Source organism: Ipomoea nil, unplaced genomic scaffold (assembly GCF_001879475.1).
Source record: "Ipomoea nil cultivar Tokyo-kokei standard unplaced genomic scaffold, Asagao_1.1 scaffold1317, whole genome shotgun sequence".
NCBI lineage: Eukaryota > Viridiplantae > Streptophyta > Magnoliopsida > Solanales > Convolvulaceae > Ipomoea > Ipomoea nil.
The window spans coordinates 3,911,222-3,983,310 of record NW_017617745.1 but is presented as its reverse complement, the minus strand read 5'-3'; the positions used below and the strand labels follow the sequence as shown (position 1 = coordinate 3,983,310).

At 33.6% G+C, this 72,089-nt stretch overlaps 7 protein-coding genes and 1 non-coding gene across 11 annotated transcripts; 5 read left to right on the top strand and 3 right to left on the bottom strand.

Annotated features, from left to right (window-relative positions):
- Positions 1-25,590: 25,590 nt before the first annotated feature.
- Positions 25,591-32,156, top strand: LOC109185270 (probable LRR receptor-like serine/threonine-protein kinase At3g47570). Its single transcript, XM_019335250.1, has 4 exons — positions 25,591-26,510; positions 26,610-26,681; positions 30,360-31,993; positions 32,100-32,156. Exons 1-4 carry the CDS (start codon positions 25,592-25,594, stop codon positions 32,154-32,156), a joined length of 2,682 nt encoding a protein of 893 aa, XP_019190795.1. The 5' UTR covers position 25,591.
- LOC109185171 (probable LRR receptor-like serine/threonine-protein kinase At3g47570) lies at positions 32,146-32,884 on the top strand. The gene is made up of 2 exons (XM_019335152.1): positions 32,146-32,360; positions 32,476-32,884. The coding sequence occupies exons 1-2, from the start codon at positions 32,156-32,158 to the stop codon at positions 32,832-32,834; spliced, it is 564 nt and encodes a 187-aa protein (XP_019190697.1). The 5' UTR covers positions 32,146-32,155; the 3' UTR covers positions 32,835-32,884.
- Positions 32,885-36,438: 3,554 nt separating this feature from the next.
- Positions 36,439-37,088, bottom strand: LOC109185269 (60S acidic ribosomal protein P1-like). The gene is made up of 2 exons (XM_019335249.1): positions 37,024-37,088; positions 36,439-36,703 (listed from the first exon to the last, which is right to left on the bottom strand). The coding sequence occupies exons 1-2, from the start codon at positions 37,086-37,088 to the stop codon at positions 36,439-36,441; spliced, it is 330 nt and encodes a 109-aa protein (XP_019190794.1).
- Positions 37,089-42,785: 5,697 nt separating this feature from the next.
- LOC109185394 (SAC3 family protein C) lies at positions 42,786-48,896 on the bottom strand. 2 transcript variants are annotated; one of them, XM_019335400.1, is made up of 10 exons: positions 48,531-48,896; positions 48,351-48,451; positions 47,511-47,732; positions 46,743-46,955; positions 46,486-46,571; positions 46,209-46,305; positions 45,144-45,236; positions 44,908-45,062; positions 43,312-43,612; positions 42,786-43,102 (listed from the first exon to the last, which is right to left on the bottom strand). In XM_019335400.1, exons 1-9 carry the CDS (start codon positions 48,796-48,798, stop codon positions 43,594-43,596), a joined length of 1,254 nt encoding a protein of 417 aa, XP_019190945.1. In that variant the 5' UTR covers positions 48,799-48,896; the 3' UTR covers positions 42,786-43,102; positions 43,312-43,593. The 2 variants fall into 2 exon arrangements, with proteins under 2 accessions (XP_019190945.1, XP_019190946.1); XM_019335401.1 differs by lacking the exons at positions 42,786-43,102; positions 44,908-45,062 and having other exon boundaries at positions 43,209-43,612.
- A 2,065-nt stretch (positions 48,897-50,961) lies between these two features.
- Positions 50,962-52,109, bottom strand: LOC109185395 (late embryogenesis abundant protein 6-like). The gene is made up of 2 exons (XM_019335402.1): positions 51,964-52,109; positions 50,962-51,483 (listed from the first exon to the last, which is right to left on the bottom strand). The coding sequence occupies exons 1-2, from the start codon at positions 52,048-52,050 to the stop codon at positions 51,190-51,192; spliced, it is 381 nt and encodes a 126-aa protein (XP_019190947.1). The 5' UTR covers positions 52,051-52,109; the 3' UTR covers positions 50,962-51,189.
- Positions 52,110-54,817: 2,708 nt separating this feature from the next.
- On the top strand, positions 54,818-55,828 carry LOC109185268. Its single transcript, XM_019335248.1, has one exon. It carries the CDS (start codon positions 54,818-54,820, stop codon positions 55,826-55,828), a length of 1,011 nt encoding a protein of 336 aa, XP_019190793.1.
- Positions 55,829-57,346: 1,518 nt separating this feature from the next.
- LOC109185371 (CRS2-associated factor 2, chloroplastic) lies at positions 57,347-61,920 on the top strand. 3 transcript variants are annotated; one of them, XM_019335368.1, is made up of 8 exons: positions 57,347-57,467; positions 57,518-57,527; positions 58,273-58,966; positions 59,667-59,794; positions 59,941-60,166; positions 60,400-60,527; positions 60,849-60,999; positions 61,418-61,920. In XM_019335368.1, the coding sequence occupies exons 3-8, from the start codon at positions 58,285-58,287 to the stop codon at positions 61,795-61,797; spliced, it is 1,695 nt and encodes a 564-aa protein (XP_019190913.1). In that variant the 5' UTR covers positions 57,347-57,467; positions 57,518-57,527; positions 58,273-58,284; the 3' UTR covers positions 61,798-61,920. The 3 variants fall into 3 exon arrangements, with proteins under 3 accessions (XP_019190913.1, XP_019190912.1, XP_019190911.1); XM_019335367.1 differs by adding an exon at positions 57,968-58,056 and having other exon boundaries at positions 57,347-57,544; positions 58,204-58,966; XM_019335366.1 differs by having other exon boundaries at positions 57,347-57,544; positions 58,204-58,966.
- Positions 61,921-62,646: 726 nt separating this feature from the next.
- TRNAY-GUA lies at positions 62,647-62,732 on the top strand. The gene is given in 2 exon segments: positions 62,647-62,683; positions 62,697-62,732. It is a non-coding gene; the product is annotated as a tRNA-Tyr (tRNA).
- Positions 62,733-72,089: the final 9,357 nt, after the last annotated feature.

The following is a 72,089-nucleotide window of genomic DNA, read 5'->3' as shown; positions in this document are numbered from 1 at the left end:
TAGCGGATTATACTAGCGGATTTGACCAACGAATTTATTTAATTATTAACATTGGGTAGAAAATATGACCGCCAAATTATTAAATCAAATGAATGGTTCATATTGTTCAGGTTTTAATTTTTTCTTTTAAGATTTTCTAATTTATCCTTAATTATTTGATTATCCATTTAACTTTTCCGTTAATTCACCGTTAGTCTAATTCTAATATTAAAGTCTAATATAGAATTATAACTACACCATTAATCTAATTCTAATATTAAAGTCTTAATAGAACTTAACCACAAATCCCAATGTCGGAATCTCCTCAAACAATATTAGTATATATTTAATATTTTATGTCCTGATTTTTATTTGTTCTCCCTTATGTCCCGTATTTGGTTTCAACCATACCTATCCAATTATTTTATTGACAATTATAATCAATCTTGACTATATTATCTTGCATTTGTAAACTTAGAATTACCTATTTAACCCGCACGGGCTTAGCTCAATGGTTTAGTGGGTAGTATTTGGGAGAAGAGACGAAGGTTTGAACCTCGGCGGCGGCAGTGCGGGAATTATGTCCAAAGTGGGCAGATTCCTTGTGCGTATCAACATTTGGCCCTGTCTGCTGAACCATTGAGTCACCGTGATTTACAACTTCCCACAATGCTCTGTCGGGTCGGAGTGTGGGGGGCCCTTGGGGTTGGGGACTCAACCTTTTGGGAGAAGAATTACCTATTTAAATACGCAAATTCAACCTTCAATTATCTATGCATGAACAATTTCAATATAATCCTGTCTTAATATACTTTAAAGTACTTATTTTAAAAAAAACCATTGGGCATTATCCCAATCGCGCAATGCGCGTAAAAAACTAGTATAAAGATAAAGATAAAGATTATATTATTTATTATCAAATTTAAATAAAATATATACTCGAAATATTATATAATATTTTAACAATATCTTATTATGATAAAGTATCTATAATATCTAATATCAAATTTTACTTTATAATGACTTAGTGTTGGAATTAAATATAAAAAAAAAATCATATATTCATCACTTGTCAAACTAAAAAAATACCATGAGCATACAAAGAGAACTATACCAATAGATCACAAAGATTGAACATAATTTGAGCGTATTTATAAGCAAGCTAAGGGACATCTAAAAGGTAGAGTGCAAAGTGACTTTGTTAGACACAAATTTTGAATTTGAAAATTTTAATTAAATGTAGTCAGCACAACAAATAATGTATTTGGCTGTCCAAAAGTATTAGAATTTGCATATACTAAACTATTACACTAAATATAATGTAATATTAGTAAGTACAGGCTATGCGTATTCTTTATATGTATTGGAAAACGGATCATACTTACCTTGAGGTTGTCCAGGAAAACCTCCAGCCATGTTAACTTGTTCAATAGGTTCTTCTTGAAGAGTTGGGCAGACATCAGTTTGGTGCCCAACTACCGAGCAAATTCCACATGCGTTTACAGATTGCATATTGCCTACAGCTAATTGACGAACAAGAGTAGTTAAGCCAGAAATTTGTTGTTCAAGAGTAGAAATATTTACCTCATTCACTTGCTTAGACGGTTGGACGAGTCTAGTGCCAAACTGTTGAGAATTTGCAGCCATGTTTGCAATTAGAGTTTTTGCAGCGTCTAGTGTCTTGTACTCTTGTCAACTAAAGCACCACCGCTTGCGGCATCAATCATGTTTCTATCCATTGGAAAAAGTCCTTCATAAAAGTATTAAATGAGTAATTGATCACTGATTTGATGGTGCGGGGAACTTGCACATAATTTCTTGAAACGCTCCCAATATTCATACAATGACTCTCCATTGTTTTGCCTTATACCACATATTTCCTTTCTAATGTTGGCCGCCCTCGAAGCGGGGAAATATTTTTCAAGGAACATGGTCTTCAAGTTATTCCATGTGGTGATGCTCCCAGAAGGTAGATAGTATAGCCAATCCTTCGCTGAATCTTTCAACGAAAAGGGAAAGGCTCTCAACTTGATTTGTTCCTCAGTAACCCCAGTGAGTTTCATACTTGAACACACCACATGGAATTCCTTTAAGTGTTTGTGAGGATCTTCACCTGCAAGTCCATGAAAAGAAGGCAAAAGATGAATTAACCCAGATTTCAATTCAAATTGGACATTAGCATCCAGAGCAGGAAAAGTGATGCACAAAGGTTGCTGATCTAAATTTGGAGCTGCAAGCTCTTTTAAGGTCTGATTTTGAGCCATGGGTTCCTCTTCTAAATCAGAATTGGTAGAAGGTTGGGGATCGGTAGCCAGATCACTAAACTTCAATTTCCTCAAAGCTTGTTTCTTCCACCTGCGTACAGTTCTTTCAATTTCTGGATCGTACGGCAATATTTCTTTGTTAGAAGATCGAGTTATAGGCATAAACAAAAAGAAAATATATTGCAGCAATTATGTAAAGTAATGAAAGAAAAGAATTTTTTTTTATTATTTTCGTTTGGGACAAATTAACGAGAAAAACAAATAAACAAATAAATAATTAAATAAACACAAAATAAACAAGAAAATCTCCCCGGCAACGGCGCCAAAATTTGGCGAGCTGTCGTAGGCTCCCAAATTAAAACATTACAAATGTAGTAGCGGGAGTAAGGATCGATCCCACGAGGAGTAACTAGTTTAACTTTTGTGCTCAAAGAAATAATGGGGGGTTTGGAATATATCGAGAATAAAGATAAAATAAAAAAGAATTTAAATAAACAAGTAATTTAATAGAACGAATAAAGCGATGAAAATAATATATTGAAACACTTATAATAGAAAACCTTGGTTAGTAAAGATCCACCACCGGAGTTTAACGCTGATCATTGATTTATGAAGTAATTAATATGCAATTGAATATTTGTCGTGAAATTATTTCATTTCCGTTTTCCCTTAGTTGTAGGTAACTAAAGCACACGCGGTTTAATTACCCCTAACTACTAAATAACCTAAGACAAGCGCTATAGATTTAATTTAATAGCAGCAATAGGAACTAGGAAAACCGACAAACTAAATAACACAAGCACAAGCGGTTGCATTTAATTTAGGAAAATATTCTACCTAAGTCCAATTATCACTAAGCCGTCAATAATTACCCTCAGTTGCTACTGAATATTAGATTAATTTGTAGCACAACATTAACTAATATAGCAAATAATTATATCAAGTAAATAACTAGTAGGCCTCCCTAGCAATTAAATGATACAACTATTCAAATAATAACTTAGAAGAATATTTAATACTCAAATGCATAGAAATTATATAATAAAAATAAATAAATAACCTTACAGCGTACTGAACTCCGGGGCTTCAATTCACTAAACCAAACTAGAAGAAATTAGCCACGAATGGACATTGATAACAACCTTAAAGAATATTCAAGAGGGAAAGAATGAACGATTTACAATAGGAAACCTACACTATTTATACTACTTCTAAAAATAAACTCTAAAAGTCTCCACCATCCATCTCCTAATTTTCTTCCTCACGTCCGAAGACTGCCGAGAATGCCGCTTCATCTTTGACAAAATGTGCTGCACGTATGTGAGAAAAAGAAGGAAGCATGTAATTAAAGTTTTATTTATGCATCTTAATCAACAAAATCAAGAGGTGGACCACATTTATATATTTAAAAAGCATATATATATATATATATATATATATATATATATATATACTAGTACGTAATGTGTATTCTATATATATATTATTTATTATATATTTTATATATTATATATTATATATAAAAAGAACTAACTATAAGATAATATTAAATAACTAATGCAAAATTATTATAAAGATGTACCTAAAATATGAGTATAAAATATGCCTATCACTTCAAAGGTGGATCCTGGTCCAAAACAAAATCGGTTTATATCAAATGTCAATTAGTACATTATTATATTTAATAATATTATCTAGAATATGTTCATAATATTTGCTCTATATCCATAAATCAAACCTTAATTAGTATCCATAAACACAAAACTAAGTATGTAAAAGTGAAACATTTAAATAGTTATGGACAACAACTACTTTTGAATTTAAAGGTTTAAGTGGAAAAAAAAAAAACATAATAATTAGGAAAGAAAAATTGAAATTAATTTTTATTGTCACAAAGTAATATTAATAAATCAGACTCCTCCACTAAGGCTCAAAATCACAATCTTCCATATGGGAGTCCAACTTGATCCGAGTGCCATTAGACCATAAAGTCGGCATATTTTGTATGGTTTAATTCATCTAATATTAAAATTATCAAATATAAGCATTTAGTATTTTCAAAACTAACATAATAAAGAGTACATATAGCTAGAGTAAAATAGAAATACCCTCACTATATAACTGGTTACAAAAATTTCAAAGATGAGCTTCTTGAACTTTTTGCCCCATCAATGTATACCTAGAAAGTGAAGGAGAAATACAATGTTATGTTCTGAAACAACCATCTAACCATTGAACCTTTTGGCCTGGCCTCAAAAGAGATGAGAATACAAAGGAATAGTTTTCTGCCTTGACCAACCTACACTTCTATCTATCTATCTATATATATATATAGCTAGATAAATACATGGATTGGATATCCCAGCTTCAATTCTTCTCTACACTTCTGTTTTGAATACTATTAACTCTATTACAAGGTAGTATCTGTTTACTTTCTCTACATCTAATCTAAATCTAATATAATTCTCACTCTTCTTTATCTTTCTCCACAGCACTCTAGAATTCGACCTGCCGGCATCTATGGCGTCCTTCACCATTCTCAGTTTAGCATTCCCAATTCTCCTCACCTTTCTGCAGCTCAAGTTCATGGGGGAAAACCAGGTTGATCCATTCCAAAGCCATCCCAGAACCATGCGTGTCGCACTCACTTCGCTGCTCCTATATTGCATGCTCGTCGGACTCCACCGCAGATTCTCTTCCCACGCCCAATACCGAACTTACGCCGGCGTTTTTCGCCGCACTAGGATGCTGTTTTCTGGGCTGTCGTTAGTGCTAACCGCCTCGCTTTTCTTTGCCGATGAAATTAGGCCGGTATTGTGTGCGCTCTGTGTACTGTTCTGCATCGGAGATTGGGCGGCGAATCATATCTGATGCTACAGAAAAACTGTGCAGAGAATTGAAGAAAGGATCATCGGAGTATAGAGGGGGAACTCCCACTTGTTTTATAGCAATCTAAAGTGTTGGTGATTCTTGAATGAGATAGGGCCAGGCCAGTTCACCTTTTGTGTTAGAGTATCAGATCACTTAATAATTAATATAGCTTAATTTGTTTATGTTGTATGTACAACTAAACACGAAATAATTTATTTAATGTTGTAATTTTGGTGTATTTTGTAAATGGAAAGGGAAGAGAAAACTCAGAAGATACAGAAACTCATGACCCCATTTTCATTAATAACTGTTTATATATATATACATCTAGGATGTCAAGCACCTTGTCCTCAGATGACATGTAGATGACTTCCCATAAGATGTCAAGCATATTGTCCTCAGATGACATGTAGATGACCTCCATAGGATGTCAAGCACTTTGTGCTCAGATGACATGCAATGACTCTCTCATATGGGAGGTCATGAGATTGAGTCACAATGGAAACGGTGTTGACTCTTTGTGCTTCAATTGAACACCTCACTATAAAAACTCGAGTACAACTAACTAGAAATCAATCATAAACCTTACCTTCAGGGCATAATCTTTAGGATTTTGGGGGTTTGTCTTTTTAAGTATTTATATGCCACTTTCCCTTTTTGACATTATTATATCATATTCATGCCTCATTAAAAACCTCACTTAATCGAAAAACTCAATGGGAAAAAACCTAGTAAGAAAAAGAGTACATGATATGTATGCATTCATGTGTTGCACTAGCTCTCTCGTTAAGAAAAACTTTTAATTAAGAAAATTATATCAAAACGCAATCAAAGAAAAAAGAGTACATATGTTGGTCTTCAGGATTATTCAAATCCAGTCTTCATGATTGATTCAAGTGAATGCCACTCCCCTTAAAGATAACAATATTCAAAGTCTATATGTTCTAATATAAAACATTTTCAAAAAAGTGTAGAAAAAAGATATGCTACAATCTTCAAGATTGTCACTAGAGTAAATATTCTATATAATAATCTCGTGACTCTTCTAGATCATATCACTCACGTGGATTGCATCTTGACACTATATATGCTCTGTCAAATATTCTTAATGTTAGAGATATTAGGTTATGTATGGTTGTGGTTTACTTAGCTTTAGTCAATAGCCTATTGTATAGGAGTAGTTACGTTATCTTTGTATATTGTGATATTGTAATATGTAAAGATATTGAATACGTAACAAAACACTCACACTCATCTGGTATCAGCGTAGCGATAGGTCTATCTCCTTTCTCTCTCTGTTAACAATGTCGAACAGTTCTGAATGAACAATCACGGCCACCACCATGCCGTCGCCGGCTACTTCCTCCAACCCCCTCTCCTCCGCCCACCATTTCGTGCCTATCAAACTAACAACACGAAACTACCTCTTCTGGTGCACCCAACTCATCCCATTTCTCTGTGGCCAAGGTCTCCTAGGTTATGTGGACGGTGAATTGCCGTGTCCACTGGCAATCCTCGAGTCCACCTCCGGTACCGGGACGTCTGATGAAGCAGTCTCCACGGTGGCGAATCCTGCCTTCTCCGTTTGGGTCCAACAGGACCAGTCCATCTTGTTCCTTCTCATATCGTCACTCTCCGAGGAGGTGATGTATCTAGCAGTCGGTCGCTCCACTACCAGGGATGTATGGCTCTCCATCGAAATAGCCCTTGGTTCCTATACCCGTGCGCGGTGCCTCAACTTGCTCGGACAAGTCTAGGCTCTCCGTCAAGGCGACAATACGCCGGCGGAGTACCTTGGTCAGGTTCAGCTGCTCGTGGAAGACCTCGCGCTCGCCGGTTGCCCTATGTCCCTCGACGAGCAAAACCTCTACATTTTTCGGGGGTTACGTTCGGAGTTCAAAGCCATGGCAGCCTCCCTTGCCGTCTCAGGTACCCTTGTATCAACTCCCCAACTGTCCGATTATTTACAAGCACAACAATTTATTTTTTTCGATGACTTTCTGTTGTGTTCGGCGGTGTTATATGGTGGATCTCATGCGGTGATGATGGTTGGACGTGGTCGCCGGCAAACTGGCGATGGTGGGTCTGGAGGGCGGCGTTCAAGCGGCGGACAGGGCCGCGGAAGCCATCGAGGCAGCGGTGGTTAGGGGCGGGGGAGTGGTGGCTCGCCCCGATGCCAAATCTGTCGGCCCCATGGCCATACGGCCATCTATTGCTTTAAGAGGTATTCTGATCAACCGCGTCAGGCTAATGTTGCGGTGAGTGGCGATGGTGGTGCGCCGACGGAAGTGACGACATGGTATCCTGACACGAGAGCCACCTCCCACGCCACACCGGACGCAACCATGATGTCACAGTCCGAGGAATATATCGGCGGGGATGTACTTCGAGTCGGCAACGGAATCAATAATTTTTTCTAGTGAATACAAGCAATTGATGAATTTGAATGTATAGAATATTTACATTGGGGAAAATTAAAGACAATATAACTAATGAAATTATTTCTCTTAATTAATTTATTGATAATGAATAATTTTTTTTTTTTTGAATAAAGACATTGTAGGGACAACGTAGCGAATATATTCAATTGATGAATTTGAATGTAAAGAATTTTTACATTGGAGAAAAATAATGACAATCTAACTAATGAAATTATTTCTCTTATTTAATTTATTGATAATGATATTTTTTTTTTATTAAAGGCATGGTAAACTCAGAAATCTAAATTAAAGAAATTCATATGTATTATTTTTTGTTGTAGCTACAAAATTATTTAAACTACATCTATCTACAATCTACATCTACAATTCTAATAAGAGCCAATAATGTTAGGCACTTAATCTACATCTACATCTACATCTACAATTCTAATAAGAGCCAATAATGTTAGGCCCTTAACTGAAATAAAAAAAAATGTCGGTAGTATTGTTTCTTAAAATGAATGGTTCATATTATTTTGATTTTAGTAATTTTTAATGATTTTCCTTATTTACCCTTTATTATATTATTTTCTTCCCTTAAATAACCTAAATTCCGTTAGTATAAACTTTAGTAACGAAATATTCCGTTAACTATTTATTATTTTTAACTTACTCATTAATTTCTATAAGAAAGGTCTTAGGTTCGAACCCCATCCCAATTAGTGTTGGCATAATTGTTAAACATATACTACGAATATGTTAAAATGCATTAAAAAATTATATAATATAAAATTTAACATAAACTTTGGTCAAATAATTAGTCCGACTAAATACATAACATTCAAAGTTAAGCATCAATGATTATAAATCAATAACTTTAAAAATCATTTGATTTTTATGCATTAAAAAAAAACAAATTTAGGTTAAGTTTTTTTTTTTCTGTTTAATTAATCTTCTTTTGATTATTTAGATCAGAACAAAACTTAATATTTCAATTATACTTTTGCATTATTGGTATGGTTTAGGTCGTTATGGTATTATTATTTTTTTTATGTATTTTTATAATGGTACAATTGTACATTACTTTACAAATATTATACTATTATTTTTTTTATCGGACAAAATTGTTCTTACATCATTGTCACACCTACGCGACCTAACTACAATGTTGTTGATCATACATATAATTACACCTGGATTCTAAAACGGTAGAACCATTTTTCAAAGAATTTGACAATGTTGACATCCCACTGGCTCCAACTGAACAAGTTTACACATTAGAATTTTATCAATGCATGAAAACTTCTAAAGAAATTTGTAAGTTAATTTTTACTACTCTCTCTGTCCCATTTTATCTGTCCTACTTACTATTCATTGGTCAAACCAACTCTTTCTTCTTTGTTTATTTTCTTTAGTATTTTTTACTATTTTTAAATTTGATTTTTTTTTTCTATTTAATAGTACTGTTAGTGTAGTTTCTAAATATATAACTTTTGTATACTAATACTAAACTTAATATTATGAAAAATTTGATTAAAATAACTTCAGTCAAGCCTCGTTAACCAAACCAGACACATTATATGTCTATAATGCATTTATCTAGAATTAGATGTCTATAATGACCTTATCTAAAAAAATTATACATTATTAAAAATTTAAAAGATATATAATTTCATTAGTTATATTATCTTTATTTTTTACAATTCAAAGATTCATTACCTTCAAATTTATTAATTTATTATATTCATTACATTGTCCATTGTCTTCTTTTTACATTATCTTGTAATTGAATATCAAAGTTATCCTCTCAAAATAAAATATCAAAGTTATAATACAAAATATGTTACATATATTTATTTACCAAGTATTTTATACAAATATAATAAATATAAATATTTTGTTCAATACTTTCACATGATAACCTACGACACACTTCTCAGATCACAACGCATGAAACATTTAGGGGAAAAATTACCACTACCAAATATCAATAGGTGCTTGTAAGATAAAAAGTTAATAATACAACTAAGATCCCATCATATACACAACAAGGCAAATCTAAAGCTTCCTACACCATAATCTCATTGCACGATGAATCCATCTATGCTACCACCAGTAACCCAATTGCACATGATAAACTACCAATAAACAAAAAAGGACATGTACTGAAGATGAAGACAATGACAATGCTACCCAAAAGAGAATTAAGAAGAAGTAGAGAAATTTAAACAAAAAGTAGTATTTATTTAGACTATCGTTTTTAGACTAGCGTTATTACAAAGTTGCAAACATTTATTCGAGTGATAATATAATCAATCTCTTATATATTATCTTGCATTTATATACTTTAAATTACCGATTTAAATAAACAAATTCAATATTTATTTACCTATGCATGAACATCTCCGATATAATATTGTATTGATATACTTTGAAATACTTATTTAAAAATAATCATTGGGCATTATTCCATTCGTGCAAAGCGCGGAAAAAAAAAAAACTAGTAATTTAATAAGAGTAAAATAGAGTACTAATTATGTCAACCTTGATTGGGATGAGGTTTGAACATACGATTTTTCTTATTGAAATCAATGAGTAAGATAATGGAGAATATAATTTTTAATAGCATTTTGATTGTGATGGGGTTCGAACCTAACACTTTGATGTTATCACATTTGTGCATGTTTTTGTTGTTATTTTGAATCATTTCAGTAACTAAGTTCTTTAATTTTACCTATTTAATACATGTTTTCCTTGCTTTCTCATTAGGATATGGTTTTACACTTGTTTTGAATGTTTTATGGTGTTTGGTAGTGTTTTTTTAACCATTATAGGCTAAGTGCAAAAGCAAGGGGAGATTTTCAAGCACGAAGGGATCAAAAAGAGGAAGAAATCGAGGCATCACAGGCTCGACGTGTCGAGAATTTCCAGTAGCTAAAGAACGCGTACTGCTAAATTTTGGAAGTTTCCTAAAATAATTCCATTGGGTTCTCACTATAAAAGGATCGTCTTCCATCAACCCTAGAGTTTCCTTTTTCCCAGATTTTGGTTTTGGAAGGCAAGAATGAGCAAAAATCAAGAGGACCAATTTCAAGATAAACAATTGGCTTTGGAGTAGAGAATTGGCTAGGAAGATTCGGGAGATTTCTTTCACTCTTTCTCTTATTCTTATTGTTGTTTGTTTATCTTTCAAGATTGTATTGATTGCTATTATGGCCATGAGTGGCTAAAACCTTTAGGGATTTTTGGGTGAATTTGTTTATGAACCTATGTGCTTAGTTCTTTAATTCTTTAATATATTTATGTTTGGTTTTATGATTTGTGTTGCAATCCTGTTTTAATCTGTTGTTGCTAGTAATTAAAGGCCTAAATTACTTGCTTCATAGCCATGTTCATGTCATAACGAGAGTTAGGCATAAATTAGGGCACACACGATTGCACTTGACTGTTGCACCTTGAGAAAGGGCAAATTGGTTGGGGAATTTATTCTAGATTGTTGCGCATCGAGAGGTGGTAGTAATTGGGAATAAATGAATGTTGTTCTTTGATCTTAATGAGTGTTTAAGCCACGAGAGTGGAAATTCACTAGGGATAGAGATTACGAGAGTAATTCGATTCCACCTTGCATTCTCACACAAGTCTTAATTCCAAACTAAATATTACAACTTTAATTGGCACTAGGTGATTAGACAATGTGATCTTAAGAATCCTGCTTTGCTCTATTGCTTACAACACCTTGTCAATTTATTTATTTCGTATTTTATTCTCTATAATTATCCAATCTTCAAGTTTCGTTCAGATTAGTTCCTTATGAGTAACCAAGTAGCTAGTGCTTAGTACCCCACTTCCCTGTGGTTCGATAACCCGAATACTCCGGGTTTTATTTGTTTGCCCAAATTACCGAGTCACACTTTTTTTTTTAATTGAAATAATACAATTAAGGATAAATTTGGAGCCAAGACCTTGTGGTCTAATGACACCAAGGTTGGAGTCCCATATGAGAGGTTGTGAGTTTGAGCCTCAGTGGAGGCGGTATTGACTCTCTGTGCTTCAGTAGGTTAAGAAAGGAGAAAGTAGTTACGAACAAATACTACATTGTAGTAGAGTCCGCAACATTCAACAAAAAAATGATAAATTTATAAATTTCAAGAAAAAACTAAAATTTGAACCATTCATTTGATTTAATAATTTGACAGACATTTTTTCTACCTATTATAGGCCTAACTTCTTTTGGCTTTTATTAGTGTGTACTAGTTTTTCTACGCGCTTTGCGCGAATGGGATAATGCCCAATGGTTATTTTAAAATAAGTATTTCAAAGTATATCAATGCAATATTATATAGAAGATCGGATGTTCATGCATAGGTAACTAAATGTTGAATTTGTTTATTTAAATCGGTAATTTAAAGTATATAAATACAAGATAATATATGAGAGATTGATTATATATAACTGTCACAAAAATAAATATTTGTAACTTTGTAATAACGCTAGTCTAAATACTATATTTAGTCTAAAAGTGATAGTCTAAATAAATACAACTTTTGGTTTAAATTTCTGTAATTCTCTTTTGGGTAGCATTGTCATTGTCTTCACCTTCAGTACATTTTTTTTTTTTTTTGTTATTGGTAGTGTGTCATGTGCAATTGCGTTATTGGTGGTAGTATAGTGTGATTCATCATGCAATGGGATTGTGATGTAGGAAGCTTTAAATTTACCTTGTTGTGTATATGACTGAGATCTTAGTTGTGCTATGAACTCTTTATCTTACAAGCACATGTTGATATTTGGTAGTGGTAATTTTCTTTTACATGTTTCATGTGTTGTGAGATGTGTCGTAGGTTATCATGTGAAAGTATTGAACAAAATATTAATATTTATAATATTTGTATTAAATACTTGGTGTATATAGTTATCATGTGAAAGTATTGAACAAAATATTAATATTTATAATATTTGTATTAAATACTTGGTGTATATATATATATATATATATATATATATATATATATATATATATATATATATATATATATATATATATATATATATGGGGTTGCATTCACATGCAAACCCCTTTAAAATACAAACCTATGGACAAATACGGGCCATTAGATTAGATAAGATTAATGGATTAGATTTAAGGGGGAAAAAATAAGCCAGAATAATTATTAGAGATTAAAAGGGCAAATAAGACAATACAGGGTATCCTAATTACGGTAATAATACAATTTTGATCTTCAACCTAAATTATAGATGATTAATTAGAGTAGGAGTAAATCACAGCAACAGACACGCAACATCTCTCAACTCGTCAATCTACTCTAACGGCAAGCGGATTACATCGAACACATTCCGTCCGACCATCAAACGAGAACTCACGGACGCGAACATGGAGTCCACATCGACATCACTACCAGGTTATCATCACAACTTGATTATTAGAGTTGAAGGACAGTGTGTGATTATGTAATCAATCCTATGTGCATCATTATATTTATGATTAAGAATAAATGTTGCGTCAATTTCATAATAACGTATTGGTGAAAACTGTATGCGTAAAAGAGCAATGGAAACGCATAATCCTAAATACTAGATGAAGAAGGCGGTGTTGGAAGGAAATTATTGGATTAAAATGCCATGCACATAATGAAGTACTATTGCGCACACAAACAGCCTGAAATAGTGAATGTTATTGAAACAGTGAATGTTATACTATTTTAGCATATTTGCTTCCTTATATTTATAAGTAAGAATCAACATTGTGTGAATTTGATAATAATCAATTGGAGAAAATGAATGGTTATACGAGCCAAGGAAAACCGTATCATGAAACCGAGATGAGTACTACACTGTTGGAAGGTGAACATTGGATTAAAAAGCCGTGCACAAACTGAAACAGTATCGCGCACACAATACAAAATACAGGAGACCAGAAAATTACGCCCAAAAACCTTATAGTCAGCGAATTACCCACGAAATAGGGTGCTACACACACTCTACACATACCATTAATTGCTATTCAGATGAAATATTTTTTAATGCTAGTGCATATAATTAGGAATGAAAATACGTTTTGATTTTTTTTTTTTTATGGTAAACAGGGCACGAAGAACATGAACACGATGCACGAGAGTGTATAAAGGAAATAGGCAATGATGGTGTGAAATACTAGAGACATGCAACACAGATCGAGAATACCCCATATGAAGGACATCAATTTGAAACAATAGAGATAGAGATTGAGTTCTACCAAGTGTACGCAAAGGTGGTGGGATTTGATATTAGGCACGACACAAAGCGTAGAAATCGCTTAGGAGAAGTGGCAATTAAATACATGGTGTGCTCACACGAGGGATACAAAGTCGAAAAGAAGGACTCCAAAAATAACTCAAAAGAACGAAAGAGGAGGAGAAGAGTATCCACGAGGGTAGGCTGTAAGGCGCGTGTAGTGGTAATAAGTTTTATTTCAAAAATAGTGACAAATGGCATTTGTTTGGATTTTTACCCATACTTGAATATATATATGTATCAGACTTACTATTACAAGCATTTGGTTTAACAAAAACAATGTCGTCATGTTGTAAAATACGCACACATCAACATACATCTGCGCACACGTACTGGAGGCTCAATCCCATGACACCACTGGTGCGCACACACTAAATCAATGAGACGCACACATGGCCGAAACCAAATCCTATTCAAAGATTGTGGACGTCTGGCCGAAAATCCTTAGCATAAACACGGCTTAAGCGCTGCGCACACAGGTAAGCATACACGAGCACAGATGTTGGAGTGCAGTACAAACGACGCGTGCACCAAACTACAATTATTATAATTGAGTATACAAAGAACCTATTTAAGTGGCATGTGCGCACGGTAGCATACGAATAGGCCAACACGGTGAATGACATAACCAAAACCAAACACGACGTCCGGAAAGCACAAAATTAACAACCATACTTGAGTAATTATATTTACCAGACTCATTACTACCACAACTTGGATTTAACAAAAACAGCGGTGTTGAGAGACATACACACACATGCATATATATGTTCGCACACATGACGGAGGATAAAACACCATGTTGCCCAGGCGAGCACACAGTAGTAACCTGCGGTGCACACACGCTCTTCGGAAAAAAAAAACACACAGAGGAAGATTGACGCCTGGCAGAAAAACATGACAATAATAACCAAAACCGTAACGAGAAACTACAGTATCACCAAAAAAACTAACATGTACGCAACAAGAAGCTAGCACAATTAAACGTAGCCATGTGCACAAGAGCAGCTAAACAAAAAATGAAAATGAACAAAGTGTGCAGTAGCCGTGTGAACATCACACCAAAAATCCAAAGAGACCTAATAACTAAAAAGCACACATGTCTACTATGACGGAAGAGGAGCAAATATAGACTAGTACGCTCGAGAAAGATTGCCTGCACCGTGCACATTATGCTCCGAAATCACAAGCTTCTTCATGTACCGCAACCTAAGCTTGTGAATACCCGTGGTGTCCCCCTTGACTAGACCACAATCCCACTCAGTGACACACTGTCCAACATACGACTCCATGTGCCTCATCAAAAAGACTCCACAATCGATCTTATTCTTTGAATCCCGCCAACCTATTTACAACCGCTTAGATTCCACACAAGCAGAAGCTGCAGACCTCGGAGGAGAAATATGTTTGAAGAATTCGGAGAGCATGCACTTCTGAAAACGGAAAAGAATGGAACATTCAGCCAACATTCAAACTATAGAACAAAGGGAAACTAAAATATGGAAAATTTTAAAAATGTATTATTAATATTAATATAATTTACTTCCAAAAAAATATTAACATAATTTGAAATTGAACTTTTAAAATTAGAGAAATTTCCTACAATACCATCATGGTTTATTTTCTTCCTTGCTCTAGAAATGTTAGATTTAGCTAAATGCATAGCTAAGATTGATTGATAGTTATTTTTTTTTTCTTTTCTAATAATAAGTTTTCAAATAGTCATAATCAAGATGTAATATGAGTTTTGTTATAATATTTTATTGTGAAATACTGGTTATTATAATTTGTGTAGGGAAAAATAAACCTGGGTATAGTAGAATTAAACTCAAATTAAACACTTTGAGGTTGAATGCAAGTTTGAGTTCTAAAAATTAGAATATCACCAAACTCAAACTTCAATTTTTTTAATCGAATCGAGCTTCAAATTTTAATTATTTAGGCTTACCTTAAAAAACAAATACACACATCAATTAAACTAAAATAGAAAGCATAAAGTCTGAGCACACAACTGCAACAAACAACGCACACACCACAAAATAGAGATGAGTACTACACTGTAGGAAGGTAAACACTGGATTAAAAAGCCGTGCACACACTGAAATAGTACTGCACACACAACACAATACAGAATCCACGAGACCAGAAAATTACGCCCCCAAAAACCTTAAAGTCAGTGAATTACCCACGAACAACTGCAACAAACAACGCATACACCACAGCAAACCCAATCACCGCACAGTCCCGTTGCATTTCAATAATCGAAGTGAAAACGAAGAAGTAAAATAAGGAATACATGTTTAATATAGAGTAATGAGAAAATTCCCTAGAAATCATTAACTCTGGTAGCATTTTGGATGATAAGCCGCACACTATGAGCATAATATATACTAGGACTACCATTATTTCATAGCATTTCAGTCCAAGAGGTCACCAATGTATAATTGAATGCCATTCATCATTTGACCAGTATACACATAGTGAATTACCATATAATCCATGATATCGCTTAAATTATATAGAATGTTGCCAGTTAGAATACCCACATATGTTCAACAAGTTATTAGACACAACGCCGTAAGATTGAACTACAAAAACTTAAAACAATGTAGCATTACATAGGCATCAAAAATAGCAAAAAATTAATGATAAACACATTATCTAAGCATCACAATACAACTCTATTGACAATTACTTCATTTAATAGATGCAAAAAAATCCCAACTAAAAAGCCCTAACTTCACCAAACCGGCAAAAATATGGCCACCACCGCACTCCACCACCCAAAAAAGGGCTACGATGCTAACAAACAAGAAACCCAACACCAAACAACACAAAAAACACCCAAAACACCACAACCGACCCAAAAAAAAAAAAAAAAAAAAAAAAAAAAAAAAAAAAAAAAAAAAAAAAAAAAAACTGATAACATACCTTGACCGACAGCTCCGACCGGTTGTTCGCTCCTTTTCAGTGAAGTGCGGTCCCCACCCACTACCATAGCTACGTGGAACTAAAAACCGAATGATGAAGGTGTGAAGAAGACGCGACTAACGGACGATTCCACCGCGCGGAGAGAGAGATAGACGCGAATAGAAGAGGATTCAGAGCCGTGCGCGTGAAAGAGGAGTAGTTTGACTAGGTTACAACAATAAGCAAAATACCAAAAACACCCCCCTTATCATAAAAACATACAACAGACAACGTAAAAACTAATGAAGCACACGATAAAATCAAGATCGTCCGATCAAAGCATCGAACGGCCCAAACATATCCACAGGTTTTTATTTTAAGAAGTGTTTTTACCTGAATATAATCATATATATATATATATATATATATATATATATATATATATATATATATATATATATATATATATATATATATATATATATAGGCGGGTTCATGTGCGGCAATGTCTTACGGTGCGGTTATTTCTTACGGTGCGGCAACACCAATAGTTCACCAAATATGCACCATCAACGTTAGGAAATACACCACACAAAATAGAGTAAACAGAGCCCTGCATCACCAAACACACACCATTAGGTGTGAGTAAAAACACCATACACTGTTCGGAAATACACCATTGGGGGTAGTGAGTTATATGGTGTGTTTTTTTGAGTCTGTGGTGTATTTTGTGATGTTTTATTACATTTCATTGGGGTGTGTTTTTATTACACTGTTGGTGCATATTGTTAACACTGTTGGTGTATTCTGGAATTTGACCGCACCGCCGCACCGTAAGACCCCGCTGCATATGAGCGCTCTTCTATATATATATATATATATATATATATATATATATATATATATATATATATATATATATATATATATATATATATGTAATATTTTGTATTAAAACTTTGATATTGAATTACAAGATGATGTAAAAAGAAGACAATAGACAATGCAGTGAATATAATAAATTAATAAATTTGAAGGTAAGGAATCTTTGAATGGTAGAAAATAAAGATAATATAACTAATGAAATTATATCTCTTTTTAAATTTTTTATAATGAATAGTTCTTTTTTAAATAGAGGCATTATAGACATCAAATTCTAAATTAATTAAATGCATATGTATTATTTTTTGTTGTAGCTACTAATTTATTTTTTAATTTAATAAAAGCAATAAAGTGTTGTACATACTTTTCATCCACAATAATGAAATCATTGATTTTTTAAATTTTCATTTGTTGTTGAGACAAATTGTTTTGAGAGTTTCTCAATGACAATTGCTATCAATAGAGGATGATAATAAATAATTCAAAATATATGATTACAATAGATATTGTTATAATAATATAGTAAAAATAGTAAAAATTAACTTACAAATTTCTTTAGAAGTTTTCATGCATTGATAAAGGCATAATTGAAATATTAAGTTTTGTTCTCAATAATCAAAAAAAGATTAATTAAATGAAAAAAAAAAGCTTAACTTAAATTTATTTTTAAAAAAATGAAAGAAAATCAAATGATTTTCAAATTAAAGTTCATGATTTATAATTATTGAATGCTATGTATTTAGACGGATTAATTATTTGACCAAAGTTTATGTTAAATTTTATATTTTATTTTTTAATACATTTTAACATATTTGTAGTAAATGTTTAACAATTATGCCAACTTTAATTGGGATGGGGTTCGAACCTAAGACCTTTCTTATAAAAATTAATGAGTAAGTTAAGAATAATAAATATTTAACGGAATATTCCGTTAAGAAAGTTTATACTAACGGAATTTAAGGTTATTTAAGGGAAGAAAATAATATAATAAAGGGCAAATAAGGAAAATCATAAAAAAATACTAAAATCAAAATAATATGAACCATTCATTTTAAGAAACAATGGTACCGACATTTTTTTTGTTCCAGTTAAGGGCCTAACATTATTGGCTCTTATTAGAATTGTAGATTGTAGATAGATATATATATTTTACACACACACTTGCTCATGCAAACTATATATGTGTATGCCATGATAAAATGTTTACCAATTACCACTATGTCAAAATTTATTATTGTTATTATAACTAAATATATAATAGGAAAGAGTCATGTTATTAAAACCACTAATAACATACTGTGTAGCATTATTATATGGATTTTTTTTTTTTTTTTTGGAATAAGGTTCAAATTAGCCATTGAACGTAACCTGAAAATGCAATTAGGCCACTGAACGAAAAAAAAGTGCAATTAGGCCACTGAACACTCCAAATGCATGCAATTTCACCTGATAGCAAGTTACCATCAATTTTAGCAGGTTACCTGCTTACGTGGCAGTTGAGTTGGCATTTTTAAATAATTTTTAATAATAACTTTTTTAATAAAATTAAAAAAATATGGTAATCAAGTAAAATTTAAAATTTATTATTAAAATTTATTTTAAAAAATTAAAATTTATTATTAAATTTACTTTAAAATTTATTAAAAATTATTTAAAAATTATTAAAAATGCCAACTCAGCTGCCACGTAAGCAGGTAACCTGCTAAAATTGATGGTAACCTGCTATCCGGTAAAATTGCATACATTTGGAGTGTTCAGTGGCCTAATTGCACGTTTTTAGTGTGTTTAGTGGTCTAATTGCACTTCTTTTTCGTTCAGTGACCTAATTGCATTTTCATGTTACGTTCAGTGGCCAATTTGAACCTTATTCCTTTTTTTTTTTTTTTTTTTTTTTTTTTTTTTTTTGTATTAACTGAATTGATAGTAAATATAGGAATTGGAATCGAGTGGAAAGAAAAGGAAAAGAGATGGAAAAAAGAAAAGAAAAGGCTGAGGGATAGAAAAGAATCGAGTGGAAAGAAGGAGTGAAAGAAAGGAATAGAGTGAAATGGAGTGAGAAAAAGGAGAGTTGGGAGGAAAAGAAAGAGTGGATGGGAGTTAAAAAACAGTGAGTGGGTGAGGTCCTCTGGGGACCGGGAAGCCCTGCTTCGCAGTGCTGAGTCTCAACGTAAGGTGCTGGCGGTACAACAGGGCACCCTAGTCCGGGCTGAACGGTGTGCCGGGCAGGATTATCAAATCCGTTGACCTGGTCAGGCTTGCTGCTGGCCAATAGTAGCTGAGTTCCTTCTGGACTTCGGGGGGGGGGGGGGGGGGACGGGCTATTATTTGGGGGGTTGCTTTTGTTCGCGTCAGCCTGGTATAAACTTAAACACTCACCCGAGATAGATGTGGTAGTTGGGTCATGGGAACACGATGCTAGCTTGTTCTATCTTGTTTCTATTTTGCAGGTGCTGCGTCTTTGACCTCGGAGGCATGAACTGGTCTTGGGCTCTTTTTGGTTTCGCCTTTGCAGGCATCTTTGGAAAAGACCAGGTCTCAACGCCGATGCAAGCGGTAAAAATTGCATCGTAGCCCGGGCTGAACGGTGGCCGGGTAGGTGTTTTTCAAATCCGTTGGCGGTAGTCCAGGCTTGCTGCTGGCCCATAGTAGCTAATCCCGTTAGGGTTGGTTCTGGTTCGTGCTGGTGCTGATCGGGAATTCTGCTATTGGCTGCCTTGTGCCGTGTTGATGATTTATTGGCTCGGGATCTACCTGTATTCTCAGGACTGCGTGCCATTACTGGACTTAAGCCTGCGTGCTGTACATCTCTGCTTTGTCGTGTCTTTGGTTCTACAGGGCAGTCGATAGCGTTCCGGGAGGTGTTGCGGTTGTGGTGCATCCCGGCTAGGCGGCATTATGGTGTGTAGTCGCTGTAGTGCAACTGGCTGGGGGGCCACGTTTGTGACGCTCGAGGCATCTATCCTCGCTACTTGTGCTTCAGATTACATGGTGGGTGGAGATGCAGTTGTGCAGCATCTCAGTCTACTTTCTGGTTTTGACATACTCCTGCCTACGATTAGTTAGTGATAGCTAGCATAGGGCTTGGGGCATGCATGTTAGAGCCCCGGGGGCCACTTTATGTTATCTTGTATTATCTTACTTTCCTTACTTAGCTTTTTAGTGGGATTTAGGCCATGCGGGGCCTAAGTCCATCCGGACCTTGTACTGGCCTTGGCCTTTTATCAATAAACTTCTTAAATTAAAAAAAAAAAAAGAATCAAAATAATAAATAATAATAATAATAATAATAATAATAATAATAATAATAATAATATTATTATTATTATTATTATTATTATTATTATTATTATTATTATTATTATTATTATTATTAAAAGAAAAAAAAGAGGTACCTAGGTAAAAAAAAAATGAGGTGAGATCTTCGGTCTTGATGTGGTCTAGATCAACGTTCCTGTATGAAGGAAAGTTTTTAAAAAATGCTGTGATATTTTGATAATTTTTTAACTTTGAAGTGCAAAGATTATGCTATAAGGTGCAAAAGTTTTATACCATATAAATATAAATACATAAGTTTAATTTATACTACTAGTGCAAATAGTATAAATTAAAAAACTCAATGACATTTTAATAATTTTCTCTAATTTTGTACTTTGAAGTGCAAAAATTTATACTAAAAAAACTGTAATTAGGCCATCAAACTAAAAAACAATGCAATTGAGTTCCTGAACAACACAAAATCATGCAATTAGATCCAAAATGACATGTTTACCTGAAATGCCAATTACCAATTTTAAATATAATTACTTAAAATTAAAATTAAAAAAAAAAAAACTAAATTTGCCGGAGACAAATCGTCTCCAACAGTCTTCGTCTCCATGGCCAGGGAGACGAACCTTCGTCTCCATGGCTGGAGACGAAGCTCTTCGTCTCTGGGCTCCGGCCATGGAGACGAAGACTGGAGACGATTAGTCTTCGGCAGTTTTAGTTTTAGTTTTTTTTTTAAAAAAAAAAATTAATTAATTATTTTATTTAAAATTATATTTAAATTTTAAAATTTATTTTTAAAGTTGGTAATCGCCACGTCAGCACAATTTTAGGTCAACAGGTCATTTTAGACCTAATTGCATGACTTTGTGTTGTCCAGGGACCCAATTACATTATTTTTTAGTTCGATGGCCTAATTGTATTTTGGTGTGCAGTTTAGTAGCCAATTTGACCCTTATTCCTTTTTTTTTTTTTTTTAATGAACAAATATTTGTAAATAGTTGAGTTGAATTCTTAATTGGTAAGACATAGGTGAGATATGGTTAGTAGTATTTGGAAAGTGAAGAGATTATTGATCTAAAAAAAATTATGTCATAGTTAGCTATTAAGAATCAATGTCCTACTATCGAGGTTTAATCATGTGACCACCTATTTAGAATAATGGTAACAGATTTGTCATCACACTACATAATAATTCGCTATTTATGATATTTATAACATTCATTATTGTTTAAAAGATCATTTGATTCCGCACAACCGTAGTGTTAGTGTGTTACCATGACTAATTGTGGTAATAATTGTCAGTTTCTGTTAGAGTAATTCATTTGTGGTTTTTTCTTGATTTTTTGTGGCGTCAAACATGAGGTTAAGAAAAGAGTGTAAAAGAGAGAAAATTGAGATTGTCTTGCAAGGTTTTTTGTTGAGTCCACTAAAAAAACATGAAAAACCAAAAGTTGATGTTAGGCACGTTAAGCGCAAGTTTCGCACAGAGCTGGCGCGTTAATAATTGTTTTGGTTTTATTTTTTCCTTTTTTTTTTTTTTATTCTTCTCGATTTTCTCTATCATATCACTCTTGCAAAAACCCATTAAAATACCAAAGTATTTGTGTTGCTCTTAGTACTATAAGAAGTGAACTTGACTACGCCAGGGATGCAAGACTTCGTTGGTCTAGTCTACTACAACATCATATATTGTGTTTCACACCCTTCGTTGATTGTTAAGGCATGTCAATAGAGGCAAGACTTTGCACGAATTACTTGGAAAAGAATGACTCTCACTATTACAAAATACAACATATAAATGTAACTTTTCGCCACCCTTCCGGTCATAAGACTTTCACTACTTCGCTGGTAAGCTCACTTTTTTTTTTTTAATTGTAAAAAAAAATATGTCTTTTTATTATTATTTTGCTAGATATGATGTTTGTTAATTTTTTGAAATTTTTATTTTAAACTTTTTATTTATTCGTGGTCATTTTTGTTATTATATCTTTAATATGTATAAAAATATGAATTTTGTTATTATGTATAGGAATTCAAGGTAATTGGTTTGTGATTAAATATTAATGTGTGCATGTCTATGACGACTTTTGAATTTTTATTTTTCTTTATTTTAAAATTTGGTAATTTTACGATAGTTATTGTGATTAAATATTAATGTGTACATACCTATGAATTAAGAATTTTTATTATTACGGAGTATTTTATTTCGAATTTTTACATTTTACTCCGTAATAAATATGCACTAAACTAAGTTGCACAATCTTCACGGTGTGCATTCATTATTAATTCTCCTTCAAACAATTTCATAGCAAACATACAATGTATCTTTCGGAGGAATCCATAACCAATTACTTTGGCTATTTTGGTAAACGACAGATTTGTCAAAATTTTGACAAATCTATGACTTTTGATGCCAAAAGCTTCCTTTGGTAAAATAGCCGGTCTAGTATATATATTTTGTTTGCTTATTCTTTTCTTCATAACAACTTTTAAAATTTTTTTTTTTTTGAAAGAACTTTTAAAATTTTTTTAAAATTGAAAAATTATCCTATAATACCATCTCATGAATCTTCATATTTTTTGATCGAGTTTTTTTGTTTTTTTTTTAATAAGTATTACATTTTCTACATAAGTATAATATTAAATTTTGATTTTAAAGTATCACATTCTCATCAAAAGTATCACATTTTTTCTTAGAAGTATTACACTTCCTCTCATAAGTAACAATTAAACAATTTATCCATGATTAATATTACATTTTTTCTCATAAGTAATTATTCAACCCCGAAATATTACATTTTGATTTAAAAGTATTACATTTTTCCTAAAAGTATTATACTATTAAGAATTATGTATATGTAATCCTAAAAGGAACATGTACTAAATTTACCCCTTTAACTACTGTACCGTAGGAGCACTGTCCCCGCACCCCCCGACTCGCTCCGTGTTACACAACAAAGAGGAAAAACATAACATCGATAGGTGTTGGACTAAGCTCTGTTCCGTCCAACACCTATCACATTCAATACATATGAGACATGTATAACCCCACCGAAAAATTATACTTTGTAATAATAATAATAATAATAATATAATAATAATAATAATAATAATAAATAATGTAATAATTATGAAAAGCCTTATCAAAGATCCGTAGGTTATAGCATGGTAAGGATTATGATGAATTGAATATTGTAGTTGCTAGGAATCAAACCCTGATCTTTGTGTATAAATTTATAACAAGACACCACTAAACTAGCTAGGAAGTAGTGAAGGGATGATGTCTAAAGGGGAGACATGATGCTCTTTAGATAGTGTCTAGACCTCCTTCATTCACGGACAAGTGTATGATCTTCATTAGCCCTTCACATTGTCCATACACATGTCCTATCTTCCACATCACTATTTTACTGTCAATGCCCTTTCGACGGAATATGTAAAACACGATACGCTTTTAATATATTTTGCTCCCCCCCCCCCCCTCCTTAATATATTTCGCTCCCTCCTCCTATCAAGAGTACGTGTGTAGCCCCAACATTAGTGCAACGAGGCCGGCCATGCCCTGACAAAAGGAGTCCGATGGGACCTCTCAAGTCTCACCGGCCAATCGATGGCAGGTCATGACCCCTTCTTTTTGGTCGGTGTGTTTCATTCAGCCCTTTCTTAGGTTTGCATGTCCACCTTTCATTCTTTAAACACAACAAGAGACCACCACCCCCCACCCACCCACCCACTCTTTTTAGGGCAAGACTTTGTCAATAAAAATGGGCCCCCATGGCCCTATCAATGTTATAAATGATGTGTTTTTTTTATTCTGTGATAGATTGTGGGTAATAAGGACAAATGATTGAGTCTTGACATGAGGAAATTTTGTCTTTTGTAGACAAGGACAATAGTGTCTCTATTTGACACGTTTTTTAAGAAAAATAAATGAGAGAATTTGGATCCATCTAGAAAAATAAAAATAAAAATAAAAGAGAGTTAAAAAGGATATATAAATGGTAGCTTATGTAAAGTAAAAAGTCAATTTTGATTATGTAAACATTATTGTGAGACAGACCAAAAATAAATGTATGACAAATAAGGTGAGATAGAGAACCGTAGTAGTTAGTATTGTACTATTAAGGATTATTTAATTTTCTTAAGCGAATTTAAAAGTTATTTCTTATTTCAAATTTTCACTTTGTTTTTTTTTTTTTTTCTCCTAATTCTTCTATAGAATTCTCACTTGCTTAAAATTAAAAAATGTATTGCGCAATGCCTTCTTACTGGGGCAACGCTATTTTCAATGGGGAAATTGTGTTGGGCCCCTCGAGAAGGTCAAATATATTTTTGGCTTGGAATTTAATGTAAGCCCTTACTTAGGGGCAATGCTTATTCCGGTATTGACCATTAAGAGTCCGTTTGAGAAGCAGAAAAATGACTTCTGGAAAATAATTTTTGAAAAATGAGTCATTTTCAGAAAAATATTTTTCTTTTCTGTATTTGGTTACATTCTGATTTTTGAAAAACTGCATTGGTGTGTTTGGTTCATTTACTGAAAAATTCCCGTCGAGAACGGGGGTGGAGTCGGGTAGCGGGGACGGGGAGTATACTCCTGGCCCGCCCAGTTGATATTTAACGTGGAATTTGGTTTGAATGGAGAACCTCTTCTATAAATATTTGGCTTGCATCTACATGCAAATCACAAACACTCCGCACAATATCATGAATATAGTACTACAACATTTCCATTTTCAGTATGCATTCTTCTTTTTCCTCCTACTAATACTTCCAAATTTTGGTTCTTCCTCCACCAATATCACCACTGACCAGTCTGCCCTTCTTGCCATTAAATCCCATATTCTGGACCCTAACAACATCTTGCTCTCCAACTGGTCCACCGCCACCCCCGTTTGTGACTGGATCGGAGTTTTCTGTCGTCACAAAAGAGTCTTCGCCCTTGACCTCTCCTTCAAAGGCCTCGCCGCCTCCCTGCCCTCCCAAATTGGGAACCTCTCCTTCCTAGTTGAACTCCACCTCCAAAACAATAGCTTCTCCGGTCATCTCCCGGAGGGGCTGTCTAAACTGCGACGCCTGAAACACCTTGATGCCGGCTACAACAACTTCTCCGGCAACATTCCGGCGTGGTTGGGGTCCTTGAAGAAGCTCAAATTACTGGGCCTCTATGGCTGCACATTCTCAGGCGCCCTTCCTGTTTCATTATCAAACTTAACTGAGCTAGAGTACTTGTATCTATATGAAAATGGCGGTATTACCGGAAATGTTCCAAATGAGTACAGTAGTCTACGCAAGATGAAGTATTTCATACTGCACTCTAATGGACTCTCGGGCTCTTTCCCACCCTCCGTGCTTAACTTCTCAATGCTGCAAATTTTGGATTTGGGTAACAACTCCTTATATGGACACATTCCACTGGATATCTGCTCTCATCTACCTTCAATTTCTGGGATTTCTCTACCCTACAATCAGTTGAAGGGGAAAATATTCCCTTCAAATATCAGTGGATGTTCAAGGCTCTCAGGTCTTTCGTTGTCAGTCAATAAGCTGGAGGGTCCAATTCCCAGAAATTTTGGAAACTTAACCTCCCTTCGAATCTTATTTCTGGGGTTTAACAATTTGATGGGTACGAATTGAAGTTTAATTATACCCATTTCACATTATTGCATTCAGATCGAGTTGAAGTCAAGTACAGTAATTTTTAAGGTTGATGATATATATGCAGGAGAAATTCCTGACACAATAGGGAATCTTCGGCAATTGGAGATGCTTTCCTTAAGGAATGCTAACTTATTTGGTGAGTACGTTGATTATTACTGTATATATTTTCCTTATGTTCTATATTTTCTTAATCCTTTAATACGAAATCTTGAATTACCCCATGTAATACGATTAGCTCTGAGAAGGTAATGTGAGATTTTGGGGATGTTTCTATGTGTTTGATTTTGATTGCGGAATATAATATTACCTTGTTTAGTTAAGGGGTATATTTTAGGTTAAAAGTGGAGGATTAATTTTGAAAAATTATAATAGTCGGATGACCATTAGTGGAAATTAACTCTCTCTCTCTCTCTCTCTCTCTCTCTATATATATATATATATATATATATATATATATATATATATATATATACTAGCATTTTGTACGCGCGATGCGCGAAAATTCATGCCCAATATTAAAATATTGATAAATAGAAATAATTAAAAATTATAATTTGAATTATATATACACAAATAATATATGTATTTTGTACACACACATATAAAATATATCGTTCATAGAAATTTAATTAAAATATAATTAAGTATTAAATTTATATATAATAATTTTAATAAAGTGATAATTAAAAAATAGGAAAAAGATATGATAGGCATACGTGTATGGTAATAATAATGTGTTATCAATGTTAGAAACAAAAACTAACGGTGTTATAACGGTGTAAGGGTAGTTTTGTCTAATAACATTGGAATGTACAACATTTAAAGTAAAATGTACACATTTATTTGCATACAAAAGAGGGACATAAATCAAGGATATAACCTTAATTGAGGCTTATTATGTTTTTAGATATATATATATATATATATATATATATATATATATATATATATATATATATATATATATATATATAGAATTAGGTTCTGGTGCAGTTAGAGTGCCCAGGTGCGGTTGTGCGGTTTAATCTGGACCATTCATCTCGCTTAAATCAACGTTCAGAATTGTCAAAATTTTAAAAAAAAATGGCGGTGGCAATTTTGTAATTTTTGCATGTAGGTCAAAATTAAGGTGAGCGGATCTGTGATTAATGTGCGTGGGGTTTGTGCTTAATGTGCGTGAGGTTGTGTTTAATGTGTGTGAGATTTGTACTTAATGTGCGTGAGGTTGTGCTTAATGTTGAAACTTAAAATCTGTGAGTTAATATATTAAAGTGCGTGGGGTTTGTGTTTAATGTGCGTGAGGTTGTGTTTAATGTGTGTGGGGTTTGTACTTAATGTGCGTGAGGGTCAATAGTTGTTGAAACTTAAAATCTGTGAGTTAATATTTAAAGTGCGTGGGATTTGTGCTTAATGTGCGTGAGGCTGTGCTTAATGTGTGTGGGGTTTGTATTTAATGTGCGTGAGGTTGTGCAGACGCTATCATTTATGTAGACGCTATCATTTGTGTAGACGCTGGGTAGGCGCTATCTTCTTCCCGACACGCGTTTTTTTTTTTTTTTTAATTTTTATTGATTTGAGCCGTTGATCTAAATTTGATCAACAGCTCAGATCTAACCGCACAACCGCACGGGAAGCTATACCCGCACCTGAACCCTTCCCTATATATATATATATATATATATATATATATATATATATATATATATATATATATATATATATATATATATATATATATATATATATATATATATATATATATAGGGGTGTGCTCAGGTGAGAACAGCCGCTCAGGAGAGAAACAAGAACCATTTACAGTTGCCCACGTGTCTATATCAACGAATCAGATGTAATTTTAAAAATTCGACGCGGTGGTATTTTCGTAAATAACTCGAACTTTGGTGCAAGAAAATGTGTTATAAGTGTAAGTAGCAGGTGCATCTTTGTAAGTAAAAAGTACAAGTAAAATCACTTACAAGTGCAAATAATTTATCTTAGGGAAAATGGTCAAATAGGCCCTCGAACTTTAGTTTAAAAGTCAATTAGACCCCTAAACTTTTTAAAGGTGCAATTACACCCATCAACAATTCATTTAGGTGCAATGAAGCCCAAAAATAAATTAATGACCTGTTATCACAGGTCATTAGGGTTCAGGCCACCTTCCGGCAAAAAAAAAAAAAGTGACCGGCGAAATTTTCGACAAAAAAAAAATTGACCGGCGACAGACGAACGGTCGCCGGCGGTCACTTTTTTTTTTTTTTGCCAGAAATTTCGCCGGAAGGTGGCCTGAACCTTAATGACCTGTGATAGCAGGTCATTAACTTGTTTTTGGGCTTCATTGCACCTAAATGAATTGTTGATGGGTGTAATTGCACCTTTAAAAAGTTTAGGGGTCTAATTGACTTTTAAGCTAAAGTTCGAGGGCCTATTTGACCCTTTTCCCTTTATCTTATAACATTCGTGCATCTAGACGCAACTAATTATAACTTTAGGTAGTGCAACTAGTTATAACGTTATTAGGTGCACTTAGTATTGATTCTCAGTGTAAATTTATTTACACATGTAATACATTTTACTTGCACTTGTATACATTTTACTTGCACTTCGATATTCAATTACTTACAAAAATACCACCGCGTTTTTTTTTAAAAAAAAAAAAAGATTAGTGTTTTTTTATCTGTTAGATCTGGACACGTGGTCGATTGTCATGCGTTCTGAGTTTTCTCCTGGGCGCACCGTTCTCACCTGAACGCAGCCCTATATATATATATATATATATATATATATATATATATATATATATATATATATATATATATATATATATATATATATATATATATATATATATATATACCTAAGAAAATGTAGGTAATCACATTACCTTTAATTTATACATTACCGTCATATCAGCTTTGAGGTAATATAACATTACCAGATAATCTCATAACTTGAACCAAACAATGTATCAGAGGTGTTATCACACTACACAGTAGATGACCTTTCAAAGTATTACTTATTCCTTAAAAAGTGTTACTCTTTGATTGAAAAAATATTATATTTCTCTTGAAAGTATTACATGTTCTATGATAAGCGATATATTTTTAAATAATTTAAAATCACTATATTTAAAAATACCCAAGTTATCTCTCTCTCTCTCTCTCTCTCACACACACACACACACACACACACATATATATATATATATATAAAACGTTTTCATTGAAAAGTATTACTTTTTCTTTGAAACTATTACTTATTTTAGAAACCGTATTACATGCTTGCTACAAATTAAGGTATACTTTTATTATTATTATTAAAAAATATTATATTTTTTTTTATCGAAAAATATTACATTCCTTTTGAAAAGTATTACACATATTGTTGATAATACAACTACTAATAATAATAATAATAATAATAATAATAATAATCATCATCATCATAATATTAATAATAATAACCTCATTATACTATATATAAAAATAACACCTGTATAATACGAATAATTTACAATTAAAGACAATAATAATAATAATAATTAAAAATCACTTTTTATAATTAAATATTTATAAATAAAAAGAAAAAATTTAAATAATATTTACAATTTACAATTAAGGAACATTTCATTAAACCTAGCTAATACTAATAAATTACAAATTAACTTTCGTGATTTTACTTTATTTGTGAGTAGAAGGTCTACTTTTACCTCTGGAATACTTGCAATTGCTAGGTTCAATATATACTTTCTAGCTAGCTTATATGTAATTGTCATTGGTGTTGTTTTAAGCTTTTTATCACCAAATCTCTACAGGGACAATACCGCTAGAAATGAGTGACCTTAACAATTTGCAGCAGCTAGATCTAGGTGAAAACAACTTGATAGGTTCAATCCCAGCAAGAATATTCAACATATCAGAGTTATTCAAAGTGTCACTTGAACTTAATAACTTGTCAGGGAAGTTACAGTCAAGTGTGAAGATGAGTGTACCAAATCTAATAGCAATATCTGTTGCTTCGAATGAACTGAGTGGGAATATACCGTCATTTCTCGTGAATGCATCTGAACTTGAATTTCTAGACATGTCTCAAAATAAATTCATGGGTTTCATTCCAAGTTCTCTCGGTGATCTAAGATCGTTGGAGTGGCTGAATCTAGAATTCAACAATTTGCATAGCCCGAAATCACGATTTGATAAAGAGTTGAGTTTTATTAGTTCCCTAACAAAATGCAGGAAGTTAAGAAAATTGTCCTTTAGTGAAAATTATCTAAATGGAATTCTTCCATCTTCTATAGGAAATTTTTCAAGTGAACTTGAAATTCTTGGGTTGGGAGGTTGTGGGATAATGGGAACTATACCCCCAGAAATTGGAAATTTGAGCAACATACTAGATTTAAATTTAGATGAAAACTACTTGGGAGGATTTATTCCTACAAGCATGAAGAGGCTATCAAAGGTTCAGATATTGGGTCTTCAAGGTAACAAGTTGCAAGGATCAATTCCAATAGAGCTTTGCTATCTCCCAAATTTGGGCAAGTTAGATTTGGAAAGTAATAGACTTAATGGAAAAATTCCTTATTGTCTTGGGAATATTACTTCATTAAGGTACTTTTATCTTAACTCAAACAACTTGACTTCCACGATACCTGCAAGTTTATGGAGTCTCAAAGATCTATTGGAATTGAATTTGTCTTCCAATTCAATAAATGGTTCATTGTCTTTTGAAATTGGAAACTTGAAGTCCCTCATCTTCATGGATCTATCATCAAATCAAATTATGGGCAATATCCCTAGCACATTTGGAGCAATGCAGATGCTAGAAAATCTTTCTTTGGCACACAATCGTTTGCAAGGTTTGATTCCGGAGTCACTAGGTAACATGTTAAACTTAGAAGAATTGGATCTATCAGTTAACAATTTACTTGGTGAGATTCCAAAATCATTTGAAAAGCTTTTGCATCTCAAGCATTTCAATGTTTCCTACAACATGCTAAGTGGAGAAATTCCTAGTGGAGGCCCTTTTGCAAACTTCACCAACCAATCTTTTATGTCAAACCAAGCCTTATGTGGGGCCCCTTGGTTTCATCAGTGCACCACAGCTCATCATCATGTTCATAAAGTAAGGAGAAAATACATTTTTATCAGTGTATTTGTTTTTCTATCAATTTTAACTATGGCAGTTGTTGTGATTATTGTATTTGAAAAAAGAAAGAAGAGAACCAACAAATCATTAGAAACGAATCTACCATCACGGTGCATCCACCAAAGGATTTCATACTATGATTTGCAACGCATGACAAATGGTTTTAGTGGTAGTAACTTGCTTGGGAAAGGTAGCTTCAGTTCTGTTTACAAAGGAATATTGTCAAGTGGGACTTCTTGTGCTATTAAGGTGTTTGACATGGAAATACAAGGTGCACTCAAGAGTTTTGATGTAGAATGTGAAGTAATGCGTAACTTACGACATCGAAACTTTGTCCGAGTAATCAGTAGTTGCTCAAATCTAGACTTCAAGGCCTTGGTGCTTGATTACATGCCTAATGGAAGTCTAGATAATTGGCTTCACTCAAATGAAAATTTCTTGGATATACATCAAAGACTGGATATAATGATAGATGTGGCATCAGCAATGGAGTATCTTCACCATGATTATTTTGTACCAGTCGTTCATTGTGATTTGAAACCCTGCAATATTTTGCTAAATGAAGAAATGGTTGGTCATGTCAGTGATTTTGGGATAGCCAAGTTCCTAGATGATGAGCAAAGCATGGCACATACAAAGACCTTGGCTACATTTGGGTATATTGCTCCAGGTGACCTCAAATTTCAATATCTTCTTCATACTTATTTAATCATATATATTATCATCTTTAATCTTTTTTCTAGTGATGAATAGATATTATATCTTATTCAATTCTAATTTTATAGAATACGGATCTCAAGGGCTGGTATCAATTCGGAGTGACGTTTACAGCTATGGTATTGTGTTGATGGAGACATTCACAAGGATGAAACCAAGTGATAACATTTTCTCTGGGGATTCAACCTTAAAGCACTTGGTAGAGTCTTCACTACCAAATGCAATAACTCAAGTCATAGACTTGAATTTATTGCCTCAAGAGCAAATTGAAATATTCACCAAGCATGTAGAATGTGTTACTTCTATTATGAAAGTAGCCTTGAGATGTTGTGAAGATGCACCTGAAGAAAGGATTAGCATGAAAGATGTTTTGGTTGCACTCAAGAAGATCGAACTTCAATTTCTTGGTAGGAATGCATTAGCTTAAACATTGAAAATAAGCATATTTCACACAAGACTTGTTATTGTGTTGTTTTTGTTGTTGTTGTTGCTATTGTTGTTGCTGTTGTTACTGTTACTGTTATTGTTATTGTTATTGTTATTGTTATTGTTTTGAGAGTTGGGATTGAAGTTGTTATCAATCATAGACTAATGCGTTTAATTAAACTATGATTTTTATTTTTATTTTTATTTTTGTTGGCACCCACTAAAATGTTTTAAACAATGATAAAACCAAAATGTATGAGTCTTTTATATCCCCCTATATTTCTCTTCTTCTTATACAATTAAAAAGCTACGAGATTGCCACAAAAAGGGGTGATCTCAGGGATGATGCATGATTCTCGTAGCTGAAGATCACAAATTCAATTCATGTTAACATCTTCTCGGTCGGATTTGTTACACATAAAGTGTGTTTTACAATTTACGAATAATTACACTAATGCTATGTTTAGTCACCCCTTAAGGTCGTTGTTCGAAAAATATTCGAAATTAGGTTCAAAATTTCTAATTTTCTTTGTTGTTGTGGATTTATTATGTCGGTCCAAATATGTGAGCTTTCTCTACCGGAAAGCCCAATCTTTTGTTAGGCTTATCAAAATTCAAAAATTCCACAGCGCACATAGGTTGATGATGACTCTGAGTTAAAGCATGCCGACTAAGATGACGCTAATGGCTGCATCCTTCGCCAATCCGCCCTCTAACCTGCGCCGCCGTCTCCGCCACCCTCTATTCTTCGTGGCTGGCCCCGCAGCCACCGGACCTCATCAAATGGGTCAAGAGAGAAGGTGGGTTCGTGCACCCGTCGGTGAAGATCGAAATCTCAGAGCCCTATGGCCTCGGCGTCGTTGCTTCTGATGATATCCCCAAGGGGTCTGACCGCATTGCCTTGCCCGAGCACCTCCCGCTGCAATTAGAGAAATAACACTTTTCATTTCTTAATTATACTTATCTAACCGTCATGGACAAATAATAACACTATGGAAGGAGGTATTAGAAATGCCCAAGGGATAACTTTCAATTGGAATTATAACCGAAAAGATGCTTCAATTAAGTTTAGGCTAAAAACACGATGACTAGGAGAAAGTTGGACATGGATAGATCATCATAAATAATAATGCAATATAAAGTCACTCAAAATAGTTTTTTCTTTTTTAACTTATTGGTATTAATAAACAAAAAAATTATCAGCATAATAGCATATCATTCCTTTAGGTATTCTGTTTGAGGTACTTTTGATTCAACCATTATTGTTGAATAAGTGCTTGTAGATAGAAAAATTTCTAGTTTATTTAAAGAATAAGATCACATAATGTTGTAAAATTTTATATATTTTAAATACATATTTAAAAAAAGGTAATTTGAAGTAAATACTTTTGATTGTGCAGCGTGTAAAGAAATATGCACTAAATTAAAGTAAGTTGCACAATTTCTTGCCCAATCTTCACGGTACGGTGTGCATGCATTATTTCTCCTTCAACAATTTCATAGCAAACATATATACAATGTATCTTTTGGAGTACATTCTGACCAAGACTTTGTGAAAATAGCTAGTCTAGTCTATTTTGTTTCCTTCTTCTTTTCTTTAAAATATTATTGAAATTTGATTAATTTCACTTCAGAGGGATAAAACTAGCTAGTCATTCTAGAGCAATAAGATCATTATTGTAATACATGTTCATCTTTAATTACTTTCTCAATCTGTTGAAGCATAAAGAGTTAACACCGCCTCCAGACTTGATCTTATGACTTTCCATATGAGAAAGTCACTACATGTCATCTGAGTATAATGTGCTTGGCATGTCAATAGGGACAAGATTTTGCACAATCACTTGGAAAAGAATGACACTCACTATTACAAAATAGAACATATCAATGTGACTTTTCTCCATTATTTTTTCTAAAAAAAAAAGGTGTTTGGTTTAAAAAAAATGTACTGTGACAAAATTATAAATAATTTAATAAAAAAATTGCGATCCTTTTTAAATAAAAGGAACGAGATTTCTTTAAAAAAAAAAAAAAAAACATTGAGTTTTCGCTTCAGGATGAGTCGCGAAAACTCGGTAAATTAAATATTAATGTGTGCATGTCCATGACTACTTTTGAATTTCTATTTTTCTTTTATTTCGAAATTTGAAAATTTTAAGATAGTTATTCTGATTAAATATTAATATTAATATTAATGTGTACATACCTATGAATTGTGAATTTCTATTATTACGAAGTTTTTTATTTTGAATTTTTACATTTTAAATGTCTAATTTTAAATTCTAATAAATATGCACTAAAAGTAAGTTGCACGGTGTGCATGCATTATTTCTCCTTCAACAATTTCATAATAAAAAAAAAAATCTGGAGGGTGTGGTTGAGTGGAAGGAACTTATCCATCCTTAATCAAAGATCAAGGGTTCGATCATTGGCTTTTGGAATGGAGCAGACGTAAATCTACAGGCCAACTGTCCAACCCAAAAGATGTGCCTACAATTCAGAGAGGAGATTAGTCACTGTGTCTGACGGTGGAAATCCTAGATATACCAAAAAATTTCATAGTAAACATATATAATGTATCTTTCGAAGAATCCACGACCAAGACTTTGGGCTATTTTGATAAACGATAAATTTGTTAAAATTTTGATGAATCTATCATTTTTATGCCAAATACTTCATTTGGTAAACAAAGATTTGACTCCAAGCCATTGAAACCTCAAACATTGCAAATAGAGTATTTGGGATTTGATGTTTTGAACGCCCTAGTCAATACATAAAAAAAAAAATACTCCATTTTAAAAGCATCAAAGGCTTTCGAATAAAAAAGCGTTGAGAATTTCCTTCATTACCCATCCGATGTGAGATATCAGATGGGTAATGCAAAATGAAGGAGGAGCATTGAGGGGTTTCGAGAGTTAATACCTCTAATGGTCCTTCGAGTATTAGCCATTTACCAACGGTGGTCATCCGACTTTTAAACGACCACGAGACGTCCTCAAAGTTTTAAAAAGTAACCACACATGGTCCTCCGTTAGATTTTCTGTCAAATAGGCGTTAAATGTACGGGCAAAATTGTCATTTCTCATTTTAGAGTTTAAAAAAAAAAAAAAAAAAAAAAAAAAAAAAAAAAAAGAGATTTCTTTACCCTCACAGACGAGAGTGACGTTGCTCCATTTGTAGCTGGCGCCGCCGAAATGACGGTGGAGGAAGCCAAAGACGACGAGTCGCACCCGGCGTTGTTGTTCGGCGTCAACTGCTCGTCGGAGTCCGGCGGCGAGACGCTAAGCCGGCTCGGGTTATACGCGGAGAAGAAACTCGGCTCGTTCATCGGATGGTGGTGGTGGTGGTGGTTAACCGCCACCTGCGGCTGCGCCGTCTTCCTCCGGTGGATCTCACACTACTTCTGCAACTTCAATTCTTAAAGGGGGAAATAATTTCATCTCATTCAAGGTTGGCCAAGAAGTCATAGCAAATTCGACAAGAGTTGCAAAAAGAAAGAAACAGCAATCAATAAAAACAAAACATGTTATGTTAGGTATACAACTGAGAAATGTCTTAAGCATAAACAAGAAACTATTATCCTTGTAACAATACTACTGCACCTCCTAATCGAACAACCTGAATCCCATGTCATCGTCACTCTCTTCCTTAGCTTCTTCTTTCTTTTCCTCGGCAGCTGGAGTAGCAACGGCAACAGCGCCACCTCCACCACCGGCGCCGACGTTCATGATGAGATCCTCAATATTCCTCTTCTCACAGAGCTTGGCGAAGAGGCTAGGCCAGTACGACTTCACAAGTGCAGCAATCTTCTTTGCAGTAACGGGGATTCCATCGTTGCGAGTTCTCCGATCGACATTCTCGATCTTCAATCTACAGGTATACGATGCTACTAGGGATTTCTTGCTGCTAACGTGATACGGTGCTAAAGACTTCGAAGAGCTTATTTTCACTAATCAATGTTTTCACTTGGTAAAAAGACAAATTTTCCCTTTAACTTAAAGCCTATTTGACAGAAAATTTAATGGAAAACCACGAGCAGGGGCGGAGTCAGAATTTTGAGGTGCGGGGGGCCAATCACAATTTAAAGAGTTTATTTAACATCTTTCAAAATACATAATTATATTATAAATCTACTAAAATTTGAGATGTCTTCCAGAATTCAATGGCTCAATACTTGTAAATGAATTTACTTGATGTTGAATTTCAGAATTCTTTCTTTTATAAAGAAAAGATCAATTCTTTGTGTCTTTTTCATTTCAACTCAAACCTCCAATGTTCACAGTGTTTTTTTTTTTTTTTGACAAATCAATTGAATAAACTAAAACTGAAAAACAAAAAAGAATAAATAGACAAAGATTAAAGTAGTAGAAATTTAAAGATTTTGGTAGCAAAATGACAATTTATTATTATAATAAACACACTTACAATGTATTTCATTTGTAAATTATTATTATTTTTTTTTTAAAAAAAAAGACAAAGGTTAAAGTAGTAGAAATTTAAAGATTTTGGTAGTAAAATGACAATTTATTATTATAATAAACACAATTGATCAATTATTTGTGTCTTTTTCATTTCAACTCAAACTTCCGATGTTCACAATGTTTTTTTTTTTTTACAAATCAATTGAATTAACTAAAACTTTTTTTTTTTTAAAAAGAAGAATAAATAGACAAAGATTAAAGTAGTAGAAATTTTAAAATTTTGGTAACAAAATGACAATTTATTATTATAATAAACACAATTGCAATGTATTTCATTTGCAAATTAAAAAAAGACAAAGATTAACGTAGCCGAAATTTAAAGATTTTGGTAGCAAAATGATAATTTATTATTATAATAAACACAACTGCAACGTATTTCATTTACAAATTAAAAAAAAAAAAAAAAAAAAAAAAAAAAAAAAAAAAAAAAAAAAAAAACTAACTAACTAGATAGCAAATTAGCAATCCACAAAGTTATCCTAGAAGCTTGCTTGGAGTTGGAGGGGAAATAACAAATATTTAGTGAGAGGGCAAAAAAAACTACAATACTAATTATAAAAAAGAAAAAAAAATTGTTGGGGGGGCCAAGGCCCCCTGCAAGTTGAATGTGGCTCCGCCACTGACCACGAGTGGTAACTTTTTAAAACTTGGAGGACGACTTATGGTCCTTTAAAAATCGAATGATCACAACTGGTAAATGACTAATACTCAGAGGACCATTAAAGGTATTAACTCGGAGTTTCGATGCTCCTCCTTCGTTTTTCTTCAATGTGGGACAAGGCCAAAGAAAGCTTGCACGCTAGCTCCCTGTTGCTATATATATATATATATATATATATATATATATATATATATATAGTAGTTTTACATGCGTATTGCGCGAATGAGTTAATGCCTAATGTTTATAATTAAATAGGTATTTGAAAGTATATCAATGCAAGATTATAGATGAAAAGTTCATACATAAGTAATTGAATGTTGAATTTATTTATTTAAATATGTAACTCAAAGTATATGAATACAAGATAATATAGGAGATTCATTATAATTGTCACTAAAATAAATGTTTGCAACTTTATAAAATTTATAGTCTAACTACTTAGTCTAAAAAAATGGTAATCTAAATAAATGCTACTTTTAGTTTAAATTTTTCTAAGTATTCTTAATTCTCTTTTGAGTAGTATTGTCATTGTCTTCATCATCTTCACTATTTGTCCTCTTCTTTTTTTTTTTTTGTTGGTAATGTGTTATTTGCAATTGGGTTACTGTTGGCAGCATAGATGACAGCGTCATGCAATGAGATTATGGTGTAGGAAGCTGTGAATTTTTCTTGTTGTGTATATGACTGAGATCTTAGTTGTACCATGAACTCTTGATCTTACAAGCGCTTGTTGATATTTTGCAGTGGTAGTTTTTTCCCTTACATGTTTCATGTGGAAGTATTAAATAGAACCTCTTGTTTTATTTTCATAACTTGTTTACTTGATAATAACAATAATAACTCTGCAGGTAGTTCGAATACCGATGGTGTGTGTGTTTTTTTTTTAAAGTATTGAGTTGATATATACTAACCACTGTTTTAATTTCCACTTTGTGCATAATTTTTTTTTAAATAGTAACCAAGTATTTTTGTTGCGAAGAGTTCTAATATATTTAATGAATGCACATACAAGATCAATGACTGAATCAACGGTACCATTCCTTTAGGTGTTTTGCTTAGTGTTCATTTAGTTCAACCATTATTGTTGAATAAATTATTATGGATAAAGAAATTCATAATTTAAGGAATTTAAATAAACAAGTAAAAATTTTAAAATTTTAAATATAATGTAACCCAAAGATATATTGGACAATTAGTAAATATGATGCAACCCATATGTCAAAATGTTATTTAAAAAAAAAAAAAAAGTATTTAGTTATTCACCAGTTTGGAGCAACAATTTGTTCCAAACCACTGAAAATACAAACACTGCAATTTACAACGTTTTCACTTAACTTTTTGGAGAATAATTTTCCCAAAAGATATTAAAAAAAAAAAAAAAAAAAAAAAAAAAAAAAAAAAAAAAAAACGGCAACTCCTTAAATGACAAGAGCCAGACAATGCCAGTTTAGCTGGCTCACTGCTTGCCCATCAACAGATGTGCAAGCTTAATGTTTAAATTGGAGCCATAGGAACCTCAAGGCTCCCATGCCACTTTTTCTACTGATGTGGGCAAAGTGACAAAACTAAGGGGAGTCGAACGTTCGGCTCCCTATATATTTTATTTTTTTTATTTTATTTCTTTTATTAAATTATTATTATTATTATTATTATTATTATTATTATTATTATTATTATTATTATTATTATTATTATTATTATTATTATTATTATTATTATACCCTTTAGGTCATTTTACATGTTAATTTAAACAACTGATTTTATCAAATATTTTTTACCAACCGCTGATATAATTCGCTGGTCAAACCCGCTAATATAATCCGCTATTTGTTAACTGCTAACACAATCCGCTAACGCTAACCGCTAACTGCTGATTGTCAAACAAGGACATTGCGAGGTAGTTTCCCACTTCAATTTGTTGTGTGATTTGAACACTCTCTTTGTCAACAAATCTCCCAAGTAGTTAATATGATTGTCTTAATTATTTTTTTTCATGATATTAATAAAATACTTGTTAAATAAATATATAGCATTATTTTGTATTATAACTTTGATATTTAATTAAAAAAAATGTGTATAAAAAAAAGATATAGACAATGTAGTGAATACAATCAATTAATGAATTTGAATGTAAATAATTTTTACATTGGAGAAATTTAAAGACAATATAACTAATGAAATTATTTCTCTTATGAATAATTTTTTTAGATAAATGCATTGTAGACACATAATTCTAAATTTAAAAAATGCATATATATATATATATATATATATATATATATATATATATATATATATATATATATATATATATATATACTTTTTTTAGCTACTAAATTATTTAATTTAATAAAAGTAAAATAAAGTACTAATTAGGACAACTGTGATTGGGATGAAGTTCAAATCTAAGATCTTTCTGCTATCTGCTAATCAACTCACTACTGATTGCCAAACAAGACTTTTTGTGAAAATAGCCTGTCTAGTATATTTTGTTTGCTTATTCTTTTCTTCGTAACAACTTTTAAAATATTACGGAGTATTAAAATTGACAAATTCTCCTATGAGATTAGACCATTTCATGGATTCTCATCTGTGAGACAAGTCAGGTTTTTAATAAATATTGCATTTTTCTACGCAAGTATAATAATTTTTATCAGGAGTAACTTTTCAACACTTAATATTACATTTTGATTTTAAAGTATTACATTTTTCTTCAAAAGTATCACTTTTTTTTTATAAGTATTACACTTTCTCTCATAAATAACAATTAAACAATTTATCCATGATTAATATTACATTTTTTTCATATGTAACTATTCAGCCTTGAAATATTACATTTTGATTTAAAAATATTACATTTTTCCTAAAAGTATTGTACTATTAAAAGGTACATGTACTAAGAGCATTGCATTCACACCGATACTTGCATCTTGCCCTCCTTTAGGGCATCCTCAATAGTAGACATAGACGGAGCCAGAGGGGGGGCAGGGGGGTCAGCTGCCCCCCCTGCCCCCCTCACCCCACCCCACCCCTACCCTATATTGTATATAATATGTATATATAGTACATTATTCATATAAGTATTATAAAACAGATTATGTAAATAAAAGCTGTGATAGACAAGGTGGTAGCTAACCAGGGGCGAAGCCACCCCTACCCCAAGGGGGGTCCTGCCCCCCACCCCACCCCACCCCACCCCCATTTTTAATAAATATATAGGTATATATTATTATAATAGGGATAAATTACACTTTTGGCCCCCCCTCCTATTTTTTTTTTTAAAATAATAATCTATTATGTATATATTAAATGAACTCGAAAGTTACACTTTTCGTCCCTAAGTTATGAGATAATTGTAGAATTCGTCCATAATTGTTGGTCGTGTTCACTTTTCGTCTCTAAACTATAATTGACGTTGCAAATTTCGTCCTTTAAATGACATGTTGTGGTCACTCTTCCTTTCTAAGCTATACTTCGTTCCTAATGTTTTGTTAGTAAAGGGATGAAATTTGCAACATCAATTACGGAGAATATTTTAGGGACAAAAAGTAAGCATGACTAATAATTATGAATTCTTCAATTACCCTATAACTTAGTGGTTAAAAGTGTAATTTTTTCTATTTTTTACTATTGTATAATTTGTGTGTTATGTAAAAAAAATTCAAAAGTAATGTTTGACAATCTTAACGATCGTACTCATATAATTATATATTTCATATATTATTGTACATAGTATAATTAAAAATAATTATCAATAATAATTGGCACAATCATATATGGTATATATATAATAATATTGTGTGGTTGGTACTAATATGGACTAAGATAATAAATTTCTTCTATAAATTTGGCCCCCCAACCCCAGTTTTCTGGCTCCGCCACTGTAGCTAACGTATATGAGTTTCGAAATGGCCTGGGTTCGAGTCTTTGCATTGACAATGTTACAGTCTTTTTCACTTTTTTGATTAACACAATTAAATTTTGGCATGATATATATAACTTCCATTATAACTTTCTTTATATTAATAATGAAATGTGTAATTTATAATGTGTTTTATATTCGAATTGTTTTATCAAATTAATTATGTTTCATATTTTGTTATAAATATTTTTATAAAGTTTTAATATGTTTTATTTTTCGCTATATCCAACAATATTTATTGTTATACTTCTTAAGTATTTCATTTTTTTAAAAACTTTCTCTTTTATTTTAATTTTTTTCCCTCACTAAAAAAAAAATTCTGAATCCGCCATTGAATCTATCCCTACTTCTTTGCCCCCCCCCCCCCCCCCCCCCCCCCTTTCAACATATTTTCTGGCTCCGTCCCTGATAGTAGAGATTTTGGTGTGATTTTTGAGGGTAGGTGTGATTAGGAAAGAGAAAATGAGATGAAATAAAAAATGGAAGAAAAAAAACAAAAGGAAAGCTGAAAAAAAACAAAAAAAAAAAAGCCAAAGGTTGTAATTAACGCACCAGCTGGACGCAAGTTGGCCTTCACACAGCCAGCTGCATTTCTTTGTTCTTATAGATGGGTCCCACCACTGACAAAATCTCCAAAATAACATAAGCAACTCTCCCCTCTCTCCTCTCTCCTTCACCTTACGTCCTTACCATTTTTTCCTCAAAATCTGTGCACAACCCCCTTATTGGGGTTGCTCTCAACTTGAAGGAGAGTATTGGGAATACTTTTTGCCTTAAGAATGTATGTAGTTTAATTGTATTTCCTTATTCCTATAAGGCCTATATTAGGATTTATACATGCCTCCTATATAAACATGCATGTACATATCATTACATAATACAATATATAGAAAATCTCTTTCAACATACTCTCATATGGATTCAGGTGGTAACTACATGCTCAAAACCATATCTTCCTAGTTCCTAATGAAGCTTAACTAAAAATTATAAACATTTATAAACCACTAATTAATGTTACTCTACTTGAAAACTCGTACAAACTGCACAGTTTGCACCTTCGCCTGCACCACAAGACATATTGAAACCAACATGGGCAAAATCTAAGATGCAACCAAAGTATCATTTCAATTACACGAACAAAAGGAAGAAATAACAAAAACAAATAAACAATGACTATCCATTCTAAAATTCTTTGCAGCCTACATGTATGTGGCAAATTATTCTGTAGACCCGGATCCACCTTGCAAGGTAGACCCCGATCTAAAGATACACAATTTACATACTAAATGTTCACAATTTACCAAAACTTAGAAACACAATTTATATTCTAGAAGTTCACAATTCCAATACTAAAAATACACAATTTAGGAGTAGGGTCCACCTTTCCACCTGGTCCATGGTATAACAACTGCATATATTCATGTACCCATATAGGATAGGTTCTAAACCCCTGATGCAGCATATGAATGTCAAGTACTGTTCTACACTTCACATTCAAGTATTCAACTCATCCCCCTTCTTATGAGTAGCATAAAAGCATAAAGACAACATTTTTGCCAATTCCCCAATTGCTTATGCAAAAAATGCAATCTGTAATCAGCTGGTTGAGCACATAAGAATAGAAGCCCGGCCCAAAACTGATTCTAGGCATTCATAGAAGAAGACAGCATGCCAAAATTTACAACAGTGGGAGCTCTTACAATTCAACAATTGCCCTGGAAGTGTGAAGGTCAATTAGTCAAATGATCAGGTGGAAAAGGAAGAGCAAATCTGGCTGGATAATAAGTATTACATAGTTATGGTTGGTTAATTATATGTAAGGCAAATTTTACTGTGGACCATGGTGAGCTATGTTTTAGTTTCATTTTCCACACACCCTAATTTCATTATAGTAATGTTGAAGTATCATTTTATTTACACTTCATTTATCTGCTATCTACTTTCATTTTATACACACAATACGTACATTACAATAACACAAAAGTATCATTTTAATTCCAAAACATGTTCATTTGACAATATCTGTATAAACTCGGCTATTCAATTTCACTTTATACATACAATAGGTTCATTATAACAACATTAAAGTATCATTTTAATTCTACTATAGGTTCATTTGACAATATACATATTTGTATGAGCTATGTTATTCAGTTTCATTTTATACACACAGGTTCATTATAGCAACACTAAAGTATCATTTTAATTCTATTACTACAAGTTCATTTGACATTATAAATATGTGTGGCATATTATAAATATGTGTGGCATATGACCATGGTCCACTGTATAACGATTGTTAGATGTAATAAGATTTAAATTTCTCCATCCATAAATTGCTATTAGTACACAATAACTTCCATTTATTAAAGCTTATTTAATCATATACCATGGAGATTATGGATAATCAATTGTCTAAAGGTTTGGCAAAGATTATGGATTAGTCAACCCTTTATACCCTAATTAATCCAATAATCCACAAGTGACTTGGAACTGAATATTGATTATTCACAATCACAATTAATAATCATTATCTTTCCAAACTGGGCAAATAATTTTTAGATTACTCTTGTTACCAATCAAACTAATTGTTCAGCAAAACTTGATTAAGTGCTATAGTAAATTCCTAGGAAGTCAAATTATACTACCAAGACCAACTTAACATCTGAACCTTGAAAAAAGTAATTAACAACTGTGACAGGTTTTTAATTGAAAGATGATGGATACTACAATGATAAACATTTAATTAAAGGGCAACACACAATGATGAATATTCACTACAGATCTATTCATGTTTGATAAGTCTGGGCTCATAATAATTTTCATTTCCTTTTCCACTTAGTCATGAAGTTAAATACCTCCCTAGTCTTCGGTTCTCTTCTGGTTTTATTGTTTTTCTTTTTAAACTTGAAATCCTTGATGTTGCTGTATGAGGAGAGGTTGGGGAAAGCGGGGAGGGAGGGTTTGGGATGTTGGTGGAGGAGTAAATAAAATCCCATGAAAGAAATACCTCTCAAACCGTTCTGAATCCAGAGGATAACACTTTTGTAATGTATCCTTGGGAGAGACACGAAGTGTTTGCTTGCTAAACAAGCACCTATTTCCTTCTTCATCAGTTAAGATTTGAAGACCATAGTCTCTAAAGAAAGATTCCATATCCCATTCCTAAAAGATATACCATAATAAATCAAACTGCAAAAATTATGGAACAAACATTTGAAATGACTGTAGAAAGAGAAACTCTACCTTCATCATCAAGAGTTTGGATAGGTCTGCCAGGGGAAAAGGTTGAAGTTTGTATCCTCCATGATTCAGAGAGGAAATAGCTAATTCTCGAACCTTTAATATGGTCCAACATAAAGAAAAGCATGTTAATCCAGTGAATTACACAACAAAAGACAGAAAGAATTGAAGAACAATAAAACTCTTAAAGCCAACATCAGTTGAGAGTGCCTCCAGTATAAATTATTTGAGGAATTGTGAAGAGTAAGGAAAACGATAAGGGCGTGTAAATGAGCCAAGCTACTCGAGCTCAATTTGACGAATATTCAAATTTGACTCAGTTACTGTTCAGCCAAGCTCAAGCTCAAGTAGTTTGAGTAACAAGCCGAGCTCAATTTGAGCCTCCTAATACTCAGCTCGAGCAACTCGCAAGCCTAATCGAGCTTTTTTAATTTTTTTTATATATTTTATATGAAATATAAATATAATATTACAAATTTATTAATATATTTATGTTTATATGTCATAAAATGGCTATAATCGAGATAAAATATTGAGGTTGTTATGATATTTTGATGTAAAATTAAAATTATTATTATTATATAAATAGAAAAAATAAAACTTTAGTGCGTGTTTTCAAGCCGAGCTCGAGCTTCAACTTTTTGAATCAAGCTGAGCCTAGCTTCAAGCTTTGACTATTTCGGCTCGGCTCGGCTCGGCTCGTTTACACCCGTAGTATTGACCATTGAAAACCAGAAGATATGCATCAATGCATCATTGATTATTATCTCAGCAAGCAAAGTAGAATAGATGATGATATCAAAAGTCCATCCATTTTAGGATTGAATTTGTCCTTTTTCTTGATTCACAGATGTTGAATTAAACATGACAGGAAATGTAGTGAAGTTAGAAAAGAGAATACCCTATCCTACTAGAAGTGAAATCAATGTTCATCCTAGGAGGAAATACTTCTGTGCATGGCCACTATCCCGTAGCATAAAGATGAGGAAACAATTAACTTGGGAGCTAAAAGCAGCCTCTAAGGATGAGTGTTAATTTTTGTGTTAGAGAGAGAGAATCTTGAATAACCTCACTGATGTAGGGTTCAATAATACAGTACTGCAAGTATGATGCATCCGACTCTGCAGTATGGATAAACCTTTTGTAGTTTCCCAAACGGAAGTATCTGTACAAAGAAACTATTAGTACTAAAAGTGTGGCATCCACATATAAATAAATAAATCAACAGCCTCTTGATATCATCTTAGGTAAAAAGTGAAGTCACTACTTGACAGTAACATCCTCTTGATATCAGTCTTATGATTAAGAGCAAAAGACAGTAGGTCCTCAATACCTTTTACCTTACCTCAACATTCTCCGGGCAAAACACATTTCCTTTGACTTCATAATTTTCAAAGGAACTTGGCGAAACCACAAACATAACGAATCTCCCTACAGATCAGAAGGTGAAAGATTTTGGTGAATACCAGGTCAGAAATAAGGCCAAAAACAAGGCTGCAAGTAAATATCTCTCTCCCCCCCCCCCCCCCCCCCCCCCCCCAAAAGGAAAAAAAAAAAAAAAAAAAAAAAAAAAAAAAAAAATCCCCATCAAGGAACTTTTACTTGGCATTCAGAACGGAGGTGGAGAAGCACATAACATGCATGGAATTCAGTTTCATTTTTGTGTATGAATTTTGACGTTCGGTTTGCCTCATAAAGGTCAAATAAAGTTGTTAGAGCCTTCTTGAGCTGCTCCATGTTAAGGTGTAACATTGAAGAGATATTAGGATCGCTACATCTTCGAAGCTCGTGGTGGGACATGATATGAAATTTAACCTGAGTGGAAAAAGAGTAGTGTTGCTGTCATATGTTATTGCTGAGATACTAAGAGTCCATGAGTGCATTAAGTTTGAACTATCCACGCTATACAATTACAGATAGATTAGTTTGAAATCAAAATAAATAAATAAAAAGCAGACACATTGGTGATTGGAGGAAAGTAAAATGTACTCCCTCCTTCCCATTTTGTTTGTCCTATTAACTATTTTGGTGGTTATTTTGACTATATTTGACTTTTGATACTCTTAAGTTTAACTTTTGAATTAAAAATTACATATTATTTTGTTGGTACATCAGAATTTTTTTTTTTTACATATTACATATTATGAAACTACACATATATGTATTACTCATTTCAAGAATTACAACTCAAATTTTGAAGAAATGTGTTTTAAAACATTGGTCAAAATTACATTACTGGGAAACAAAATTGGACAACCCTTTTGAGACAGAGTAAGTATGATCTAGAAAATGGCTATGGATAGACTTCTCAATGGTTTTATTTATATAGTCACAGATAAGATAATTTGCTAAAACAATGGAAATGCATACCATTCTCTCATACATAGATATCACTCTGTCACCGCTGCAATTTTGCATGCTAAGGTCCTGCCTTATGGATCTTGTCCTATCAAAGAGGAAATCATGCACCACCTCGAAAGGGCGTTTTGTTGAATGCAACAAGTTAAACAGATAGTCAAGGGTTTGTTCCAGAACTGGTAGAGGCCGCAAATCAGATGTTTGGACATTCTTTATGGATATAGTCCTGCAGAACTAATACAAAATATTTATAAGCAATTTTGCAAGCAGAATCCAAGTCCCATACTCAAAGATGACGGGGTTGTTTGGTAAATAGTTGTTAGCTTATTAGGTTAGTGGCTTTAACTTGTTGATAGCATTAGTTGATTGTAGAAAAGTGTTTGGTAAATTAGTTGTTAGCTGATAGCTGATTACATGCAAAATAACTTTTTCAAAAAGCTTATCGAAAAAGCTGCTCATTTTGAATTTAGCATTTTGGAGTAATAAGTTGTTACAAAAAACTAATTAATCAAACATTCATAATAATTGTTAAATCAGGTCAAACAAGTAATAGTGGTCAAATAAGTCAAAATTGACTGATAAGCTAACTATGTTACAAAACAAGCCGAAGGCCGAAACCTCAATTTGGTACTTTGGCAAGACCAACAATCAATGGATAGACCATAAACTAATATAATCAATAAACATAAGAATCACAGTTACATTCTACTTAGAAGCAGACTGAAAGAAGATGCAAACAATAAACGCAAATCAATTATTGAATTCAGTAAATAAATAAACAGAAATCAAGCAATTACAGGATACTAGTAATTAAGTAAGTACATGCTAAAGCTTGAGCAGTAAAGATCATACCTTTTTAACAGCTAGACTAGGTGATGATTTGCTTGGATCGCCATTTAGCCTCTCGAAAACCGCTAAATCTCGCAGCCTTTCTCGGGTTTCCCTCTCCTCAACTGCAAGTTCATATTGGTAAGAAAAGAAAAAAAAAGGGAGAAAACACAGCCGCTTACAGAAAACACAGGGATTGGGTACCGGGGCACATGAACGGGCAGGTTCCAACTAAGGAGGGAAGATTGCGAACGTCGTCTTCGTCAATATCGGGGCCTTTGTAGCCTCTTCTCCGATTGCCGGAGTTGGGATTGTTGTTCCTGAAGTTGTGAGGAGTTTCTTGAATTGGGACGTCGGAAGTGGAAGGCTTGACATTCCGGTGGGAATTGGACTGGAACTTGCGGGGTGGGGGAGCTGAAGAAGATGAAGAAGCTCTTCGGGTTGCGTTTCTGGGTTGACCCCGACCCGCCATGGAAGGGCCTGTTTGGTTTAGAACTTAAAATCAGGAGGATTCGGGAAAACCTGTTATTGATGAATACTGTTACAATAACTTACTAACTCGACAGTTGAGAGTTGAGACACAGCTTCGTTTCTTTTATTTATAGACAGACCCTCCAACTATTCTTCTTCTAATTAATACCCCTCCAAAGTTCTCAGTCTTGGAGTATGTAATTATTTATAAGAATACATTTCATTTATGGTATAACATTTGGTCCTTGACTATTAAAAATTTTTAATTAAATACATAATTATATAATTTGTATCACAGTCGATTCTATGTTCCTATAATTTTATTTTTCGGCCAGTTATTGCCAAAAGTATTTCATTTAGAATAAGCAAATGCATGTAGTGCTCCTTCTAAAAGAAGCAAATGTGATGCCCCTTTCCGAAAGAACACTTGTTTAATAATAGTTGGTCGAGAAATTAAACGACATGATCAAATGTAATACAAATTACATAGTCATATACTTAATTGAAAAAAATTAATAGTCAATGACCAAAACATTACACTTTTCGTCTCTTTACTAATAAAACATTAGAGACGAAATTTGTAATTTTGATATAACTCAAGGATGATGAGCACGAAATGACGAAAAGTGCAATGCCAATGATAACTTAGAGACGAAAATGAACATGACCATCACTCAAAGACGAATTTTACAATTACCCTATAACTTAGTGACGAAAGTGCAATTTTTTATTATAAAAAAAAGTATTCAATTCTTTATCGAACCATTCGAAATTACAAATATTATTATTATTTTATTATTATTATTATTATTTAAAAAAAAAACAAACAATATTCAACTCGATTCAATTTTTATCAAATTGCTCGGTATACAAAAATGTATTACTATTCATTTATTAATTCGATATATTACCAAACCGATTACTTCAATTTGATACTGTTCAATTCGAGAAAACCGATCTAAATCACCGCCACTATAAATTAGTGACAAGAATTTGATATGATACATTTTCATGTTTATATATACATACGAAAAGTATGTATCAACTACTATATAGTTGATGACACATCTGTTGATCAAGATATTAAACTTTAGTGGTAAAAAGTATGTATAAAACAGATACTACTTTATAAAAAATTAATATGTAAAGCATATATTAAAAAGTTTAAAATAATCTTTTAATTAATTTAATTATTATTATTATATCTAAAATAACTTTATAAATAATTCAATCATTATGTTTTTAAGACAGTTAGTAATTGTCATGTGCGATGCACGAACTATATATTATTAATTTAACAAATTTATCAATTAAATTTTTGACATTCTTTGAATTAATAAAGAAAGTAATGGTTGTGGAAACAGAAAAACGTACTTGAGTTCTTGACCTTAAAATTAATTTGATTAAAACTGTAAGTAATTAACTTAACAAATTTACCAATAGTGGTTTAAATAGATATATACGCACACAAATTATATTAAATATAAAACGTAGTCACTTGTGAGGTGGGTTGGGTTCCAAGCAACACGTGGACCGATAAACCGTAGTCACTTACGAGTGATTTTAAGATTCAAACCCATGACCTTTAGTCTGACTCTGATACCAAATTGAAGCATGTGCTCCATCTCAACTAAAAGGTTAAGCTGATAGTTGGATTGCACGTTAATGGCTATATGCTTACCAATAAATTTGAATACAATAAACTTTTTTCTATACTTCATTATGCTTTAATATATATAGAGATAGAGATATATAATAATAATATATAATTTATAAAATATAAATATATACTTTAATATATAGAGATATATAATAATAAAATATACGGAGTAATTTATAAAATATAAATACACATAATAACTTCAAAAAATATGTATATAGATAGACACTTTGAGAGAAAAATTTTGTGACTAGATTCTGCTTTATTATGTATATATACATTCTTTTGAAAGAATGTATATATAAAGAAGATAAAAAATAAAGATATAAAGATTTTTAAAAAAAAAAGGATAAAGATAAAGATGCCTACCACATTAATTAATGATTTCTTTTACAAAATTATTTCAATCGAACATATTGAATTGCCTGCAATTATTATTGAATTTAATTGTTGGGATTTTTTTATTATTTTTTTTGACAATGTTTAATTAACTAAAAACTATTCCCCAAATTAAATATTTTCATCCCATATGGATGTGAAAGCCAAGCAAATGAGAGTTTGAAAGATAACAACAACTTAACCATGAAAATTAAACAAACAACCAAATACAACAGCATCCAAAATAGGAAGGAGATCAAAGATCAATAACCCCAAGAAATGAAACAAAACAAAACTAAAAAGACATATAATTGCACCAAAGAACTATCAGTAGCTAATTAACTGGCCAACCGGCTAGATATTTCTAGTGTGTCGTCCATGGCCATGGGGGTAGCCTCCCAGAGGGTAGCCCGGCATAACCGCGCCGGTGGTCGGAGCCACCGTGCCGACGGGTTCGTGGTGGCCTACTTGACCACCAACTACCGGGTTGGCGCCATGGTAAAGATGAGCTTGCTTGGCCTGCAGTTTCTCGGCAGCGTGACGGGCTTTGGCTTCATGAAGATTCATCTTGGCTTCACCCTCTTTGGCTTTTCTTCTCTCCACTGCTATCTCTTTCTCCTCCTTGCTCCTCGCCGCTGCTTTCTCCACCTAATAATTGTTAATATAGTTAATATTAACTAACATTTTATATATTTATAGTTTAATATATTCTGTACTTGCACTTAATAGTTCTATTACATTGTAGTATCTGTTCATATACTTTCTCAACCTACTGAAACACAAAGAGCTAATAACACCTCCATTGAGGCTCGAACTCACAACCTTCCAAATGGAAGTCCAACCCGGATACCATTGGACCACATAGTCCTGGTAATAATTGTTAATTAAATATACAGAATGTGTTAATTATTAGGGACACAATTTTTGAAATCAAAGTTTAAAATGAATATATATATATATATATATATATATATATATATATATATATATATATATATAAATCCTGATTCATGGTATAATTAATTGATAAAAACACCCACCAACAAATAAAAATAAATATATGCATGTTTCTATCACGCCAGCCCAAAACTAAAGTAAAAGAAGATGAAACATGTATAAATATAATGCCTTTTCATCAGTCTTGGCTGCAAGAATATCGAGGTGTTCTTTGGCAGCAGCAGCTGCGTCGCTTACTTTCTGCTTCGCAGATTGCATCTTCAATTCGAAACTGTATATTATATATATATGCCACACAATCCTAGTTACTTCTGCTACATACATACATGTATATATATGGATCGTATTGGCTTGTAGAAGAAGGGCGGTGGAAACCCGCGGCCGGCGGCGCAGCCCAAATCCACCGTGCCTAACTGAGAGCATGCCACGTTTCTAGCTCCGTGTCGTTCATGCAGCTGCTGAACGCATCCGCTTATCACTTTTTTTATGACTGTTTATTTATTTATGGCAAAAATTTGTGTAAGATCGTGTCTCACAAATTCTTGTTTGTGTGATGAGTCGTGAAGATGAAAATGTAATATTTTACATTTTGATTTTAAATTTTTTTTTTCCTCAAAACAAGTAATAAATATTTAATATTGATTAGTATTAAATTTTCAGTATGTGTATTATATTTTGTATTGATTCAATCTGTTTCACGATTAAAGGACCATGAGGTAATTTCACAGGAGAGAATCACTCTTTATTTATTTGTTTGTTTAACTGCATATTTGTTTACCATTGAAAAATAGCTCATTTTTGATAGCTTATTTCCTCTTTTAGTATGCCCAAGGCCCAATCAATACTGTGGATGTGATCCTAAAGTTTGGCAAATTATGCTATGCATCCGTGTTCACAGTGTGCATGGTAGACACGCTATAGATTCATAATTTCTATATTGTAGATTCATAATTTATAAACTGTAGATTCATAATTTCTATACTGTAGATTCATAATCTCTATACTACACATTCATAATTTCTGTACTGTATGAATCTACATTATAAATTTTATGAATCTACAATATAAAAATTATGAATCTACAGTATAAAAATTATGAATATACAATACAGAAATTATGAATGTGCAGTATAGAAATTATGAATCTACATTATAAATTTTATGAATCTACAATATAGAAATTATAAATATACAATATAGAAATTATGAATGTACAACATATCCACCGTGCACATGGTAAACACGGGTCCACAACATAACGCTCCCTAAAGTTTTGGGCAAACCTTAAAACGGGCATAGCCATAACTAACCCAATAAGCAAGTCCAATATGGGTCAAGTCGCTCAAATGGAACAAATTATATATGGATCAGGTCTACCTTATATTGTGGATCCTAGTAAAAAAATAACCTTTATATTCTGTATCTGCGGTTGACATATTTTATACCTGTAGTTAATGATTTCTGTATTTATAAATAAATTGAAGACACATAACATGATTGATGTGACTTATTATATGCATGTATTTTATAATGTTTTAGACAAAAAGGTCAAACGTTCTCGATCCATTGATCCAAGTTAATCTTTTCAGAATTGTCCAAAAATTCGTCCTCTAAGCATTTAATGTGATATTTATAAGGGAAAACATGAAGCACATGCCAAGCGCCCCACATGTTTAATTTACCACGTGTCTCCAGGACAACTGTCGGTGCAAAAGGGCAGCCACAATTGTTTCATGTGTCTTGTTTATTCTGACGATTTGAATGTACATTAATTGATCTATTTGGATTATACTTTAAGGTCATACCGTCATAAGTAAATTATTATAAGGCATGCACTCGAGAAAGACCTTTTGATCTCTTATGATCGGGGAATCTTGACTATTCAAAGATTAGGCTTTATAAATTGAAAGGATGTTACTCCAGATATCATACTTCCAGTCTGTCCTAATACCCACCAGATCCTAACCTGTTTTCCTCAAATCTGTGCCCAACACCAGATCCTATGTACTGTAGAGTTATTTAGGTTTTCGTTCTCGGTAAGGGTTTTGGCTCCGTGCCACGGGGGCGGTTTGCTAATGATCCAGTCTAAGGGGTCGACCTACAATATTATCAATCTTCTCGTCAACAACAAAGGGTGGAAAAACTAATATTTCTCCCCCCGGATCGATTAGAAACTCCTTGTCCCTAACCTGTGAAGTTCTCAATTTCGTAAGCATGTCTTGTGACAACCCAAAAATAATTTTTCTAAATTCTATTTTACAAAATTTCAAAATAGCCATTTTCACTCTTCTAAAATTTTATTTCGAAAATGGTGTTTGAATTAAATATTTTAAACTGAGTTTTTAAATAAATTCAACACCAAGCCTTATCCTATTTCGAAAATCCTAAATTTTGGGTACATTTATGTACCAAGTTTTGATCCAAACAGTCAATTTGAGTGAAACCGGAAAGGAATCTGAGAAACCAGAACCAAGTGTTTTAACTAGAAACTATTTTTAGAAAATCTATTTTTGATCCCAAGTTATCCAAAATTCACTTTTAGACCTTGGTCCATGATGCAAAGTGAACCAAGAGTTTTCTACCACTTTGTCTAATCTTTGCGAGAAATAAGCCAAATTACCATTTTGCCCCCAACCAATCATTGAAGATCATCCTAGGGTTTTGCACCATTTATAAGCTTCACTATTCATTTGTTGTCTTCTGATTTCATTCTTGCATCTCCTCTCTTGAGCTATGTTGAAAGAAAGAAGCAAAACACAGTAAGTATCCAGGCTTCCATTCTCATCCATTCATTCTTTTGCTTCTAGTTTCCTTCATTTGTTTCAATCTTTGAGGTTCCTTCTTTGTTTGTTGTTTGTGTGATTTGAATGAGGAGTCTAGGAAGTGGAAGTGGTGGAAGTTGAGTAGAGAGGAAGTAGAAATCCACACAAGGAAGAAGAACAAGCAAAGGTATAAACCATGGTATGGGACTGCTAAGGGATATTTTTGACCCTCGTGATGCTCTTTTGATTATGAACCTGCTGAGATGTATTGGGGAAGGGAGAACAATGGGTTGTATTCGGTTAGAAGTGCATATAGATTAGCCTTTGGTAACTTGGAACAAGATCATAAGTTACTGTGGGCTGCTGTTTGGAATTTACATCAACCACTGAAGATAAAATGTTTTTTTTGGGCCAGGTGTAAATTGAAGCAGCCAACTAAAGATGTATTGCTTGTAAAACAGGTAGCTTGCGATCCATTGTGTGGAGTAGAACCTGAGACAGCGATCCATTTGTTTGCCGAGTGCAGCTTTGCACATTTATGCTGGAAAGAAGTAGACCATGGGTGGTCTATGGACTCGCCTGGCACACTTCAGCTATGGATTGAGGAGATGTGGACTGCCTTGCCTAACCACATGATTGAAAAGGTGGTAACTCTTTGTTGGGCTATATGGGAAAATCGAAATTCAATGGTATGGGACTCTCAAAGTACGGATCAAAGAACAATGGTTTGCATGGCTTTAGCTTATGTGCAAAACTGGAAGGCTGCCCAGTCATCACACACTGCCACGCCACATGCTGTTCAACCCCATATTCGTGATGTTGCTTGGAGCCCCCCACCGCCAGGCTATTATAAGTTAAATATTGATGTCTCCATGGATTTTGAGCACCGCCGCATGGGTTATGGATGGATTCTACGTGACGAAGAGGGAGTAGTTATGGGAGCTGCAACCACTATGATTGAAGGAATCTATTCTGTAAAGGAGGCTGAAGCCATTGGTGCTCCTGAGGCTTTGAGTTGGATAAAGAGGGGAGGATGGCCTCGGGTTGTCCTAGAGACTGACGCACAAATGGTGACAAATGCAGTGTCCGCAGGCCAAAATTACACCCCTTTTGGAGCGATTATAGACGAAATTCGAAAGCATTTGATGCAACTACCTTTGACTCATTTTGTTTTTGTAAAGCGAGATGCGAACGTTCTGGCTCATTTCCTAGCAAAATATGCGTTAATTCAGGGGAGGGGGTGCATGATTTCTTTATTTCTCTTCCACGTTTAATTTCCTCCTATGTACTTGCTGACTATGCTAGTTTAAGAAATTTAAATCTCGTTTCTCTGGTTTTCAAAAAAAAAAAAAATCATTAGTGAGAAAAAAAAATCATTAGTGAGAATGTGAAGAACTAAATTTTTGTATTATTACGCTTAAATTTAATGTTTACTAAATGACATTTAATTTGAGGACCGAATTTTGAAAAAAATCAATAGTCAAGTGACTATTAATGATCAAATTGAAAGTCGATGATGAAAATTGTTAATATCAATAATCAATAGATCATTTATGGTAAAATTAGAAGTTATGGATAAAAATTTGTAAATTTCAATAGTCAATGAACCATTTCCGAAATGAGTTAATACCCAAAATGGTTCTCGACTATAATAGTTTTTCTCAATTTCGTCCTAAACGACTTTGGTGACCTAATGTAATCCCAAATTTTTGTGTTTTTGCTTAATTTAGTCATCCGTTTATTATTCCATCCATTTAGTGTAAAATAAATGGACAATTCATTAATTTCAATATTGACATCTCTTTACTCCTAGACTTGCGAAGTGCGAAATCCATATTTCTTTTACGAATTACTCCCAAATCTGCGAATATAAAATTTGATTCGCAGGTCTGGAGTAATTCGTAAAAGAATGAGGAATTTCGCACTTCGCCAGGCTAAGAGTAAAGAGAGAACAATATTGTTATTACTGAATTGTCCCTTTATTTAACACCAATTTAACAAAATAACAAACAGATAACTAAATTGAGCAAAAACACACAAGTCTGGGACTACATTAGGTCATCAAAGTCGTTAAGGACGAAATTGAAAAAAACCACTATAGTCGAGGACCATATTGGGTATTAACTCTTTCCAATATTAACTCCATGTTGGAATAAGATGCTTGGATGATAAAGTTACATGATAGTCATCTTTGTTAAAAGTAGAATGACAAAATTTTAAACGGAGAACTATTGTGACAAACAAATGAACGTCGATGACATGCTAAAACAATTAAATTAAAAGAATATGATTAAATGTTGTGACGTCACAATATTCAATAACTTTATGTATCATGTGTAGTGTGCAATTTATCCAATGTACACTATATCTAATAGTGGCTGCAAATCTCTCATCACCAAAAAGGAATGAAGAAGTAAAATTCACCCCTTGAAAAATAAAATTAGCATAAATATTTTTTATACACTAACATTTAAAATTTTCCTTTCTTTTTTGTGAGAATAAGAATCACAACAATTACTCAATGGTGATCATTAAGTAAACTCTATTCCTGTGAATTTTTTCTTCTTTGATGAAAGGGATCGAGTTGAGTCAAATAATTTGTACATTAAATGGTAAAATTAATTAAAATTATTGTAATTTAAAGGGTTAGATAAAAATTACATCTAAATTGTCACAAACGCAAAATTTTAATTTATTTTTTCTATCAATAATGGTAAATAATTATTTCTTAACAAATTATTTTCCCAATTGATTTCAAAAAATAAAAAATAAAAAAAATCCCAAGAGTGCAAAATCAGTCGTTAATAACGACAAGGTACTGCGGCAAAAAAAATCTCCTCCGGGCGTAATCCCATCTTCTGGCAGTGGTCTCGTCGCAATAGAACCGCCTCCAAGCTCCTCGCGACGTCGCCGGTGAACTCCATTGTCCACCACCTCTGAGTTCTTCGCCGGTTGCCTGCTCCGCCGCCTCACTCGCTCACCGACGAACGGTACTCTTCCTCCTCCGATTGCGGCCTTATTTTTCTGTCTTCAGAGCTGGAAAGTAGAAATTTTGATTTTTGATTTTTGATTTCTGATTGCTTGAGCCTTGAGTGTCGAAGAAGACCAAAAAATTTAAAAAATTTGATTGCCTTTGAGCCCTTGAACTTGATTTCTGATTTTAACTTCTATTTTCTAGGCTTGATTGAGTTGGAGCTTGAACATTGATTTTTGTTTGTTTGAACTTTGAACTTTGAACATTGAATTCCAGTGCTTGACACGGCCGTGTTAAACACTGGAATTTCATCCCATTGTACTGGACTGAAATTGGAACTTCATTTCAGTACACTGGAATGAAGCTGGCATTCTTGGAAGTCTTACATGACATTGTGTAGTTAATTGCTGATTGTGAATTTAAATGTCTGAGCTGTAAGGTATTGTTCCTAGTGGAGTGCTACTGCCTTTGATGCAGTGGGGTGGGAGAACTCATTTTTTACTTGCTATTGTTTGCTCAATTTGTGAGGTTTGCATTTTATGTTAGTTCTCTAAACTTTCATTAATCAATAGTTTCCTGGATGTTGGGAAACTTTTGTGTTTTTTGAAGTTTTTTCACTCTGTTTCCATGTACATTGTACCTGGAATTTTAACATAGTTTTTCTGCTGTAAATAGGTCCAGGAATTGCCAGCAGTGAATATGTGTTGTTTGGTAGTGTCTCTCGCTGTGTAATTCTCAAGATTATTGCTTTGATTGATGGCAATTCTAGCAACACTGAAAGGCTTCGACCTCTTCTCCAATCTGCCCACCACTCCGCCGCCGTCTTCTTCCGGTGATACCCGCCGCAATGCACTGCCTCCACAACCACCCATCCCCATACCCAAGTACCCACCTCCTTTAAAATTCCAAAAGCGATCCAACAATCATCCAAAACCTCTACAGAAACCCAAGAACAACCCGGGGTTTAAGACCCACCACCATAACTCCAAATACCACAAGCCGGTTAAGCCAGGGGAAGTCATCTCAGCGGATGGGGATCGCGCCGTCATCGTCGGTGACTCTGGCGTGTCATACCGCCTCCCCGGGGCTCCATTTGAGTTCCAATACAGTTATTCTGAGACGCCCAAGGCTCAGCCCCTGGCAATCCGGGAACCAGCTTTCTTGCCCTTTGCGCCGCCCACAATGCCTAGGCCCTGGACCGGGAAAGCTCCACTGAAGAAATCAAAGAAAAAGATTAAGCTTTTTGAGCCGTTAGATTCTGCAGCTAAACTTGATGGAAATGATACCAAGCAATATCAATATGAAATGTTGAAGGCTTATGAGCTTGGGAAGTATCATGTGAGGCCACGGAAAGATGTGCTTGGGCCGCCATTAACAAGAGCCGAAATTCAGGAGCTTTTGAAACCTGCAATCTCTTGTAATCGACAGGTTAATCTGGGTAAGTCTATTGCTTTTATCTATTTATTATTTTTTTTTATGACGCGAAACCCGCAGCCACTACCCGTGAATTTGTTTTAGGTAAATCTTGTCTGATAACTCTAGTTGTCAAAGGACCTAGAGAGGTAAATAGTGTATCAGTGTATGTTGTACATAGTTGACCGCTTCAGAGTCAATAGGCCGCTTCCAAGTTTGAACTTCCTTGTAGTTACCGCCAATAGACCGCTCTAATTGGAAGTTGAACTTGGAACTTCTAGTTACTGAGTCAACAGCCTGACCAACTTGGTTGAGTTGAACCCTACTTTTATTATTATTATTATCATCATCATCATCAGTTTTGGTTGTTGAGTGGTAAGAGTTTATTTTTAACACTAGTTTTATCTCATGTAAATTTGATTCTTGCAAGTTTATGCTTGAATTAGCATTTGGCTCTCTGTTGTTTCTCTTTAACCTTAATAAAGGTTCATTCTTGATCATTAATGGTTGATAATTGACCATGTTTACTGTCTTCTATAGTTGTACAACTATTCTAGTAGTCTTACTGTGATCTAGAATGAGGATTTCAGTTTATAATTGTGCACATTATTCAAGCCATTTAGGTTTCAAATTTAGAGAACACTTTTATTGAGGTGTCTCAATTTCTTGTGTTTGCACAAGGGTATCTTGATTGTTCAATCTCATCGATACGTTGGATTGAACAGGTCGGGATGGATTAACACATAACATGTTGGAGTTAATACATACCCACTGGAGAAGACAACCTGTTTGCAAAGTTCGGTGTTTAGGCGTTCCAACTGTTGATATGGACAACCTATGCCGCTGTATTGAGGTTCTGATACTGGCACTAGATTAAAAGTATTTTCAAATGCTATTGTTTTAATGTTTTGTTATGGTAAATAGCGGGTTCATTTATTCCTGAATCGTGAAGTACAAATACTTATTTGTTGCATCTAAATGCTTCTTGTTTGCTACCAGGAAAAGACTGGCGGAAAGATCATTTCTCGAGCTGGTGGCGTAGTTTATGTTTTTCGAGGTAGGAACTATGCTCATCATTTGCGTCCACAGCTTCCAGTGATGCTATGGAAGCCAGCTACACCAGTTTATCCAAAGCTTATACAGGAAGCTCCAGAAGGGCTAACCAAAGAAGAAGCTGATGAATTTCGAGAAAAAGGGAAAAAGTTGCTCCCTATATGTAAACTAGGTATGCAATCTACCATGCATTCTTATAGTCATTCTAGCGCAATGCAGTGGATATAGATTTGTGCATCAAAACGTGAAATAGTTGGAGAGATGAGTCGATGTGTTACTTTCCGTGTTATATTCTTTCAAAAATGAGAAGAAAATTATAAAGGTTTTACTTGTTTACATACCATGACTTTGAATCGTTATTTCCAAACTGCTTACTTGAGTAACTTTGGTTCCTGACCAACATAGCAAAAAATGGAGTCTACATTAAACTCGTGAAGGAAGTAAGGAATGCTTTTGAAGGATGTCCATTGGTGAAGATTGATTGCAAAGGGATGCATGCGAGTGACTATAAGAAGCTAGGAGCCAAGCTGAAGGTCTGTATTTGTTTTTCTTCTCTTTAAAATATTTTGCAACACTATCTCTTGCTGATAATGGGAATCCGAGCACTTATAAGTTGCATAAACTTATGATGAAAAGAAACCGAGAGAATTTCATATTCTACTTCCTTACAAACGGATTATAGAAAAGTTACTGGTTTATTGTATTCCCCAGTAGAGGTTATGCAGCCATAACGAATGGGGTAAACTATATTCAACTTATTTAGGAACAGAGAGAAGTCCCTGGGACGGTTTCGGTAACATAGAACTAGTATTTCACCATCACATCTACTCTAATTTCCTTCCCTCCGGTGGCAGGAATTGGTTCCCTGTGTGCTTTTATCTTTTGACGATGAACAAGTACTGATGTGGAGGGGAAAAGATTGGCGGCCTAGATTCAAAGATGTTTCTCGGGCTTTCAGATCTGCCGTTGGCGTTACAGATGATACTAACCATCTAGGATCTTCAGGTATGTGGTGGCTTTATTCCAACAATTCCCCCACAGTTTTTACTCGTGCTAGGACTCGAACCCGTGACTTGGCTCTGATACCACACTACGCCAAAAGCTACAGCTCGTAGTGAAGACGTAACTTTATTTCCTTATACAACCATGACATTTTCGAGAGGCAGGGTGTTGGACTTGGCCCTTCAACTCTTCAAGCCTCTGCCCAGCAATCTCCTAGCCACCTGATGTCGGACTTGGCCCTTCACAGGCCTCCGTCCAACAATTTCTTTACCAATTTTATTCTTATGACTAAGCAAGTGTTTCTTCTGCACCAAGGGCAGCGAGTAAAGAGACTTTTCTTTTTCCACACTAATAACAAATTTTCTCGTTCCTGGGATGGAGTCTCGTGTTCTTATGATGGCGAAACCGTTCTTGTGATCAGGAAGTAGCAGTGAAGTTCAGAAACAAGATACCGGGATTCAGAGCTTGAGCCCGAGAATGACGTCCCTCTGGCAGCGAGCAGTTGATTCAGGCACTGCGATGCTGTTGGATGAGATTAACCTTGAACCCGATGATCTTCTGAAGAAGGTAGAGGAGTTTGAAAGCTCTTCACAGGCCACACAACACTCATACCCTGCACTGGTGTTGTCAAGCAAGAATACTCGCGAAGCAAAAGATGAAGACGATGAAAGCGAAGATGATGATGAGTACGAGGAGGAGGACGATGATTTTGATGATGAAGATCTTATCAGTGAATCACCTTTGCCCTGGGGATCTTTGCCCATAGATTCAATGGTAAAGCAATTTAGTGATGAAGAGTAGAGTTAACATATAGTAAAGCAATCCATCATGATCTGTTAAGCTATGTCCAGTTTCAGTTGTAGTGTACAGTCAACTTTTCTTTGTTGCTGAAAAATGGAAGTTTTAACATACAAGTTCTCAATTAAGGTTATACTTTAGAAATATAACAAAATTGTGAACCCTAGTCTAAAATGACATTCAAATTATTTGTTTGAATTTAATATATTATACGTTTGTCGTTAACAGTAGCAGATTATGTGCTTGTAAATAAATTGGAGACACATAATATGTTAATTACAACAACAAAATAGAGCCATTGTCGAGTAAACTTTTTGGTCATCTACTAAAATTTTTTAAGTCTTTTTCACTCAAACAATGAAACTGAAATTGATTGTGGTTAATGAACTCTTTTGTAACTTTTTGATGTATCAAAATAATTTCAATCAAAAAAATTAGACTCCATATAAAAAAGGATAACACATCCCCATATCCCCACACAAATGCCCATCGGAATAGGAAAACCATTTTTTGTCCAATTGAAAAAAAAAAATCTTAATCTTACCTATCAAAAATTCAAAATATGCAACAAAATAAACTAGGAAAATAAAAATAATAGGCATCTTCTTTTATAGTAAAACTGTAAAACCTCACATAATGCATTACAATTAGTTAATTATCAATCAAATTTTTTTTTTTTTTAAATAATGAGAGAAACTCGCAGACATTATTTGGAGCGTGTACAAGGCAAATTTTATTCATGTGTAAATAACTTGCAAACTGTACAGAAGAATAAGCTGCACTTAGAATGGTTCAGTCTAGGGACTAGATGGAAGCGTATAATATTATATCTAACTGCAATATATCAACAAGCCGACCTTAGCTCAGTTGGTAGAGCGGAGGACTGTAGTGTGGCTGCCGAAATCCTTAGGTCGCTGGTTCGAATCCGGCAGGTCGGAAGACATCTTTTTTTTTTTTTTTGCGTCCTCAAATCAGAGGAATGTTCGCATTTGTCTATTGTGTCTTTGTACTTAGAAACTGCCCAATTATATAATCCTTTCTTTGTTAATCCTGTTAAGTAATCTTGGAGAGAGGTTTAGGGTGGGTGCAAAAAAGTATTGTGAGGAAGAGGTTGTCAGATATCATAACTTTTCTGTCTAAGCTCGAACCCCGGATAATCGTTTGACAAAGGATTACATTGATGATCTCGTGTAGGTAAACTCTTTTTCTGGTGAGATGGGTGGAAGAATTGAAAATAAGATTTATCTCGACTAAAATTTTAAACTATCGATAAAACTTAATATTTACAGAGTATATTTTATATCTTATATGTTCGACAAGGAGTCGGGGAGGGAGGGAAGGGGGACAAAAATTTGGAAATTATGGGACTCTGATCCAATGATTGTTTCCTTTTTCATGGATGCTTGAAATAATAAAACATTGCATTGGTGAAACTCATTCAAGATAGGAAGTATGGTTTTCAATTTTATTTTTTTTCTCAATTTCCTTCAACATGAACTTGTATGCAAGGATGCCGTACTAAAAGCAAAGAGGTTGGATCTAAAGGAAGCAGTACTCAAAGCGGGGAAAAAATGAGATGTAAAAATAGAGTGCGTTTACTTCAATTCTTTATTTTCATTTATCTAGTTTTATAAATTTCAAGTAAACGTATTTTCTAATTTTTTTCTCAAAATTTTTATTTTTTTTAAAAAAAACAAAGAATTTCTCCTGTTAGTAAATGAAGCCTATAAATGATTCAGACTCAACAAATATTCTTGAAATTATTATTTAATTTTTGTGCTCTTTTATGTAGGATAAGGAGGTAGTAGTTGGGAATTCCGTACCAAATGCAGATATCAATCCTAGTAAAATCAACATGAAGGTTCATGCCTCAAGGAGTAAAGCAATTATTACCAATAATATTTTGTTTATAGCCTATTCTATTTTTTTTAATGGTTGTTTGATGCATTTATGCTGACAATTTTGAATAATAATTACAATGTGATTGAAAGATGCAAAATTTAAGAGAATATACTTTGCAAATTAGAGGGTGAGGAATATAATGTTATTAATCTTGTAGTTGCTTAACAAAGTAATGAACCTACAATAACGAAACTATATAACTAACTTAATGAATATGCATTATTATTACTTATTTTAATTATATGTAAATTAAAAATATTGAAACAATATCAATCTAGTATCATTTAAAATTATTATGACTATTTTATCCATATTAGACTAGGATTATGTTATCCATATTAGACTAGGACTATATTATTCGTGTTAGACTAGGATTCTATCTAGTATCTATATATTCGCTCTCTGTACTCTCAGACATTATAATTGAATACAACACAATCTATATTCTCATCTAGTATCAGTTTCCAGGTTTTCTCTCATGGAGCTAGGGTTTATCGCTTAAGAGTGTCGCTAATTACAATTGTTGGTTGATGTGATTCCATAATTACAATGAGCACTTGTTCGGCAGCGACAGAACCGTGTCAAATTTGTAAAGGTTTCGATCACAAGGGAGCTAATTGTTTATGGCGCTATGATGAACCGTGTCAAATTTGTAAAGGTTTCGGTCACACGGGAGCCAATTGTTTTTGGCACTATGATGATCCGTGTCAAATTTGTAAACATTTTGGTCACACGGGAGCCAATTGTTTACGGCGATATTCAGGGGCTCCGGGTTCTTAGCGTTTTTCACCCTCCCCGGCTCCTCAGGCGAATGTAGCCGTTTCTGGTGATGACTCGGGTGGTCCACATGAGTGGTTTCCTGATACTGGTGCTACCAACTATGCTACGCCCGATCCTTCTTTGTTGACCTCTGCGACGGGTTATGATGGCCTTGAGACTCTTCGTGTTGGCAGTGGTACATGTTTGCCTATTGTTAATGTTGGTTCAACTTCGTTAGCCACTAATTCTAGGTCTTTTAAGTTAAATGATGTTTTGCATGTTCCTGATATTTCCAGTTTATTATTATCTGTCCAGCGTTTTGCCAAAGATAATAATGGTTTCTTTGAGTTTCACCCACTTTGTTTCTTTGTGAAAGACATTTTGACCAAGAAAGTCCTATTTAAAGGGCATGCATCTGATGGCCTGTACTCCTGGCCTGTGTCTTCTCCTAGTCCAACTGCATTCGTTGTTACGCGTTCCTCTTTTGTCTGGCATATGCGGTTGGGGCATCCGCACTCTCGAATTTTACGCAAAATTTTAGAGTCTTCGTCTGTAAGTACTTTTAATTCGAAAGATCTTCCCAATGTTTGTTCCTCTTGTCAATTGGGAAAATCATCTCGTTTTCTATTATCTCGTGTTGACACTACTAGTACACATCCTTTAGAATTAATATATTATGATATTTGGGGCCATGCGCCGTTACTTTCTGCGAATGGCTTTAAATATTTTGTGTTGTTTGTGGATGATTACACACGGTATATATGGTATTATCCGATGCGTGCCAAATCATAATTATATGGCATATTTGATAAGTTTCGGTCACTTGTTGAACGTTGTTTTTCTCGCAAGATTATTTCTTTTCAATCTGATTTAGGGGGAGAATATAAGAAGCTTGGTTCTACCCTTTCTTCTCTAGGTATTCGTCACAGGCAATCTTGTGCCTATACTCATGAACAGAATGGACGGGTGGAGCGAAGGCATCGTCATGTTGTTGAGACAAGACTGTCCTTAATGGCTCAAGCATCTGTTCCTTCTCGTTTCTGGGACTATGCTTTTGAGACTGCTGTCTATCTTATAAATAAAATGCCCACTCGTATTTTGTCTGATGAGTCACCACACTTCGTTTGCATCGTTCTCCCCCATCCTACTCGTACTTGCGGGTATTTGGTTGTTTGTGCTTTCCTGTTTTGTGTCCATATAATCGAAATAAGCTACAATTTCATTCATCTCCGTGTATCTTTCTGGGTTACCCCCCGTCTTATCGTGGCTATCGTTGTTTAGATACTAACACTAACAAGGTCTTTATCTGTCGCCACGTGCGGTTCGATGAGGCTGTGTTTCTTTTTTGTTTCTCCTATTGGCTCGCAGGTTCCTAAGCCACGGTTCAAACCGTGGGTCACCGCACCGGTTGTGACGAGCCGAGGGAATGATGTCTCGGCCAACTTTGTTGATGGCACTCGGCAGATTGACAAGCCCGTGTTGGCTTTTGGCCATGGTGACGGTGCTGGTCACGAGCAGTCCGCATCGAGTGAGTTGACTGTCTCGGACCAGCAGGTTGAGCAGCGCGGCAGACCGCGCGGGCGTCCTCCGCGATCCACTCCGCCTCCTCGGTCTCATGGCATGAACACTCGTAGCTCGGGTCCGCATCAACATGTTGCCTTAACCACTACTTCCACCGTGGTGTCTGAGCCTACCTGTTACTCTCAGGCGGTCAAGTTTCCTGAGTGGCGTGATGCAATAGACGCAGAGTTCAATGCCTTGGTTCATAATCATACATGGCGTCTTGTTCCTTCTCAACCAGGTATGAATATTGTTGGTTGCAAGTGGGTTTTCAGAACCAAACGGAAGGTCGATGGTTCAATATAATGCATAAAGCATGATTGGTGGCCAAGGGTTTTAATCAGGTTGCTGGAGAGGACTTTTTTGAGACATTTAGTCCTGTGGTTAAACCCACTGCGGTACGTCTTTTCTTATCTTTAGCCGTATCGCGTGGGTGGTCTATTCGTCAGTTGGATATTCATAATGCTTTCTTGAATGGCGAGCTAGCTGAGACTGTATACATGCGCCATCCACCTGGTTATGAGGATCAGTCATTACCTGATCATGTGTGTTTGCTTAAAAAATCTCTCTACGGTCTCAAACAGGCTCCACGTGCATGGTTCACAAGGCTACATGATTTTCTAGTTTCTGTGGGCTTTGCACCTTCAAAGACTGATATGTCTCTTTTTATCTATTCTCGTGATAATGTTCGTCTTTATTTCTTGGTGTATGTTGATGACATTTTGATTATGGGGTCTGACTCAGACCGTGTTACTGCTCTTATTAATAAATTGGCACTTGAGTTTAAAGTTCGTGATATGGGTGTGCCTTCTTTCTTTTTGGGAATTGAAATTGTCCCGTTATCTGGTGGTATGCTTTTATCTCAACAACGGTATATGAAGAATATTCTCAAACGTGCTGGCAAGGTAGACTGTAAGCCAGTGGTCACGCCTGTCTCTATCGCGAAAATCGCCGACGATGTTGCCACTCCCTATGCCGATCCAACACAATACAGAAGTCTTGTTGGTGCTCTCCAATATCTTACGGTAACTCGTCTTGATCTTTCTTATGCTGTTAATCTCTTGTGTTAACATATGCATGCCCCCACTACTACAGACTGGGCCTCTCTAAAAAGAGTCCTACGATATATCAAAGGCACCCTGCATTTTGGTCCACGTATTTCTCGGTCTGCGTCGATGGATATTCACGTCTATTCAGACTCAGATTGGGCTGGCGATCCGAATGATCGCAAGTCTACTAGTGGTTTTGCTGTGTTCTTGGGGAGTAATCTTATATCTTGGGTTTGTCGGAAGCAACGGACAGTAGCACGTTCTTCAACTGAAGCAGAATACAAGGGTCTGACTGATGTATCTGCTGAGGTTACATGGCTTGTTTCTCTATTACACGAGATCGGCATCCCACCTGCGTCTCCTCCTCGACTATGGTGTGATAATTTGGGAGCTACTTACTTATGTGCCAATCCAGTGTTTCATGCCCGCACGAAGCACATTGAGATTGATTATCATTTTGTTCGTGATAAAGTAGCCAAAAAGGAGTTAGAGGTGCACTTTATTTCAACCAAGGATCAACTAGCAGATATCTTCACCAAGTCTCTTTCGTCTATTCGTTTTAATTCTCTCCGTGACAAGCTCAATGTTTTGGCTAGCCAACCTTGTGCTTGAGGAGGAGTATTAGGACTATGTTATCCATATTATACTAGGAGTATGTTATCCATATTAGACTAGGACTATATTATTTGTGTTAGATTAGGATTCTAACTAGTATCTATATATTCGCTCCCTGTTCTCTCAGACATTATGATTGAATACAACACAATCTATATTCTCATCAAAATATCTCAATTAGGAGGCGTGTTGTTCAAAATATTTAAACATTAGAATCATAATCATAATTGAAATCAAATCCTTAATAATGGCGTGGATGTATATGCATTGTTGAACCACGTAAATCTTGTTTTCTTTACTTTCTGTCATTATTATTTTTTATTGTTCTCATTAATTTCAAGAGTATATATACTCAGTGGCGGACCCAGAAATCTTCTCCAGTGGGGGCGAGAATTTTACTAACGAGATATTTTGAAAAATAAAAAAATAAAACACTTAGAGACCTAGCCATAAATAAAGATGAAAACTTAAAAATACATCACAATAACAAATATTTAAAACAAAATATAAAACATAACTAATTAGATAAAATAGTTCGAATGGAAAACACATTATAAATTACTCATCACACTATTAATATTAAAAAGTAAAAATAAAAATAAAATAGAGAAGAAGTCACTATTATTCAAATAGGCTTAAAATGTGCGTTCAAGACTTAACAGTGTTGAGCGAGCGACAATTATTCAATTGTGCTTAAAACACACATTCAAGTCATATGAAGGTTTCAAACCCCTACCTTTCCTTAGATAAAGGCGTATACTTTACCATCTGAGCTAACTATTATTTTGTTAACATTGGTTGTTTTCTATTACTTATACTAAATCGTGTACTATATATACATACACGGCAAATTATGCTGTGCATCCGTATGCACCATGCATGGTGCATACGGATGCAAAAACGACGTCGTTTTATTAAAAACGCGCGTCTCACTAAAAAAAAAAAAATCAGTTTCGATTCCCAGCAACAACATTATATTGTGCATAATTTGAATTATATATCCAGAATCGATGAACTAAAATTCCAGAATCGATGAACTAAAATTCCAGAATCTATGAACTAAAATTCCAGAATGAATGAACTAAAATTCCAGAATCGATGAACTAAAATTCCAGAATCTATGAACTAAAAATCCATAATCTATGAACTAAAAATTCAGAATCGATGAACTAAAAATCCAGAATCGATGAACTAAAAATCCAGAATCTATGAACAACATAATGCTGTTGAGGGGAATCGACGCGACGACGTCGTGTATGGAGTGCAGGTTATATATGGGGTGGGGGTGGGGTGTGTGGGGGCACCTACCCCCACTGTAGGTCCGCCCCTGTATATACCTTACTCGTGACTATTTCCTTGTACTTCAAGTCCAATCGCATCTCTCCACTGCTCCAACTTCATCTCTTCTTTAGTTTTGAAACCAACCTAAGACCTTGGGGTTTATACATCAAGCTTTCATCCATCTCCCCTGTACGAATTATTAGTCATTATAGCATTCTCCTTGATGTACTTCTTTCTTTCCACAGATGCTTGATCTTCAAGATAACTTCATGCAATCTCGTTTGCTTCTCGTTTCTTCGTATGAGATCATCAGTATGACTTCTTCTTGAGTTGGGGCGTGTGGGCTTATTTAAGTATACATATCATATGCATACATCTCCTTCTTCGTATTTTTCCCTTTCTCTATATTTGTTAATTTTCCTTTCATGGTCTATGACACGCCTAGGCTTAACAAATAAAATTGGGGATTCTAAAATACAATTTGACATATCAAAATCTATTACAATATATTCCTAACGCTTATCTATTAATTCTGCTCGTTTTAATTCGTCATTGTGTTCTGCTTGTCAACTTGGGAAAGTCTCACGTTTTCCCTTGCCCCGTACTGAACCATCTAGCAGTCATGTATTAGAGTTGGTTTATACAGATATATGGGGTCCTGCCCCTTTATTGTCTTCGAATGGTTTTCGATATTTTGTGCTACTAGTATTTGCGCCCGTGCGATGCACGGAATGAATTTGTTGTAATATATTAAGAATATTTGGATCGATATATAATTATTTAAATTAAAACATCAAATATTATATAGTGCAATTGAATGTATGGTTTGGATCATTTATGTGTTTTTATGTTATTAATTGCTCAAATTAATAGCTAATATGTAGATGTATGCATGCGGTGCTGTAACTTTGGAGATTTTATTTATCATTGTTCAGTACTTTTATAAATTAGTCAAATGTGCTCGTTCTCTAGCAACTCAGTTATAAAAATGAATTGATACCCTAATTTATTTGTATGGAAAATATATTTTTTGTCTAGATATATAGCAATTTTTCCATTTAAAAAAACATAAAATCACAAATTGTATTTACATACTATTGAAACCTCTTTGTAGACAACATTGGTAGTAACAACACAATCTTGTCTATCTTCGTCTAGAGCTAACACCTTTAGTCCAAAAGGATGGGTGACTCGGGTGAAAATATATAATGGTAGAATTTCAGTCAATTAGTGATCCTTTTATATTTTCAGTCAATTAGTAATATCAAATTCATTTTCAGCCAATTATTCTTTTTTATTTTTACTTTTTTTTTAGTCAATTAGTCAATTAGAATATTAGATGCATTGATATTTTTACCTAATTTCTGTTCCAGTTATAATTGATAATGTAGAATATTTTTATTAAAATATTTTCGTTGTATTTTTAATTTAACTTTACTATTGTTTAAAATATGCATTTACTATTGATGATGTAGAATATTATTATTGAAATATTTTGTCCAATTTTTAATTTCTATTCCATTTTTTAATTAAAATACAATGATCTGTCAATTTATTTTTTCATTTCAATTATGGATCATTTTTTATTTGTAGTCAATTATTAATATTCATTTCCTTTTATAATTTCAGTCAATTACTAATACCAGATTCATTTTCAGATAATTATTCTTTTTTATTTTCAGTCAATTAGTTAATTAGAATATCAGATGCAGTGATATTTTTACCTATCTGAACCATTTTTAATTAATGATGTAGAATATTTTTATTGAAATATTTCCGTTCTATTTTTAGTTTACCTTTACTATTGTTTAAAATATGTCTTTACTATTGATGGTGTAGAATATTATTATTGAAATCTTTCCTTTTCATTTTTTATTTACTTTTACTTTATGATGTATGATATTATTATTGAAATATTTCCGTTTCATTTTTGATTTATGTTTCATTGCTTGAAATTGTGAAATATTTATGATATAATTGTGATTTAATTTATTCTACTGTGTAATATTATTGTGAAAAATTAAAATACAATAATCAGACAATTTTCTTTTTCATTTTAGTCAATTATGGATATTTTTTATTTTTAATCAATTATTAATATTCATTTCCTTTTACAATTAACCTAATTTCTGTTTCTTTTTTCATTTTTAATTTTCAGTCAATTATTAGTATTCATTTATTTTCTAATTTAACTAATTTTTGTTCCATTTTTAATTAATGATGATGTAGAGAATTATTGTGAAATATTTATGTTCCTTTTTTAATTTACCTTTACTATTTACTATTGTTTGAGCGGGAAATCAAGTAAATAGAATTTTGTTTTTAATTATATTATAGAATTATAGATTATAGATTATAGATTATAGATTTTCCAGCAATCCAAACACTCCGATCCCTTAGTATCCCATCAAAAAATGGATAAAGAAAAGTCATTTCATTAATAAAATTAAAAATAATTAAATTAAATCTAATAATGCTATATTTATTTGTAACTGTATATTAATTTCATTTTGAAATCATTGGTTCACATATTTGAATTATTTATTTTTTCTTTAATTATTATAAACAGAAATAATACTGTACTAATTAATTTATGATATTTATCAAATTATATTTTAAAAAAATATAAGATTTACACATGTTATGAGGGGTTAAAACATATTTTAAAATTATTTTTTATTAGTAAGTATTTTTATTTTTAAAATATTTTTCAGCGGCCCACACACTCCCTTAGACTCCCATAAAAAAGTAATAAAGAAAAGTCATTTCATTAAGAAAATTAAAACTAATTAAAGTACATCTAATAATGCTATATTTATTTGTAAATGTATATTAATTTTATTTTGAAATCATTGGTTCACATATTTGAATTATTTATTTTTTCTTTAATTATTATAAACAGAAATGATATTGTAGTAATTAATTTATGATATTTATCAAATTGTATTTTTAAAAATATAGTGTTTTACCGGCAATTTATATCATGCACCAGGGCGTGCATTGCATTGTGCGCCCTGATGCAATACATAACTGTATAAAAAGATACACATAATTGTATAAATAAATACACATAATTGTATAAACAAACACACATAACTGTATAAAAAAAATACACATAATTGTATAAAT

Excerpts from the sequence above, each read along its gene's own strand:
- LOC109185270 (XM_019335250.1), top strand. The coding sequence starts at position 25,592 with ATGAATATAGTACTACAACATTTCCATTTTCAGTATGCATTCTTCTTT. Across the intron at positions 26,511-26,609 it reads GGGGTTTAACAATTTGATGG|GAGAAATTCCTGACACAATA; the intron begins GTACGAATTGAA and ends ATATATATGCAG. Across the intron at positions 26,682-30,359 it reads AAGGAATGCTAACTTATTTG|GGACAATACCGCTAGAAATG; the intron begins GTGAGTACGTTG and ends AAATCTCTACAG.
- LOC109185171 (XM_019335152.1), top strand. The coding sequence starts at position 32,156 with ATGATAGATGTGGCATCAGCAATGGAGTATCTTCACCATGATTATTTT. Across the intron at positions 32,361-32,475 it reads ATTTGGGTATATTGCTCCAG|AATACGGATCTCAAGGGCTG; the intron begins GTGACCTCAAAT and ends CTAATTTTATAG.
- LOC109185269 (XM_019335249.1), bottom strand. The coding sequence starts at position 37,088 with ATGAAAAAGACACAAAGAATTGATCTTTTCTTTATAAAAGAAAGAATT. Across the intron at positions 36,704-37,023 it reads ATTCTGAAATTCAACATCAA|ATTGAAGATCGAGAATGTCG; the intron begins GTAAATTCATTT and ends GTATACCTGTAG.
- LOC109185394 (XM_019335400.1), bottom strand. The coding sequence starts at position 48,798 with ATGGCGGGTCGGGGTCAACCCAGAAACGCAACCCGAAGAGCTTCTTCA. Across the intron at positions 45,237-46,208 it reads TTGAACCCTACATCAGTGAG|GTTCGAGAATTAGCTATTTC; the intron begins GTTATTCAAGAT and ends ACCATATTAAAG. Across the intron at positions 45,063-45,143 it reads CCAAACTCTTGATGATGAAG|GAATGGGATATGGAATCTTT; the intron begins GTAGAGTTTCTC and ends TATATCTTTTAG.
- LOC109185395 (XM_019335402.1), bottom strand. The coding sequence starts at position 52,050 with ATGCAATCTGCGAAGCAGAAAGTAAGCGACGCAGCTGCTGCTGCCAAA. Across the intron at positions 51,484-51,963 it reads CAGCCAAGACTGATGAAAAG|GTGGAGAAAGCAGCGGCGAG; the intron begins GCATTATATTTA and ends AACAATTATTAG.
- LOC109185268 (XM_019335248.1), top strand. The coding sequence starts at position 54,818 with ATGTATTGGGGAAGGGAGAACAATGGGTTGTATTCGGTTAGAAGTGCA.
- LOC109185371 (XM_019335368.1), top strand. The coding sequence starts at position 58,285 with ATGGCAATTCTAGCAACACTGAAAGGCTTCGACCTCTTCTCCAATCTG. Across the intron at positions 59,795-59,940 it reads ACCTATGCCGCTGTATTGAG|GAAAAGACTGGCGGAAAGAT; the intron begins GTTCTGATACTG and ends GTTTGCTACCAG. Across the intron at positions 60,528-60,848 it reads AGCTAGGAGCCAAGCTGAAG|GAATTGGTTCCCTGTGTGCT; the intron begins GTCTGTATTTGT and ends CTCCGGTGGCAG.